At 47.3% G+C, this 69,369-nt stretch overlaps 5 protein-coding genes across 32 annotated transcripts; 2 read left to right on the top strand and 3 right to left on the bottom strand.

The window, feature by feature from the left end:
• Positions 1-276: 276 nt before the first annotated feature.
• Positions 277-5,109, bottom strand: LOC112884927 (polypyrimidine tract-binding protein homolog 3). Of its 4 annotated transcripts, none has more exons than XM_025950572.1 (15): positions 4,867-5,109; positions 4,576-4,641; positions 4,357-4,428; positions 4,194-4,270; positions 3,846-3,927; positions 2,987-3,119; positions 2,445-2,509; positions 2,314-2,363; positions 2,188-2,229; positions 1,937-1,988; positions 1,783-1,834; positions 1,688-1,701; positions 1,451-1,558; positions 1,065-1,208; positions 277-965 (listed from the first exon to the last, which is right to left on the bottom strand). In XM_025950572.1, exons 2-15 carry the CDS (start codon positions 4,630-4,632, stop codon positions 576-578), a joined length of 1,338 nt encoding a protein of 445 aa, XP_025806357.1. In that variant the 5' UTR covers positions 4,633-4,641; positions 4,867-5,109; the 3' UTR covers positions 277-575. The 4 variants fall into 4 exon arrangements, with proteins under 4 accessions (XP_025806357.1, XP_025806358.1, XP_025806355.1 ...); XM_025950573.1 differs by having other exon boundaries at positions 1,783-1,831; XM_025950570.1 differs by having other exon boundaries at positions 277-1,208.
• A 5,276-nt stretch (positions 5,110-10,385) lies between these two features.
• Positions 10,386-15,063, top strand: LOC112885294 (vegetative cell wall protein gp1-like). The gene is made up of 4 exons (XM_025950945.1): positions 10,386-10,758; positions 12,810-12,835; positions 14,286-14,375; positions 14,884-15,063. Exons 1-4 carry the CDS (start codon positions 10,386-10,388, stop codon positions 15,061-15,063), a joined length of 669 nt encoding a protein of 222 aa, XP_025806730.1.
• Positions 15,064-17,951: 2,888 nt separating this feature from the next.
• On the bottom strand, positions 17,952-23,084 carry LOC112887854 (protein YIPF6 homolog). Its single transcript, XM_025954139.1, has 3 exons — positions 22,572-23,084; positions 18,511-18,585; positions 17,952-18,392 (listed from the first exon to the last, which is right to left on the bottom strand). Exons 1-3 carry the CDS (start codon positions 23,082-23,084, stop codon positions 18,132-18,134), a joined length of 849 nt encoding a protein of 282 aa, XP_025809924.1. The 3' UTR covers positions 17,952-18,131.
• Positions 23,085-29,838: 6,754 nt separating this feature from the next.
• LOC112888004 (bZIP transcription factor 12-like) lies at positions 29,839-32,855 on the top strand. 6 transcript variants are annotated; one of them, XM_025954339.1, is made up of 4 exons: positions 29,843-30,829; positions 30,946-31,017; positions 31,738-31,767; positions 32,511-32,855. In XM_025954339.1, exons 1-2 carry the CDS (start codon positions 30,213-30,215, stop codon positions 31,007-31,009), a joined length of 681 nt encoding a protein of 226 aa, XP_025810124.1. In that variant the 5' UTR covers positions 29,843-30,212; the 3' UTR covers positions 31,010-31,017; positions 31,738-31,767; positions 32,511-32,855. The 6 variants fall into 6 exon arrangements, with proteins under 6 accessions (XP_025810125.1, XP_025810126.1, XP_025810124.1 ...); XM_025954336.1 differs by having other exon boundaries at positions 29,877-30,818; positions 32,511-32,842; XM_025954340.1 differs by lacking the exons at positions 31,738-31,767; positions 32,511-32,855 and adding an exon at positions 31,168-31,384 and having other exon boundaries at positions 29,839-30,829.
• A 44-nt stretch (positions 32,856-32,899) lies between these two features.
• On the bottom strand, positions 32,900-43,166 carry LOC112888002 (glutathione S-transferase T3-like). 20 transcript variants are annotated; one of them, XM_025954335.1, is made up of 7 exons: positions 42,913-43,166; positions 42,659-42,837; positions 42,009-42,279; positions 41,130-41,892; positions 39,333-40,693; positions 33,560-39,113; positions 32,900-33,162 (listed from the first exon to the last, which is right to left on the bottom strand). In XM_025954335.1, exons 3-4 carry the CDS (start codon positions 42,228-42,230, stop codon positions 41,131-41,133), a joined length of 984 nt encoding a protein of 327 aa, XP_025810120.1. In that variant the 5' UTR covers positions 42,231-42,279; positions 42,659-42,837; positions 42,913-43,166; the 3' UTR covers positions 32,900-33,162; positions 33,560-39,113; positions 39,333-40,693; position 41,130. The 20 variants fall into 20 exon arrangements, with proteins under 20 accessions (XP_025810120.1, XP_025810118.1, XP_025810101.1 ...); XM_025954333.1 differs by having other exon boundaries at positions 42,659-43,166; XM_025954316.1 differs by lacking the exons at positions 42,659-42,837; positions 42,913-43,166 and adding an exon at positions 33,251-33,469 and having other exon boundaries at positions 32,900-33,159; positions 42,009-42,406.
• Between the last annotated feature and the right edge of the window lie 26,203 nt (positions 43,167-69,369).

Here is a 69,369-nt window from a genome sequence, read left to right as displayed (position 1 = left end):
AGCAGTAGGGAAGAGGGGCCATTTGAGCTTAGAGAGGTAGGTGTGGTGACCGAATTGGCGTTGGCGGGAGGCTGGCACTGTGAGATGCTGGGGAGTGCTGCCAGCAACCAGCGGCAGCCGGCAGGTAACGGACGGAGAAGAGGTGGACTTGTGTGCTATTCCATAACATCTATTCCGATGTTCAGTCAGCAACTCAGAACACTTTCTATTTCAGGTTATGTATGTAAAAAAGCCATCACAGGTTGGGTTCCTTTCATGGAGTCTGGAGGCACAGGATAAGAGATGATCCACACAATAAGCAGGCCTTTCAACTCAGAATAGCATGACATGAAGGGGGTAAAATCCTTTGATAACCTAAACGACAGAACAGGGAAGAAACAGAAGAGAAACCCTTTGGTGCAAGGCCAGTGTCACGAGAAACGAAGAAGAAACCAAATGTCAGGGTAGTACAACTCAGACAGAGCATCAGTCTGGGAGAACAGCGCATAGGATTCACATCTTAGTTTCAAATGCTTCCTAAACAAAGCTCACAAAGGCCAAGAGAGCGGCTAAAGACCTTTCCCTGGAAGAGTGGCTTATATACTCTGCATCTGGGAGAAAGAGATCCGGATCGTGTTCCCCTCCAGTGTGCTAGCGTGTTTCGACACGAGGGCCTCGGTCGCCGCCTCTTCAGTCTCAAACATGACGAGAGCCTGCCTCTTGCCGTTCACCTCAAACAGCTTTGTGTTGATGACAGAACCATGCTCAGACACGTGATTGAGGATTGCTTCCTCGGAGATCTCTTGGGGGAGGGCAGAAATGTGGATCATCTTTGTTGGAGCGCAGCAATGTCTGTAGTTCTTGACCACGTTGCTGTTGAACCGGTTAAGGCTTGAGTTTAAGTAGTCATGTGCGTCAGGGGCGGGCGTAATGTTGGGGTACTTTGAGTAGTTAACTTCCAGTTTCTTCCCAAATAGAATTGCGCCCTGCAAAAATATAGGCATTCCAAATAGAAGACAATAGTCACAGATGTGAACAGAAGATAAGAATGCGATTGAGAAGAGAACCGGTGAGTCTGAATGTACCTTTAGATAATGCACAGCTAGCTCAGCCTGCAAACCATCAGCCATCTCAACTAGGGCGTGGTCTGGTTTATTACGCAATATCTTGATTCGTACTATGTTTCCGTACAAAGAAAACAGATTGAAAAGCTTATCCTCGTCAATTTTCTGCACAAAATAGGGAATGATTAAAGATAGTAAGTAGGTCTAATTGTTGCAAATAGTACTTAAGAGGATCTTCTACCTATTAAGTAAAATAAAAGCTCCAAAGTACATGAACTCACCAACCACTAGTATAATTATTCAAAAGAGTATAGAAATTTTAACACAAAGTAACCAAAGGAGTTGCACTAGCTTAGATTTGATGATAGAAAATAGGAGAATAGAACTTGACAAGACTCAAAACTTACGTCAGTGTTCAAATTACTAACTATGAGCGTGCACCGTTCATTGGTACCAGTCACTCCATGAGGTAACGTTCCACCAAACGCAGCCGCAATCATTGCAGCTCTTCCCATCTGGTATCACCAAACATATTGTATGAATATTCACAGGAATTAGACAGCGATAACACAAATCAGAACAAATGCATAGTCAGTTAAAGCATCTCTGCTATACAGCATTGAAGAATCCATTCAGACGCCAACCTGTGCATACGAAGCTGCAAATAAAAAAAAGGATAAGATATTTTCAGGCATGTGCAATTAATAATCCAAAAATAAACAAAGTTCAAGTGCGCTACCTCCAGGTTGTTGGAAGGCATAGAGACTAGCTGGATCAGGATAACCTTGCTGCTACCAAAAAAAATGAAATAATAGAAAACCACACAGTTTAGCTTTATACAGCATCAAAAGATCCAGGTACAAAGAGTACACAAGAAAAGTATCGCCATCAACCTGAGAGGTCCTAGGACGCTGTTCTGTAGGCAATGATGGATTTGTAAAATCCCTGAAGATGAAAAAAGGAATTAGAGGCAAGTTGCTTTCATGATCCAAAGAAAATTAATATCATCACAGAAGAAAGACCCAGCTGCTAACTTAAGTTACATGCTAGCTTGTAAGATCTAAGATGACACTACTATTTCTAGGTAACTGGCATTAACACAAATTGCAATGTCGGTTGCAGGGATGGAAAGTCAATATATTACCTAGACCGGTCATTGTTGTAGTGGACTTGCAGTTCACTGAGGCTGGATATTCGAACAGAAAACAAGAAGAAATTAAGCTACAGAAAGTGAGGGAGACGAATTTCAAATTTGATAGGATGCTCATACTTTGAATATTGAATGTCTAGCTGGCAGCAACCATCATATATGTTTCTTCCCTGGGATATTGTGTTTGTTAAGAATAAAGTAATAAAGATATATATGCACAATTCAAGGACATTAGTATCATATAACATTACATGCAAAGAACCAAATGCTTCCACAGCTTCTTGGCGCGAGTTATACTGAATAAGAGCTTGAAAACCTGCATCAAGTAAGAAAAGGATGAAGAACCTTGAAGATGACAAATTATCTATATCTGGCAGGAAACGAATGTGTGACACAATGAGGAAAATATTAGAACACAAGTCCTTAATCAACCCCATGGGAAGAAGGGTTAAGTTTGTGAAAATTGTTTTGGTATAAAAATCATTTGAATTAAACAATTGGGACAGCAGGTTTAGATGTACAGAACTGTACCAGTCATTTGCAGACACATCTAGAACTTGTAACCAATTGCTATGTACAGCACATGATATTGCTAGTTGTTAAAAGCTATTGTTTACACCTTACTTTTCGAAAGAGGACGCAGCTCAGCGGACCCACATTTAATGCATATAAGGCTCATATGAATTGGTAAAGCCACCTTACCATTCACATGCAATCTATAAGTGAATCAGAAAATGTATAGCAGGTGTACGTGTGCGTGGTGAAAGAGATAGAGAGAGCAGGAAAATCTGACCAGCTGACTTTTGAAATGTGACTATCTTCTCCACAAATCCATAAGCTTTGAATACTTGATGTAGAACCTCCACCGTTATAGGATAGATCATGTGGTGGATAGTAACTAAGAGGATTCGGTTGGGTTCAGACTCCTGAGGCCAAGCAGCAACAAGCACCGAGATGGAAAAGAGGAGATAGAAAGAAAAGAATAAATTGAGAGGAATGTGTATAGAGTTGGAAAATAAGAGACTAGACATGATATGCCTATCTAAAAGAGGAGGTAGAACGATATAAAATACAGCTAACCATGCTGCCAATCAATGCAATTTTGAAACAATTAGTTGTGTATGTCAATGATTTTTATGAAGAACTAGTTTTACCACTGTTGCATCAGATGTCCAACTTTTAATAACCTTTTCCCCATCCTACTCCCTCCTTACAACAACTTATAAAATGGATTGCTCAAACTAGGGGAAATTACAAAGCCTATTCCTATTGATATGCAGGCAACTAAACCTACATGGAATCTATGGAAGTATAAATTGATGTTTTACAGAAACATACTAGCAAAAGGGGCAACCGTTACATAACTTAAAAGTATGCTCTCACACAAATAGCTATCCTATGACATGGGCTTAATAAATCTGATTCTTTTCCTGTTAAGTCATTGACTATTGCTGCCAAGCCTACATGTCGGATGTGATAACTGATTATCATACACTACATGCCAAAAAATGATCAACAAGAAAATTAAAGAACATGTGAAGCACTAACAGGCATTAGTTACATCCAGAGTCTATAGCATGACATTGATTTAGGTTTGTATCATTTTGGGAAATACAATATATAACTCTACAGTACAGAATTGCGTGGCGTACTTGATCAGAATTCCTTCCATGGGAGCTCTGGTCTGTGGTAAGTTCTTGGTGGGATGAGAATTGCATGTATACATTCCTTCCCCTAAAATGGCAAACATGATGCACAAAAATGATATACCACATACCAAATGGAACATGAAGCTCAATTGAAAAAAAGGTTACATTTAAGCAAAACAAGAATGTAGTACGGATGGAAAGCCGAAAAATCTATTCACAGAATTCATAAATTTGCACACATTACCTATCCAGTACAGTCATATATTTTAGCAGATTACGTTGCAAAACGTGTGAGTATCGAGCTTCTGGCATCCATAAATCATTACAGCCAATAGGAAGAAGCTGTATTACCTTACACTAGGTTGAACAGAACTGTAATATTGCAGCGCGCTCACAGAGGCATGTATGTCTTCCATCTGCAGAAGAGCCTACTCCACAAAATAACCAGAAGTCAGCAATAACAAGAAGTCAATCTACTCTATATCTCAAGAGCGCAGAAGAAGGAAGAGCTCACTTGGTTCTTGGCACGCAGCATGACAATCTTGGAGACCAGCCCGAACGGCTGCAACAGCTGGAGTAGATCAGACTGCAAACAGAACAGCACGGTGGGTAGATAGAAAGTAAAAAAATCAAATCTTTCGGCACAGAAACCAAACCCGACCTAAACCCTAAACCCAGAAAAACACAAAAGCGGAAAAGATTCAAGATTCCCCTTTTCTGCTCCCCATCTCACCTCAGCAATCTCGTGCCCAACGTTGCGGATGTGGATTACCTTGGACGGCTCCGCCATCCTCCCGCACTGTAACACAAGCAGCAGCCATTAATCAACACCAGGGGCCGACCCAGTATAGGACATGGGTGTACACATGCACACCCGATAATTTTTGCAAAAAAATCGAAGCCAGAAGGTATGATACATGTATATATTTGTAACTGGGTCAGATCCGAATACAAATTAGTTTACATTAGGGTTTGGGGTGCTCCGTTCCTCACAGCAAGAAGGGAAGAGAGGGGGCAGGCATACCTGGTGGGTGCTAGTCGCCGGCGAAGGGCCCGGTGAAGACGTGCGAAGGGCGCCGCGGCTTGCCCAGTCGCCGCCGCCAGGAAAGGAAGGTCGCGAGGGGGAGGGGGGCAGGGAGAGGAAGAGGGGAGCGGGGAGAGGTGAACGGGAGAAAGAAATAGATGGGGAGCAGGGAAGGGGTGCACGTCCAGCAGGCTGCAGGCACCAACGCCGTCTCGATGGCAGATTGGCAGCGTATTGCTTAGGTTTTCTTCATCTGTTATTGGGAGTTCCTTTGGAGCGTAACTTAAACTATTTGAGCAGAAATAACGTAGAATTAGAGTTATATAAAACTTGCGATCCTACACAAATTTAAAATATAAAAAATATTCATGAGATCCTTAAACATCATGTTAATTTTTCAAAAGAGCCAACCTCGTACTAATTTTCCTTCAAAAATCCTACAGATTCGAGCATCTAATAAAAATTCTAATTAATTTTACAGGTACAATATTTTATTCCAAAATATCATATAAAAGTTTTTATAAAGGTTTAAAATATTTAAAAATTCATATGGTTTCTTTTGTTCCTAAGGACGTCTAAATTATTATCTTATAGTCTATCCATATTAATCTTCTTTTGCCTAATGCCTAATATTAATCACGTAATGAAGTTTTTTGTTTCACTTTTTTTATACAAGTTTCTCAAAAGATTCAAAATTGATGTCACCAGTGTTTTCAAATCAAGCTTATCGACTAATATCAACTAATAAAGTATACTCTCCATATAAAAGTGACTGAAATAAAGAAAAAGAACCAGCAACCACATTGCTCCTTAGCGTGTGCGCATGGGGCCGATGTAGACAAACTCACGCTTGTCTCTAATGTCCCCATACTGTAATCCGTGCAGCACTCGGCGCTGTTGTTGTCGTGGCAAGATTTAGCATGCAAATTCTCTAGGTGTGAACATCATTAGATAGAAATAATACGATGAAGAGATGTATATACAACTAAGTCCAACATAAATCCACACAACCATCACGTAGCCATTACAGGCTTCGATATATTTGTGACACCGTCGATACGCTTCAATGCTTGAGACGAGAGGCCACTAGCTCCGCTCATCACAGTTAATGCGGGCCATCACTCTCACAAGCGCGCGCGTATTTTGCTAAGGGAGGAAAAATAAATGTTGGGTTTGAAAGGAGTATACGTCGATACTAATTTTAATCTAACCATAAGACACAAGCTGCCCATCGTGATACAACCAGCGTCATAGCTCCATATGCTTAAGTGGGTTTGCAGGTCTACGGCCTGAAACGATGTCTAGAGACTAGGACTAAATTTTTTAAAACCTTTTCAATTGCTGTTAAAAATTAAGATGCAATAGATGGGTGATATGGAACACACGAGCATAATGCGTGCATCCGGTTATGAAAAATCAGCCACATGCTTCCACGTCTTCTCAGATCATCCGTTCTTTCCTTCTCTAACTCTATTATTTGTGTTCCAACTTCATAGTCGATTTGTCGTGAAAATGGCATTATGATGCATGTAAGTCTTCTTCTCTTTTTCCCTATATCTTTAGAAAGTAAATTGCATCCAGCATACAACAACTTGTACGATTGTATCACTTTGATCAACAAATAGCAAAATATGTAAACTGATACACGAACTTGTCAAATATGTTTAGATACGGTCATAGATACTCTATACGGATGTATTTTGTCATATTGGCATGTGACGTGGACGGTTTTATGCATGTAAACCCCTACCTTTGTCCTCTTCTCATCTAAATTTTAACCTTGCTTGTATCTTCGACATCAGTGAAAAAAATTAAGAAACTTCAACGATTGGTGAAAAGTGTATCAGTTTTTTTAATCCAAGTTATATGTTAATCTAATTTTGACGCATAAAATATATGTGCATAATGACAGTAAAGTCTAAAATTTTTGCAACTTCTCCGACTTTACATGGTTGATTATTGCAATTAGATAAACCTAGTACTAGCATATTAACATTATTTACTTATGTACTTTTTTCAGTTTTATGTTGATGATATTATTTTCGATATCGTGAAGAGCATAGTAAATCATTGGAAAAGGACCGCACAAAACCACAAATGTTTCTTTTAATCCTCTTACTTCTAAAACAAAAACTAATGAAGTGTATAGTAGAAACAATGGCTCCAGCGTGATCTCGTCGTCAAACTTTGATTGAAAATATATACTTGGTTCATTAAGTTTTTCTAGTCTTTTCACTTAAAGAGATAAGAGTTGCACGCGGATGAAGACTTAGATTTTGTGGGGGGGGGGGGGGCGGCAACCATAGGTTACGTGGCAAAATAGATCTACGTAAAGTTACATGTGACAGTATATGCATATATTTAACAAGTTTGTATGTCAGTTTGCGCATTTTTCTACTCGTTGGACCAAAGCGATCCATCCAAACGGTGGCTGAAATTGCTGTGTCGGTGGGGCTCCGGCGAGGAACCACTGCCACCCGCGAGCACGTGAGGAAATTCCCAATGGCAATGTCTCCATCTATTTTATTTTCCCTTAGGTTGCTAAGCAAAGCCCAAACCAACCCTATCAGTCCAAACCACAATAATCAAAATTATAGCAGAACATTTGCTCACCTGTGCCCATGTATTATGCTACGCAACACAACTATTTGAGTTGTTTATTTTAAATTAACATATTTGTTTGAGCAATTTATCCAAATTTAATGCTTTTCTTCTACCGTAATGCATGCGCATAGACCCAATGTATTTAAGCTCTTATATTGGGGATTGTAAAACAAGTAAACAACGGCCTCCTCATCTCTGTGGGGGACCGGCAATGTGCGAAGCACTCTCACCTGTGGCAACTGATTCAGAGTCAACCAGGTGCCTAAACCCAATATCAGATGCGCGTCGATGTATTCTTTGATCCTTTCCCTATTATATGCGGCATGCCAATTTCTGAATGCAATTCGATACAGACGTTTGCAAGAAGGAAAGAAAAAAACGAACGCCCAATCCTCGAAAGGAAAAGAAAACACTGCTACCCTGCAGTTAATCAAAGATCGATCGATCTTTACCACTTCCATGGATCCAAGCGCATTAGATGATGCCTAGTATCTACTCTACGCTCTACTGTGCATCGTTGAGCAAATCTCAATCTGCAAATCGAGCCTAGCTTACACACGCATGCATGTACCTATCCTCTCTCTTTGCCTTGCCGGCCTCCGCACCGACGGGGATCACCGCGTCGGCCGCTCTCTTCCTCGTCTTCTTCCTCTCGCCCTCCGGGGGATCACGATCCGCGTGACCCTCTGCGCCGCCCCCGGCCAGCGGCAGCCGCCTCGGCTCGGTCTCCCTGTATATAGCCGCCAGCGACCGGAACTTGGGCCTCCTCCTCGCTTCCCCGTGGACGATGCCGCCGTCGCGATCCTTCCCCGCGGGATGCGGCCCGGCGCTCCTCCGAGGAGACTCCACCACCACAGCCCTGTTATCCTTCTCCTCCACGCCGGCCGCCGTGGAGCACGCGAAGCTCTCCGCCGCGCCCTTGCTGTCCGGCTCGCCGCCGCCGCCATCCTTGCCAGCCGCAGCGACGGGCCTCACGGCGCCCCGCCTGCGGCTCTCCACCGCCGCCTCCTTGTCCTTGTTCCCGCGGCACTTGACGCTATCCGCGCTCCTGCTCTCGGACCCGCCGTCGTCGTCTGCGCCGCCGCTGAGCTGGATGAGCTGCTCCGCCGCCTCCAGGTCGAGCCGGTCCGTCCCCGCCGGCTCCACCGACGACGACCCGGCCATCACGGGCTCCTCCTGCAGCAACACAGCTGCCATCCGCCGGGACGCACCACCGGAGCCGACGAGCGAGGAGAGGTCGTCGATCTCGCTATCTACAACGCAGCTGGCTGGCTAGGTCGCGTAAAATAGCGTGAGGCCGCGCGCGGTGCGGCTGCGGGCGGCGTGCGCGCTTAAATATAGCGGGGGGCGGGGCGACGGCGTGTTGGCAGGGAGATCGAGGGAGGAGGATCGGAGGCCCGGCGGTGGTGCGTGCCGAGGAAGGTGGCACGAAGCTGACGCGGCCCCCTTCCCTGGTTTGTAGAGGCTTTGCTTGGAGCCTTGGACTCGTGCATCTGCCCTGGCCCTGGCCGGCTAAATTTAGAAGCCTTCGCGGCTGCAAATAAACGAACACCTCCTCCGAGATCGACTTGGACCCCGTCCGCGAATCGCCACCACTGCTGCCTGTTCGGATTTATTATTCATACATGTGATGTGATGTGTTTGGGAAAATATAAAAATTTTGTATTCTATGCCAATGCCGAGAGGCAGCCACAAGAGCCCGGAAGCTTTTCTGTTTTATTTTTTACAGGCCGCGTCGCCAGGTCTAAACTTTTTTTTTATCTCGACACAAATCGTTTTCCACGGCGACTAACCTCTGATCTGACGGTGACGCATGCGCTGCTCTCCTCAGGTCAGCACGCGCATTGGCTCGCCTTGACGGGGGCCGTGTCGTCGCGGCATGCATTGACCTGGACCGAGGAGGGAGTGCTCCCACCGGCGGCGAAGGAACGAGCCCCGGCCCCCTCTCCAACTGGTCGTAGCACGTCATGATGATCCCCCAAAAAAAAAAAGCTTTGGAGGCTAAAACGCGTCTATGGGGATCAGTCGCGTCATCAAAAACCGAAATGCAGGAGTGATCTCACTGGTCTGTGCCGGCCTCCGTCCTGAGTGCAGCCAGAGAGTCAGGAGGATCCAGGACTCACTACACCAAAGCTGCTCATTTTCATCGGCCACATATAATTTCGTTGGCAAAAAAACCGACGAAAATAACTCACTTATTTCATCGGCCAACCAAAGCCGACGAAATTATAACTTGATTTCGTCGGCGTGGCTCAAGCCGACGAAAATAAAGGGATCCTAATTAGGATGATTTGGATCTTTCTAGGCCCGCACAGCACACTGCGTCCCCGCGCCCCGCCGCCACCGCCCCGGCCCAACACCCCACCACCGCCGCGCCCCCCGCCACCCCCCTGCCGCCACCCCGTGCGCCCCCCCCCCGCCGCGGCCCCGCGCGGCTCGGCCCCGCCGCCGCCGCCTCGGCCCGCGGCAGCCCCCCTGCCGCCGCCCCGCCCCCCCGCCCCCCCCCCCCGCGCCGGCCCCGCTGCCGCCGCCTCGGCCCCGCGGCCCCCGCCACCGCCCCCGCCCCATGAGGCCCCCGCGGCCGCCGCCCCTCTGCCCCCGCACCGATCTGCCTCGCGCGGCTCCACGCCGCCACCCTCCGCGCGGCCTCCTGCGGCGCGGCCGCCTCCCCTCTGCCCCGCGTCCCTTCGTCGTACCAGGTGAGCCGCCGGTCGGGCCTTCTTTTTTTTCTATAAACCATACTGATATGACCTTTTTTTTGGCTGTAGATCGAAGGTGCATACCTTCTCTGCCCCTGCGCGGCCCTCCTCTGCACCTCGGCTCGCCGCCGGCCCGCGGGCCCCCGCGGCCGCCCCGAGGCCTGCCGCAGCCCCCTAGCGTGGTCCCACACCGCGGCCCCGAGACCCATCGCCGCCATGAGGTCCCACGCCACGGCCCCGAAGCCTGTCGCCGCCGCCGCCCCCGAGGTCCCACGCCACGGCACCGAGGCCCGCCGCCGCCCCTCAGGCCCCACGCAGTGCCCTCGCAGGCCCCGCCACCGCCCTCGAGGCCCCACGCCGTGCCCCCGCGGCCCGCTGCTGCCCCGCAAGCCCCCGCCGCCACCCCCGAGGCTCCACGCTGTGCCCCTGCGGCCCGCCACCACCCCCGAGGCCCCACGTCGTGCCCCTGCGGTCCGCTGCCGCCTCGCAGGGCCCCGCTGCCGCCCACGAGGCTCCACGCCGTGCCCCTATGGCCCGTCCCCACCCCCGAGGCCCCACGCCGTGCCCCGTGGCCCACCGCCGCCCACAGGTATGCTTGCCCGTTCTCTTTCCTGCTAGTTTCGAACTGACCGAATAACTATTAAACTTAGTGATGCATTGTTGTCCATTACTCTAAGGCCAGAAACTGTATTACTCTAAAAATATTTGTGTTACATTTTCTTGATAATTATTGTTTGGTTAGTATCATTAATGAAGTAACATTTCTCACTTTCGTTATGAAGTAGCTAGTTTGAGAAAATGATAGACGATCGAAGTTGGATGTATGATGGTTGGACAAGTAACGGAATGCCTACGCGAGAGTGGATGGTCAACACACAAGCTTTTGTTGATCATGTATTTTTCTTATCTCCTGGCGGTGGTTTGGCAAAGTGTCCATGTAACAAATGTCAGAATTATTCTCGTCAAGTCAAGATTGATATGGAGCGTCACCTGTGCAAGTTTGGTTTCATACCGAATTATGAGATGTGGTATGAGCATGGGGACTCACAGGAGCAGGAGCCATACAACCTAGTTGATTTTTTTGAGGAAAAGAAGATAGGATGGATGCAATGATGGATGATTTTGTCCAACAGGTTGAGAATGCTGCTGAGGTACCGGAATATTTTGGTCTGCTTGCGTCATCAAAAGAACCATTACATGGAGCCACTACTTTATCACAGCTTGCTGCTGTGATACGGTTAATGGCTATAAAGTCCAAGTATAACTTTTCAGTAAGTTGTTACAATGATCTTGTTGACTTAATTTTGAACATGCTTCCGAAACCTCACAAGTTCCCGAAAGACTTTTACTAAAAGAAGCTGTTAGCTGGTTTAAGGATGCCGTATCAAAAAATCTACGTGTGTGAGAACAATAGCATGTTATTATGGAAGAACAATGAAAATCTCAAGTACTGTTCGTTTTGTAAGAAGTGCAGATACAAAAGGGTGGTAAAAAAAGATGGAAGTGTGCAGATAACAAGTATGCCCGTTAAGGTATTACGGTACCTACCATTGAAATCAAGGCTTCAACGGTTGTATCTATCTCAGAAGACTGCAAAACATATGAGATGGCACAAAGAGAGAATTCGTAATAATACAGAATGCATGAGCCATCCATCTGATGATACGGCTTGGAAGGCCCTCGACCATTATGATCCAAGTTTTGCAAGTGACCCCCGAAATGTGCGTGTTGGGTTGGCCACTGATGGCTTCACTCCCTTTAACTCAAATGCTGCCCCCTACTCATGTTGGCCAGTGATAACAATTCCATACAATCTTCCACCATCATTATGTATGAAAGATGAGTATGTGTCCTTGATGCTTATTATACCTGGCCCTGACAATCCCGGTAAGCGTTTGAACATGTTCATGCAACCATTGATTGATGAGCTGCATGACTTATGGAATGGATTTAGGACGTATGACAACAGCCAGAAGGAATACTTCAATATGAAAGTAGCATTTCTTTGGTCTATTCATGATTTCCCTGCATATGGAATGTTCTCGGGATAGAGCACGCACGATCGTCTATGTTGTCCGATATGCATGGGTGATACAGATTCTTTTCGTTTGAAATATGGTGGCAAATTCTGCTTTTTTGACTGTCACCGTCGGTTCTTGTCTCATGATCACCCATTCAGGAGTCAACGAGATGTCTTTCGCAAGGACACAATCGTTACTAAGGGTCCACCCAAGCGTTTGATCGGTCAGGAGATTGTAGCAAGCTACTGTCAGTTAATTCCCACAGATGATGAGTTTGAAGGGGTCAAAGAGGAGCATAATTGGACTCATATAGCTGCCATTTGGAGCCTTCCTTATGCTACTGCTCTGATCCTTTCACATAATTTAGATGTAATGCATCAAGAGCGCAATGTTGCAGAAAGTATAATTAGTATGGTTTTTTATTTGAAAGATAAGACTAAAGATAATTTCAAAGCTCGGCAAGACTTAGCTGAAATATGTGTTCGGCTAACCCTTAATCTGAGACCCAATCAAGCTGGCCATATGGGGAAGCCACGTGCTAAGTACTATCTTAAGCCTGCGGAGAGGAAAGAAGTTCTTTTGTGGCTGAAGAACCTTAAATTTCCTGATGGATATGCAGCTAATCTGAAACGAGCGGTGAACATTGTAAGTGGAAAAATGAATGGTTTGAAGAGTCACAATTAACATATCATCATGGAAAGTTTATTGCCTGTGATGCTGCGTGGGTATCTCGCTGAAAAAATTTGGATAATGTTGGTCGAGTTAAGTTTTTTCTACAGGTAATTATGTGCAAAAGAAATTAATAAGAATACAATGAGAAAACTGAGTAAGTAAATACCTGTCTTAGTATGTAAGATAGAGAAGGTGTTCCCCCCGGGTTTCATGAATGTAATGCAGCACTTTATAGTGCATTTGCCTTATAAAGCTGAGGTGGGTGGCCCCGTACAATACAGGTGGATGTACTTTGTTGAACGAGACGTAAAGAAGCTCAAAGCAACCATCGGAAATAAAACACGAGTGGAGGGATGCATTACCGAGGCATTCTATCTTAAGGAGATCTCACACTACACGAGCACATATTTTGCAGAAAAAAATAACATTAATGCTCATATACCGCGCTACCACACCTCGAATGAGACACCGACGAGCAATCTCAAGTTGTTTCAGTGGACTGACAAGGTTGTCGGTGCTAGTTTGGTCTATGTAACGTGCATACAAGAATGGAATATTGTATTGTTATATATGTACACAAATATGGAGGAGATGGAAAAATATTTCGTGTAAGTACCATGACATATATCTCATATGTGAATCATGTTTAGCGATGTACTTGTGCTAAATAAAGAATATGTAGGTTGTTTGATCAAGAACAATAGAGATATGCACGACAACCAACTGCTAAACAGCTCGAAACCTTACGGCATGAGGGTTTACGTGGTGGTCCCAATTTTTTCACATGGTTTAGAAGACATGTAAGCATCCTTACTCTAACTATCTTATTTATATAACTCGTTATGAGTTAACAAAATTTTAAAACTTGTAGTGCATGAAGGATAGCAGTGTCCATGATGATTTAAGACAGCTTTCATATGGAAGCACGACTGCAAGGAGTTATGGTTGTTATGACATAAACGGATTTCGGTTCCGTTCAACGAAGATTAAAGCAAAAAAATCCACATGCCGCCGCAACAAATAGTGGAGTTGTGACCACCGCGAGTGCCTCAGATGGTTCTATCACGGAGTATTTTGGTGTCATTCAGAATATAGTGGAGCTGAAGTTTGAAGGTTCAAAAGATTTAAGAGTTGTGTTATTTTATTGTGATTGGTTCAATAGTAAATTAGGTTCTGGGGTAAAGCATACAAAAAACTTGGTTTAGTGGAGGTGAACCACAAATTGCGACTTTCTGGTTACAATCCATTTGTCCTCACACATCAAGTTGAGATGGTCTATTATATGTTGTGTCCATACCGTTCGGAAAGTTTAGAACCATGGTGAATTGTTCAGAGAGTATGTCCTCCAGGTCGATTGCCTATTTTTGGAGATGAAGGTTACGATGAATGTGAGCTTGATCGTACTGTTCCTGAAGCATTTTAGAAAGATGAGCGTAATGGAGCCTTTGAAGTTGATATTGGGATGGCACTTGACAGATTAGATGGTGACACTGGTGATGTAATAGTTTCTGAGGTCCATAAGAAAAAAACGGCCACGTCGTGCAAGTAAAGTAATGTTCACAACATATGAAACGCAGCATCGTACTACTCATGGTGACTCCGTAGCTGAAGAAGATGACCCCGAGGACTTTTAACATGTAATGTGATGTAAAAACTAGTTTTTCTTAATAGTGTTTTATTTGCTAATTGTTGTTATGAAACTTGTTATCTTTTATTTACCATTGCTTTATATGATATTAACTAACCATATTTTATTTTTTTCAAGATGAGGTCATTTGTGCACTCTCTAAAGGGGAAGGGAAAGAAGGGTGTATCCTCGTCTTCAAGGAGTCACGGAAAGAAGAATGATGGCTCCGCATCTTTGGATAGGCCTTCTCTCTTTAGAGGCAGCAGTTCTCACCTAAGCCGAAGAAGTGCACTTCAGCGATGTCTAGACGAGGCTGTGCAAGTAAGTCATATGTAGTTTGCATATGTAATTTAATTTCTTTAATAACAATAAATATATACTTGTCTTTGAACAGCAAGAAGAGGAAGGTAGAGGTGCGGATGATGAAGAATATGTCGCGAATGTGGATGGCAATGGAGATGGAGGTAGTGGAGAGGGAGATGGGGGCAAGGACAGAGAAAAGTGTGAGGATAGAGTTGGAGATGCAGAGGAGGAGGAAGAGGAGGATACTGCTACTCAAGCTGTGTTCAGGTAGTTATGATCATTTCATGAAAAATTTTATATGAGCTAGCTAACTAATACAATACATTTAGATTTATAGGCAACAATGTGATGACTCCTGCAGCAACCAATCCGGCAAATCGTCGACAGATTAGGCCACATGGGGATTGGTAAGTAATATATTTTATTATTGTAGGCAGTGGGACGATATTTGTTGGGAGGGAAGAAATAGGTTAAGACCTGTGAATGCAACATTGGGAATACTTTATCGGTTTCACTACCCAGGAATGGTCATAATTGGAGGTGTGCTTCAACCTGCATTGAAGTGGGAGCACTATAACCTGCAATCGGATGATCAGGGCGTCACGACTGCAGCGAGGGTTTGGAATGAGTTCTGGGTACTTTTTTATCATAACTTGTCTAACTTGTATAACTACTATCTATTTGATTCATTTATAAGTTGTCTAAAAAATTTATTTTCCTTTTTAGGAGAGGTATCGTTTGCCGGAGGTGGAGGAGCAGTGCCTACAAGATAGGGCTCGTTTCGTGTTCGACAAGGCAGCGATGAAGGTGGTAAGGGACATGATGTCCAATGGTCGTATACAGTGCGTTTGTCTATACTATAAAAAAATTAAGCTGCAACACATGAACCAGAAGTTGGGCGCCTCTGAGATATATCTCCGAGAGGATGAGTACCTTCAAGTTGATATTAGCGGTTTGCCTTGGTTGAGAAAGTGTCCGAATGCTTGGCGAGCACTTTGTGATTATTGGGCTTCACCTAGCTTTGTGTAAAAATCCAGGATGAACAGAGCTGATCGTCAAGTAGGACCACGGGTTACACAAAGATATGGGGCTGATGGACACCTTCGTTTGGCTCATCAAATGGTAGGTGTTTATTATTTCAATTTGATTATTATATACTTACTTGCAATATCACAATTTCTTCTTTGCCAGGAGGCACAAAGTGGGGTGGCCCCAAGCTATATTGAGACATACATTAAAGGCCACCACGGCGCAGATCCTACGCAGCCAGAGTTGCTTTGTAGTGAGAATGCCACACAGACTCTGGTTAGTAAAATAATTTGATTTCAATTAAGCGATGGTTCGAATATTATCTTATTATTGGTTGCCTGAATGGTAGGCGAGATATGGTGATGAAATGGTGGCACGTCATGGGAGGAGTACAATTGGAGGAGGAGTGATGTGGATGTTGGTGCCTTATGCTCAAGCGGGGGAGGGAAGAAACATGGCAGGTTCAGCATGTTGAATGGCGTTATTGATACAAGTGGTGCTTTGAGTCAAGCATGGTGTTCTCAGTCCTCTCAGAATTCTCGGAGCTACCAACGGGAAAGGGAAAGGGAAAGTCAACTACAGGAGGAGATAAGGCAGTATGGAGAAGCGATGCAGAGGCAAGAGGAGTGGGCAAGGCAATAACACGAGTACATTCAAGGTTTTTTTGCTCAGCAACGATAGATTCAGGTAATATGCAAGTTTGATATTTTTTCAAGTCCTTGTGCACGGTTCATTGCTATAAGATACTTGATTTACTATCGGTTTTTAGGAAATGCTAGCGGCTACCCTTAGCTCACAATTTAATTTGCCGCCTCTTCCTTCGCCTCCTCCTTCACCGTCGACTTTTGGACCATATGTGCATCTACCGTCTCCACAAGTGGTAATTCGTGTAACTAGCAATGCTTAAATTTTCTTATATATACGTACTAAATAGATTTAATTTTGTCTATAATCAGGGTTCGACGAGTACTCATCCTCGAGGAGTTTCTGCCAGCCCGTCCACGCCACCATCAACAGCGTGAAATATTTCTAAAGGTGACTGCGGCAGCGGACATAATATTACTCCTCCTTGATTTGTGTTTTCGTGTTTCGTTGATATATATGTCATTTAGACTATGGATTTCATGATTGTACTTATTGGATGTATTTGATGATTGTGTGATGATGTATTTTATAATTCTCCTTATGGATATGTTAAGTAACTGCTTATGGATGACTGCGTTATGGATGAGTGCGTTTCATGACCGCTATTATATGCAACTGTTTTGAGCAGGATTCAAGTATTTTTGTCGGCCAGGTGGCCGACGAAAATACTGCAGCAACTCCAGTATTTTCGTCGGCTTCTGAGCCGACGAAACAAACCTCAATTATTTTCGTCGGCCCCTCGGGCCGACGAAAACCAAGCCATTTTCATCGGCCGCGCTGGCCGACGAAAATAGTGACATTATTTTCGTCGGCCACGCTGGCCGACGAAAATGTGAACTAGCCGACGAAAATAGCGTTATTTTCGTCGGTTGCCGACGAAAAAGATCTTATTTTCGTCTAGTTTATTCCGTGAGCCTAATTTTGTCGGCCGGCCGATGAAAATAACTATTTTCGATGGCTTTCGGACTATTTTCATCATTTTTGGCTGATGAAAATACACTATTTTCCTCCTGTAGTGACTAGCTGGGAGGTTCGGTCCGTTCTGTTCATGTGCGACGGCAATCCCCGTACGTATGGATGAGCAGCTACGGCATTTCCAACTGGGGGTCGTGTCGATTTGCTTTGCAGTTTCTTGTTAGATCACCTTCTGCTGCTGCTGATGGTCAATGGTAAGACTACGTAGACCACATAGATAGGTCGTCGGCAAAAACCCGGCGGAGAGTTGCGAGGTAGCAAGGATGGAGTTTACCATGCTGACCCAACACGAAATGTTCAGCATGCACCAAAAGGAACTTCCATGAAAACGAGAACTGGGCGCTGCTCGAGAGTTCCACACGCCCCAGCAGAACTGAAAACAAAGTACATTATTCAGGATTCAGCAGTCTACTACTCCGAATGATCTACATAGATGGACACCAGATTACCTATATGGCTATACAGCATTTATAAACTCTTGACCGTAACATTCTAAGCCTTGCAACTTTTTCTTACAAAAAAAAATTGATAGTAAGATCTTGAAGCAGCCAGCGAAAACTACGAAAAGGAGAATGTCAGCTAAGATCTGTATGCAAGGAAAAAAAAGGCGCGCGCATTCTAATCGCGCACCTAGAAAACAAAACTCGGTATCTCTGACGATACCATAGCAATCGTCCTCAGTTCGCCACCTTAATCTATTGCGATTATGAGACACCCAACCGAGACATACATGAGGAACACAGGATACAGCGCCAGGGCCTTTCTCCGCGGGTTGACAGCAGCGCTCATGAACGGGTATGCTGCCCAGGAGCTCCATGCCAATGTTACAATCACCACGACTATCTTTAGCATGACACTGTCATTCAGCATGCATATCAGAGCCCCGACATCCAGAGGGAACAGGCAGTATCCAAGAAGGCTGAGGCTTTGGAAGAAGATGATGTGCCCACCCTGTAGCAGAACATTACAGTAATCACCAAATATTACATGTCAGCTACCTGCCGATTTAATATGTGCTGGCATTATAGTAGGCCACAAGCAGAGAGAAGTGAGGAGAGGAGGGGCGTACCAGCAGTAGAACATTAAGCGTGAGAACTATAGCGCCAGCAGCTAATACAGCAAAGGCAACTGCAAACACTTGAGACTACAAAAGCAAAAGCCAAGTAATTGAAATCAGCACAAGATACATCATACATCATACTGTATGGAAGAAGCAATGCTGCAACCTAACAAAAAAAGAGTTAATATAGTTTGAATTAGAGTTTAAGTCTGCAAAAAATATTGTTGTACTATAGGTTAAATTTCTAATGAAAGGAGGATCAAAAAATGCAATATGAAACAAGTAACTAGTCAGTAAAGTACAGTAAACAAGAAAAAGACGCCCCCGCATCGCCCCTTCTCAGGGGCGGCTCGCGCGGAACCAGCGCTCGGCGCCGCCGCCCCTTCCGGCACCACCTCCCTTCCTTGTCGTCGCCCGAGTGGCCACAGGAAGCCCGCGCGGCCGCAAGGAAGGCGGCGGCGAGGCTCCACCACCCTCCTACTCTCCTTTCCTCCCCCTCGCGCTCTCTCTGGTGGCGACCATGGCGGCACCACCCAAGGCTGCGGCGGTTGCCGCCGGCCGTAAGCGTCCGGATCCGTCCAGGGTCTGGCCGGATCCGCACCCTCGGTCTCCGGATCTGCTTCTTCGGGGTCTCGGCGTGCTGGGGATTTGCCACGGCGACTGTTTCTAGTGGCGGCGACGGCAGGGCCTGGCTTCGGCAGCACATATGTCGGGCGCGCGCTTGACTCGGCTACGGCGGTGGCGGCAGCTTGCGTGCGGTGTTGCTTGGCATGGTCAGCGACCGCACGCCCGGCTTCATGGTGGCGCCCGGATTGGCGCGGTCCTGCGCTGGCGCCGGTGTCCGCAGCTGGATCGGCCCGGCTTTGCGGCGGCGGCCGGCGCGGCATGGTGGCTGCGGCGACCGCGGCTGGAGCGGCCCGCCATCACGGTGGTGGCGCGCGCAGTCCGGCCTGGCTGCGTCGGTGTTCATCGCTGCCACGGCCTGCTGCGGTGGCAATAACGTGGTTGACATGGCAACAGCAGCTTTGGCTTCTAGCGGCGTCTGGTCAACCTGTGTTGCGGTGTGTTGGCGGCGCCGTGGTGGCGTGTGCTGACAACGGTATGCTTGGGTGTATGCCAGTGTCGCCATGGTGGCGTTGTTGGTTGCGGCCGTGCGGAGGCTCACCAAGTGGTGGGTCTGCTGACGCCGACCATCTCTTTTCACCGTGGTGACCATGAGGGTGAAAATCCATCCTTCTTGGGATGGTGTTGATTGCGCCTTTGGCGTCATTTCCTTCCTGAAGACGACGCCGAGCGTCTCTGGCGCGAACCATGGCTCCTGTCTGAGGCCAACAATATGGGCATCGGCCTTCCCTGTCGGATGTGGCGGGTGAAAACCCAACCCATTTTGGGCTGGCATCGACGAAGTCTTCGGCTTCATGACCTTTTTGAAGGCGATGTCAGGAAATTCTGGCAAGGAGGCTTCCTCCGGCGATGGCTGCTTTTGAAAGGGCGCTTTTCTCTCTTTTCCATCCTTTTTTTCCTTTTTTCTAAAAAAAGATCCAGTCTATAGCGTTGGTTGTGGTGGCTCGTGTCGACGTCCCAATCCGACCGGGCATAGTTCGAGTTCGCGGAGGCTGGGGCATAGTTTTCATTGAGGCTCGTGTGGACGTCCCAATCCGACCGGCCAAAGTTGAGAGTCCCGGTTGATGTCCCAATCCAACCGGCTCTTGTTGTGTGATTGAGTTGAGTTGGCGTGATATGGTGCGAGTTGATGTCCTATTCCAACCGACCGTATTGTCGTTTTTTTGTTGTTTGCCCAGTCTGGACTTATATTTTTTAATATAATCGGCAGCTTTCCCGCCTAGTTCGTTAAAAAAAAACAGGTAACTAGATGTCTGCAGACAATAAAGAAGGAAATATAGTCTTCATCGTCTACAGGTAAAATTCACATATAGAAGGAAAGAACCAGCTGTGGCATATTCTCAACCTATGATATGACAGCAAAATGTCCATCACTCTTAAACACTTGGAGGGCGTTCTGCCCACGGAAACATTTTTTTATATAATTGCCCATGGAAACACTGGAAGAAAATCAGTAAGTCACAGAAAAGGGTTATTGTTGCCGGATAATTATTTCCACCTTCCAATTTTGCAGCATGAGAAACATTACAATTTGCCACTGAATAGGAGATGGTTAGAAGTTTAGCATAAATAGACATATGTTGAAAGGGTGGTAGTACTGCTTTTTTAATGTTTCAATATTTGAAGACCACAAGCATATGTTTCAACTATGAGCGTTCAGAGCCAACTTAATTAAAACTTCTTGTCAATATTATCTTTCCGCAAGGCAAAAGCATACCGTCTCTTTCAACAGACATGCTGCTTTCCAAAAGCAATTATCCCAACTTCGCAGCTCCAGTACAAAGGCATGCCATGAGAATGACTTTTTGCCATCTTGAACCAACAAAGAAGACTAAGTGGCTGAAATAATCGCAATCCAGTTTTCGATGGTATAGGTGAGGTGACTAAAAAAACTGCAGATAGCAGTAAGCTAAGGAAAGCCTCCGCTACTATGGTCATTGTGTGATAAGATTGGAGAGGCACATTTTCGAATAACAAAGAGGGCCTAGAGATTGGGTGAAATCTAGCATAGGAACTCAGAAGTCATGGCATTTCCCCCTCCACTCTGATTTGGTTGCCACGCATATACGCTTTATACAATGAGTTAAGGAGCAAGTTTCTATTTCTGCATTTGATGGACATGGATTTTTAGCTCAGAATTTCATGATATTAGTTTTTCTTCAGACTATATGCACTATGCAGGGAACGGGCTACGATTGTGTGAAAACTTACAATTTGTCCGTTTAAGATCATGTTTAGACTGCAAATTCACAACATAGCCTAATCAATCTTCCCCTCTCAACACGAATGAGACAAGCTTATCCATTTTCTCAAACTAAACTTGATCTGCATGTCAAAACTCCTAAGGTCTCAGAATGCAAGTGACAATTGAGAGCCTCCATTGCTATTTTTCATGATATATTTCCTCTTTGATATCCTAGCTCCTCTTTGACATTACCATTAAGCCACACAAAAGTACCGTTCAAATGGTAACAAAACTGAGTTTGTGTTTACCTACGTAAACTAGCTTTGGTCAATATATTCGGAATGCAAGCATCTTGTTTACGGATATGAATAGCTTCAGTATGCATGAACCAACCTAGCTAATTTTCTATGAGGATATTAGCAAGTTAAAAAAGATTGGCTTTGGATCCATCAGAAAATGCGAATTAAGATATCAAATTACAATCACTCATCAGACAATAAATATAGAACAGGTAGTGAAGTCAGTCGATTTAGGACACTAAACTTACAGCATCTCCAACAGATTACTCATCCCTCACCCTATTACCAAAAAATTAATATTCTAGTGAGTGGAGGTGCTCCAACAGATTACCAATTACCAATCCGATCTCAATTACCTAAAAGTTTTTAGTAATCACTAAAATACACCTCCCTCCCATCTAAATGAAGCGGATTTTTCCCTCTATCCTATTCTTTTAGATTTTGGTAGTCTGCTGCAGCAAACATTATCAAAAATACAAAAGTAGTTATTGGTAATGGAGAAAGGGTGTGTTTTGGGTATGTGGTATGAGTAATCTGTTGGATATGCTCTCGCAATTACAATCACTCATCACACAATAAAAGTTAAAAGGAAGACGAAGTCACGCCAGACAAGCAGAGCTTAGGGAGAGATACCCAGAGTATATGATGTAGTGATCGCACCCTAACATACTGTTGTGATGGTCATAATGGGCAGTTCACCACTAGGTAGCGTAAAATTGGCGATTGTGGCAGTGCTCATGAATCATGATGGACAGTTCGCCACTAACAAGTCTACTAAACGTGTAGTTTATAGTTGCGCTTGTAGCCTGCTAGGCTTCCCGTTTGGTTATTTTTCTTTGGTTTTTAGAAACAAGTATTGCGTTAGATTAATCTGCTCGTTAAATACATTTTCTCTGATTTCATTCGATTTCACGTGACGGAAGGAATGCAGGTAAGGAGCGTCCAGATGCGGCGGGTTGTACCTTGCCGGCGGTGGCCGACCAGGAGAGGATGAGCCCGAGCGAGACGATGAAGAAGAAGGGGCCCCAGAGGTCCCAGTCGCGCAGCGCCTTGCCGGGGTCCTCGCGGAACGGGTTGGGGAAGACGACGAGCATGAGGTTGCTGACGACGCGGTGGAGGTCGCGCTTGACGGTGTCCCAGACGGGCTCGGTGAGCGTGTGGCTGGCGGGCTCGGGGCCGCCGAACCCGTCGGAGGAGATGGGGACGGCGACGGAGCCGGGGGCGGCGATGGAGCCCGAGACGACGGGGGCGGAGACGATGGAGCCCGGCACCGCGGCGGAGAACGGGAGCCTGACGGGCGGGAGCACGGGAAGCGCGGAGGAGGAGACGGGGATGGAGGCGCGGGGCGGGGAGGCGGGCCGCAAAGCGGCTGGGGGTACGGCGGCGGCGGCGGCCTGGGGCGGCGCGGCGCGGGCGAGGGTCTCGATCTCGTCCATGTCGGACCGCGCCGACGAGGGGTGGAGAGGGTGCGACATGGCGGGCGTGGATCAGCGAGTGGAGCCGCGATCCCTCGCTCCCGGTCCCGAGGAATTACCGCCGGCGGGCAGGCTGCGCAGGGTGGGCCAAGGAGGGGAGAGGCGAGCGGAGGAGGGGACACGTGGATCTCCGTGGGACCGGGCGGAGGGAACCGGTACGTCCGCGAAGCGAAACACACCGTGCGTTCGATTTCGATCGCATGACCGCGTCGCCGTCTAGGCTCGGGCGGGCGCGCCACGTGGCCACAAACTGGGCATGTTTGTTCGTTGCCTCCGCCGGTGAGCGAGCTGCCGGTCTGCCGCACGCCGTGTTTGATAGCTGATCCGCTGACTCGCTGCCGGGGCTGCCCGGCGATCTGCCCCGTCGGCCGGCCGTTCTTGGTCCCTTGTCTCGTTTTTCCCGGGGTCGGTAGGTGTTCACGAGATGATGAGTCGTCGCTAAGAGCCGCAGACGATTCAACAGCAGCATGAACACAGCAATGTTAACGAAGACTAAACTGCATGCATGCTCCTTGTCTCAAAAGATCAATTCATATCAGCATGCATGACACCGCCATAATAAAGCAGAGCTGTGCATGATCTTCATCTGCAATCCAAATTGTGCATCGGTGAAGTAGAACGAGCTACTACTCGCAGTGCTAGCTGCTACCTGATGGTGTGAACTCCATGCATGCATCAGTCAAACTCTGAACCAGACCGTCTATTCTTATTGGCATTATTATTGGCATGCATTGCTCATGGCTGACCGCGAAATGCATAACGCGTCGTTGGCACCTAGTCACATGCCACGGGGCCCATGCAGGAGCACCGCGGCGACGAGCGCACCGGCGAGCCAGCGAAGGGAGGAGGCGCCGCTCGAGGCCGGCGCCGACGCCGAGGAGCAGTCGGCCCGGCTCCTCGCCTCTCCGCTGGCCGTCTTCGTCCGGCCACCGCAGCGGTAGCTCACCTCGAACCGCAGGTAGCAGCCGTAGCTGAGCACCCGCCCGCCGCGGAGCCACCCTGCCCCGGCGCCCCCGCAGGAGAGCGCCGCCTGCCACGCCGACCCCATGAGCCACCGGAGGCAGTCCGCGGGCGACGCGCGGTCCCCCGTGCACTGCGCCAGGGCGCGCACCGTCCTGCCGGGGTCGTACAGGCTCCTCCTCTCCCCCACGGCGAGCGTCCGCGCCGGCTCGTCCGCGGCGAGCCGCGCCAGGTCCAGGCCAGCCAGGCGAACGACAGGTCGGGTAGCGTGTAGTAGTAGTAGTAGTAGTTTGCGAGCTGGCCCCTGTCCCCGTCGTCGAGGTACGAGCTGGGGACGTCGCCGTCGCACAGCACCTTGCGGCGGTCGTCGTCCCGCGCCGCGGAGGCGTCGGCGTAGTAGGCCAGGAAGCACCAGCCGGACCAGGCCCCGCCGCGCCGGCCCGTGGGGCCGCTGCAGACGCCGGTGATGTTCCGCGCGGCGGCGGCGAGGCACGCGTGGCAGTCCTCTGGGGACGAGTCGTTGCCGATGCAGACCCCGCGGAGGGAGGCGCCACCGCGGGACAGGACGGCGGAGCCCTCCGGCGCCGCGACGGAGGGGAGCGCGGCGAGGAGGTGGGCGAGGTTGGCGCCGCTGTCGTTCTTGGAGTTGGACGCCGTGCCTGATGAGCCGCTGCCGCCGCAGTCGAGCAGGAGGAAGCGGCCGTCGCCGTCGACGACGTGCTCAACGAACGCGCCAGCGCCTGGCGGTGGTGCTACGAGAAAAAGGAAGGCGAGAAAGAGGGCCGCCGAAAGGACCTGGCCGGGCTTGTTGATTCTCAACGCGGGGCGGGAGGATGGTGGCCGGCACTGATCTCTGATGCGCCGGCTCAATGCTTGCCCGCTCGGCGTGGAGTGTTGGTTCTTGACGGCAGCGTACCCTGCTCGAAGAGGAAAGCTAAGGCGAGCAAGCAACGACGACGAGCAATTTCATGGAACGCATATGCATTGCCGCGTCGATCACATGCGCTGAGGCTGAGGATGAACAGAACCGCAGGTGCATGCGCAGCGTGCTTTCTGTGTGCGCTACGAGAAGTTTTGGCATCCAGCGAGAGGCTGCTGCGATCGATGACGACGACGACGCGTCTGGCCTGGTCTAAAGCCCTAAAACCGTAAGGTAGGGCACGGGCTACACACGACTTCATTGCAGTAATAGAATGCAGTAGCAGATCAAGATGGGGCAGTGCATGTGACTTGGCAGCATGTTTACACGCACATTAGTGCTTTTGTGCCGTCTGCCGTGCTCAATGCAAGCTGCTACTTTATCCAGTGACAGAAGCAATATAAGAGGTCATGCATGATCACTTTCCTGCTTCCTCGATCATCTTCTTATTCCATTCCTGAAAATGCTTTATGGAAATACTAAGGATAGCACTACAAAAGCTATAGAAAACGATAAGAAAAGCAACTCCATATGTACTCGTAATCACATGGCTTATCTCGAGCATTCATCCATCTTAGGTGGCGTCCATCATCCAACCACTTCATCTCTCTTCTACTCGTGATTCCTTTAACTACCCATGATGATTACCCTTGATTCCAAAATGAATGGCCCTGATATATCACGTGGTCACATACATATGAGAAAAATCCGTTTTGACATCTTTTTGAAGGTTAGCCTCACTTGATTTTTGTTGCTCTTGCTCGCGCACTCGATCTCTGATGTGACTAATATTCTCACTCTTCTCCGGCGGGCTTTGAAGAATGCTGGGGTGGTGGTAGCCGCATGGGCAAGGCAACGAGATGGCCAGAACAATGCAAGACATGGGAGGTGAACATGGATAGGTAATGACAAAACCCTAAAAATGAAGTAGGAGGCGTGATGGCGTGGTGGGGGTGGGGTAGGGAAGGTGCTCATCGCCGTTGGAGGCGATGCCAGCGACTCACGCGAAGAGCGCCGAGCGGTGGTGGCATGACCGAACTGAATCAGAGAGGAAGAAGAGAGGTATGAGGATGAGAGATCGGAAATGCAAATGGAAGACGAATGCGGACCATCAAAATTCCGTATACTATTTGCAATAAAAATCAGGGTTTAAATAAAGGAAAACGAAAATAAATGTAACAAAAAGAGATTCACTGTGTGTATATTTTACTACTTTTTGAAAAATCAAATATTAACAAAGTACCATTTCAACATTCTAAATATACGTGTTGATCATTTTTAACGTACTGCTTCAACTTATTTTTGAAAAAAGACCTATTTTATTCGAGATGTTGAGTTAGAATCCTCAGGTTACTGAATCAAGTTTAAAAGTATGAAACCAACAAACATGATTAGCTATAGAGATTGAAATAAGAAAAAAATAAAGCAGGAAATATAGTAAAAATATAGCAAAATAAAAGCAGCAAATATACTAAAAGTATAGCTTGCCCATATGTGTTGTGGACCATTGTTAGTTGGCGCGATACAATAATTTTGCTTAGCGAGCTATTGGGTTAGGTGTTTTGTAAGAGCAACTCCAAAAATCTAGGTATAATTCTAGATAAATTTAAAATTTTAGAAGGACTCTAAAAAATAGAAGAACTTTCTAAACGTGAACCAACGCTCCCCAAACCACGCTCTCTATATTCAAAACGGGTCCCCACCTGATGTTTTTCCCAGCGATCGTTTTTTTTTCCCGCTCGTTCCCTCCGACGCCGTCGCGCCGTAGCCTAGCGGCGCCTGTACGCCGCCGCGACCTGGGCGTCTCCGGCTGCTGGGCCTGTGCTCTCGCCGTCGCCCTCTCGCCTTTGGCCCTGGCGGAAGCACCGGCTACCCCCTTGCCGGACGCGGAGGCCGAGGAGCTTGCTGGTGTCTCCGGCTTGCTGGTGGCTTTGAGGGCATTGGACGCCTTCTGATCCCAGTAGCTCGAGTCAATTCTTCCCAGGTGCTGCAGCTGCCAAGCCTCTCGCCATCGGCCGGGAGCAGGGACGCGAGCTGCGCCGGCGGCTGGGAGGAGGAGGGCGGCGGCGCGGGCGCATCGTTGGAGAGGGAGAGCGAGAGCTGGAGCGAGTCGAGGCGGGGCTTCTTACCCCCGACCACGGACGAGTCGTCGCCGGGCGGATCCCCGCGCTTGGGCACGGAGAGGTGGAGGAAGTCCCTCTCGACGCAGAGCTTGGCACTGGCTGCGGCATGCTCGGCCGCCGGGGCCGGGGTGGTCGCGGGGTTCGGCGGCGAGGACGGCCCGTCGCCGCGGCGGCGGCCGCCGAGGCGAGCGGCGGCTTGTCGCAGAGGTAGCTGCTGAGCGTGAGCTCGCGGTTGGGGAAGGGCGGCTCGGGCGCGCTGGAGCCGGGCGCCGCGGTGCTGCCGTCCTTGGATCCGTCGGAGTCGCCGGACATCGCCGCTGGATCCGGGCCGGATTCTGGGCGGGATTCCGCGGTGGTTGTTCCGGCCCGCGGGGGAGGAAGGAAGGAGAGGGGCGGGGCAGCAGGTTTTGGCGCGGGAATTGGCGCGCCCGCGCGGGAGGAGGAAGATGGCGAGGCGCCGGCGCTCGGCAAAAAAAAGCGAGCGAAGGAGAGAAGTTGCCGAGCGGAATAGCGAGGAGAGGGAAATGGAGACTTTGTTGGATGGTGTTTTCACCGTCGTTTATCCATATTTATCCAGCTAAATCAATTTACCTTGGAGTTCCTCTAAAAGCAAACCACTTTCCGCAAAGATGCATAGAAGGCCCGCTATTGGTTGGTGCCATGGCGATGACAAACTGAAACATTGCAAAAGTTGTGACGTCTGGATACTGATCGTGCAAAAGTACAACGCACTGTAGTCTCTGTGTTATTGTGTATGGCATGCGGGTCCCAAGTGACTTCCATTTTTCATCAGTAAATATAGCTAGTATGGATCTTATTTTGTTATAGCTTATTTGTAAGGAGTGCAATACTAGAATCGTAATATAAAAAATTAGGGCTTATTTGATGCAGTTCCAGGGACTCTGGCTCCTTCCGATATACATTAAGTGGCGGAATGTGGAGCCAAATCAAGCAGGGCCAGTTGAGCTAAATCTTGTGTATTTCTGCTTGTGCACGTCAGCCAAACTAGCATAGACGTATACTTGCAGTGGAGCAGCGTGTGGAGGAAGCAGAGGCCAACGTCTAGTTTCACCTCCAACATGGTCCACCCTAGCTACAATGTAGCAAGAAGCCTCTTTTCTCTCTCTCTCCCTCTTCTTCTCACATCCGGTGGAGGAACCGGAGGAATTGTGGCTCCTTCGATGTGCTGTAAGAGGAGGCAGAGCCCTTCGAAGCCTCACCAAACGATCTCTTATAGTAGCTGAGTCATAGTCATTGCCTGGCCAAACAACCTCTTATAATAGCCAAGTCATAATCATTTGGATATTTTTTTAGCAAAATAGGTGTTTTAGTCTCTCAACTTTGATCCGAGGGTCAAGTTCATTCTTCAACTTTCAGATAGACTAATATAATCACTCAACTTTCATTTTTTTCAAACTCATCCTTATGCTGATATTATGCTCCATAATAACATAAGATTTATGCAAAAAGTCCCTTTTTGCCCTTAACTACTTCCATTTCTAAATCATTTAAGTTCTGATCATCAAAGTGTTTAATTTAGAACATACAATTTTATTTACCCATGCATCATCGAATTTTATTTACCCATACATCATATTGCATTGCATTGCATAACTACGTATTGCATTGCATAACTACGTACCACCATATAAAATATTGCGGAAAGTTGAGTGAATATTATTATGGAGTATAATATCTGCACAAGGATAAGTTCAATCTTAAAATAAAAGTTGATGGAACTATATTGGTCAATTTAAAAGTTGAAGAATAAATTTGATCATTAGGGTAAAATTAAGGGATCAAAATATCTATTTTGCATTGTTTTATCTACTCCAACAGTTAATGCGTCTTCGTTTGGAGTTGCTTGCCCTGTCTGCATCTTGCTGCCACGTCACAGGTGTATGGATTTGGTTGCCAAGCTCAAGCAGCTGCAGCTCCCGCGCGCGTGAGACGCCGTTGAATTTTCCCGCCGGGGGCGTTGGCGTTCCGTATAATCCAGCGCCAGCTGCTCGCGAGGCACTGTGGCGTGGCGGTGACTTGTGAGCACAAAACGTGCGCGCACCCGTGCGCCGGTCAAGTAAAGGACGAACCTGCCACCGTCACCCTCCGGGATCTGCTCCGCCGTTTGTTCGTCAGGCCATGCCGACGGCCGGCAATCCCTCATCTCATTCGCCGTGGGGGGAGCAAGCGGAGCCGTAGCCTTAGGCCCTGTTTAGTTCAGGGCGTGTAAAGGCAAAATTTTTTTTAAAGGAATCTTACCAATTCGAAGTACTAAATGAAATCTATTTACAAAACTTTTTGTATGGATGGGTTGTAAATCACGAGACGAATCTAGTGATGCTAATTAATCCATAATTAAGTAATAATTAGCGGATGGTTACTGTAGCATCACTGTTGCAAATCATGGATTAAGTAGGCTCATTAGATTCGTCTCGCGATTTACAGCCCATCCATGCAAAAAGTTTTGTAAATAGGCTTCATTTAGTACTTTAAATTAGTAAAATTTCTTTAAAAATTTTGCGTTTATAGTTTATTTTGTGTTTACGAGGTGGGAACTGAACAGCACCTTACACGAGAACCCGCGCAATCCAACCGGAGGAATCATCAATCCCTCGCCGCCGAGCGTGAGCGTCGTGTCACACAGCACGAACGAACGGGGGAGTAGAGTTCTCCACTGGACGAGCGGGCAGCGGCCAAGTAAGGAAAGCCGCAAAGGCCGGGCCAAAGGGCAAGGGCGCACCACAACGGCCGGCCGCGGTGCTCGTGCGCAGGCCCGCCCGCCCGGTGCCGCAGATCTTCCATTCCGGGGCACCCCCAGTCACAGTCACAGACTCACAGTCACTCCCCTCTCCTCGCCCCCGAGCCGCCGGGGCGGACACACGCGGCTCCCCCGTCCGTCCAACCAACCAACCACAGTTTTTCCCCCTCGCTCTCTCCTCCTCCCCCCTCCCCAGACGGCCAGACCTGCGCCAAGCCGCCAAGAGGAAACAGAGCACAGGGCAGGGCAACAGGACAGCGCGGCTCGCGACAAGCCGAGGGAGCGGAAAGCGAGAGCCGCGCCGGCCGCCTGGTGCGCGGGCGTCTGCCTTTCCCCTTTTCCTCCGCTGGGCCGTGGGCCGGCGGCGCATGGCGTCGTCGCGGGTGATGGCGTCGTCGTCCCCGCCGCAGCCCGCCGGCGCCGGGGCCGGATCCTCCTCGGACCTCGGGCGCTTCAGCAGCGGCAGCGGCATCGGATCCATGAACATGGACGACATCATCCGCAACATCTACGGCCCGGAGGCCGTCGCCGGCGGCGTCGGCGTCGGCGGGGCGGCGGAGCCCTCGCCCACCCCGGCGGCCCCGGCGGCCGCGGCCCGGCGGACGTCGGAGGAGGTGTGGAAGGAGATCTCCGCCGCGGGGGGGCTCTCCGTGCCCTCCCTCCCTCCTCCCCCTCCCGCCACCGCCGGCGGCTCCGGGGCCAGGGGCGGCGGCGGCGGCGGCGCGGCGGAGATGACGCTGGAGGATTTCCTGGCGCGGGATTCCGGCGCCAGGGCCGCCGCCGCGGCGGAGGGGAACATGGCGCTGGGGTTCCCCGTCCCCGACGGGGGGGATGCGGCAGGGGCAGGGGCAGGCGGCGGGAGGGGGAGCAGGAAGCGGGCGCTGGTGGATCCCGCGGACCGCGCAGTGATGCAGCGCCAGAAGCGCATGATCAAGAACCGCGAGTCCGCGGCGAGGTCCAGGGACAGGAAGCAGGTGAGAGCGAGGTGAAACGTCTCTCTCGGCGCGGAGGATTCGATGCGTTTCGCGTAATTTCGTTCTCGGAGCAGTTTTGGTTGATTCCTCGGCTGATTTTGATGCTTTTGCTTGGTCCCGTGTGCAGGCGTACGTCGCAGAGCTGGAATCGCAGGTTACGCAGCTCGAGGAGGAGCAAGCAGAACTGTTAACGGAGCAGGTATTATTCTTGGTTCTGCACTCAGCAAATGGCGCTGTGGCATGAAGTGGGGTGGGCCTTTCAGGGATGCCCCGGGCCACATCTTGTTTCCATAGCTTTATATGCGATAACATTCCGTTACATACGGGCACTGTATAAACTGGTCAGCAGGTGATGGTGATTACATTAATCATCTTGTTAGAGTACAGTGTGCACCTGACCACCACTGTGGTAGTTGTGGGAACAAGGAAAAGATGAAAGTGCAAATTTGTGTGACCATAGGTACTACTGTGTTCCAAATGTGAAATTATGATACATGCTATGCACTGATAATTGTCATAGTATTCCAGTTGTACATGATCACCCGGGGGGGGGGGGGGCAGATTTTCATCAAACTAAATAACCATCCATCTTATTTTTGTTTCTTAGCAGCGGTGGATCATTTACCTTTGCATTCTGATGCTCTATCAAGTTTTTTTCTTAAAAAAAAATGTTGCCACCAGAGAAGGAGAAATGAGTCCTACTGTCATACATTTGATGGGTGAAATATCAAATATCTGAAAATTGATCTTCATTTGCATTGTCATGTGATAAGATATCCTTGTCCATCAATGCATGTATCCTAGTTTATGGATTACTCAGAGAAGTTTTCTGCAGAATTCTGGTTATTCTCTGTGTTCTTGTCTCTGGCTATATGGTCTTCCCTTCAGTTGATTTTGTTTTACCATTGTTATTTTGCAGGAGGAGCGACGCCAGAAGAGGCTTAAGGAGGTAAGCTTCATTATCAATATAATTGCTTAAACACATGTTTAGCCTACGTAAATTACTTCGTATGTATTTAGCAGTCAAATTATATGCACAAAGATACCATTCTGACTCAGAGATTTACATTCTTTTCTGAATCTGAATGCCGAATGTGCTTCCGCACAATCTTAGTGAGACATTTTTTTTTGCAGCAAGTAGTTCTTTGCTCCATCTTTAAAAGCATGTCACAACTGTTTTTTAAAAGTTCTTTTTGTAGTGTCAAATTCCATCTTTATGGACCAACTTAATTAGCCCAAATTTGCTTGCAATGCCTGGAAGGAAACTCTTCTGAAATCTTTGGTTGTAATCTGAATTCTGAAGAGTATATGACAACCTTTTTTTCCCGATTTGTTGCTGCATTCTCCATAAAATTCAGAAAACAAACATGTAGTTTTGCCACTGGCCTAATCTGCGACTCTGATAATGTAACATGTAGTTGAAGCATCATAATAGTATATTTTATATCTTATGATCTTACCTTGTTACTATCAATGGTGGAGGGTGCTTTTTCTACACAGTTCGTATACATAAGGAAAAGTAGCTTCCACTGATTGGACATTGTGTAGTCTTCATTTTATTCTCCGTGTTCATACCTTTGTGATTTTTGCAAATCTGTTGCCATGGTTACTTGAGTAGTAATAACTCTGCAAATTCAAACATGCAAAAAGTGGCTGCTCCATTTATCTAAAGAAGTTAATCTGTTTGTGCAGATGATGGAAAGGGCATTTCCAGTCATAAGGAAAAAACTGTCGCGAGATCATAGAAGAACCAATTCCATGGAATGGTAGAAAAACGACTCCGATCCCTGTTTCTCTTCCCTTAGAAGTTACCGAGTTTCTTTTTTTTTTCTTTTAGATTTTTGTTTCCCCTAGTTTTCATTGGCAGCTATGTAGGAATAGCAGAAACAATTTTAGGTGACATGAAATCTGTTTAGGGTTGGGGTTGTGCGTGATCAAGAAGTCACGCCATTCAGAATTATCTGTTGTCAGCTTGACTGTTGTACAAACATGAACAATAAGATTTGCTTGAAGGGTGGAAAGTATCTTCATTGCAAAGTCAGCTACTTTTACATATATGAAAATTTGATCCAAGCTGTTAGTGTTGGTAAATACTATTGCATTGACAACGTCATGTTCAATTTACATATCCATAATTGTTCAGAGGCAAATCAATGTTTAGAGCTAATTGAATGGAAACAGATCATGTTCGTTGATTTTTCTTTTGGCCCCTATACTCGGCACTTGGGTATTTTTACCCTAGCCTCACCCCTGAATTTTGCCGCAGAGCACAGCTGTGAGTTGTGACATTCCCGCTCTGCCACCGTCCGACCATTGGTTCTCCTGCGTCTAGCGTTGCCTCCTGCTGGTGAAAAGCCAAATCAGAGACCAATTAGGACTAGGAGATCAACACAAATATGAGAGCAATCAGAGATAATCCGCAAGGGAGTCACCAGAGCACACTATTGTTACAATGGGGAAAAAATATCGCAGGATTGGCATACAAGGAAAACGCAACAAGACACAAACTTATTGTAGCCGTGGCTTTATAGAACCGCTAAGTAAATAACCGTGTTTTTCAGATTGATAATGTTGACATGAGCTGCATGCTCGTACAAGCTGCAATCACAAAAGATTTCGAACCAAACACTCCATGTTCCACAAATTGTGCACTGCACAAGTATACATGGTAGATGGTTAAACTTAAACATATACTACATTGCAAAAAGTGAAAACACGTCTAAGACTACACGGTCACTCACTAAATCGAGGTTCAGAGTGGGGATGGCTCATTGTGTCGTGCCTCAAAGACTGCCAAGCACCAAAAAGTTGTGTGGGTGCTCCCATGAGCCTGCGATGCACCACAGCTGCACAATCTGCAGCCTATGATTACCAAAGAATCAAAACAACAAATAGGCAACTGAGCACGAAGATAGCTGAAGTCAGAAGATACAAAGGCCTGTCATATTCCTTACCTGACCTGAACCAATTAATTACTCCTCAATCCCAAATTATTAGTCATTTTGACTTTTCTAGATTTATAGGCTTTGCTATGCACCTATATATAAACATATATGGATCTAGAAAAGCCGAAACAACTAATAATTTGGAACAAGGGAGTAGCAAGGAAGAATTTTAATTGAGGAATACAATCTAATCTTCTATCCATAATTTAATTGTTGAATACAATCCAATCTTCCATCCAAGGTACAAAGTACACAGTTAATTGTTCCAGTTAATTGTTCCTTTTCTTCCATCGAGGGAAAAAAAATCCCTAAAGGTGACAAACCAATCAAAGAATCCAAATTACCAGGAGCACCATACACACACACATATCATTTTCATGGTACAAACCCTGTTATGCCAAAGATCAGCACATTTGTTATTGCTATTCCACGAACACAGTAAAGGAACATAACTACATAAGATGTACCCATCTTCCTGGAAATGGCAGCCATAGAGAAACAGGTCATATACAAATGTAAAAAAAAACTGATTATATGCCCATAAAGACAATGCTAAGTACCAGGATCCATAATCTAATGTTAGTTGATCATGTGCAAACTACAATGCACCAGAAGAGGACGAAAACAGATTAATAGAATGCTATAGTAGTGGAGAAAAGTAGTTGCATAAGATAGAACTGATAGGAAAACAGGTGGACTGTGTTGACAAGCATGCATTTTCTGGTGGACAGTATAAACAAACATGCATTCTGTAACACCCACTTTGTAATAAGATGGCTTGTATATGGTAGAGCCACAAATGAGATATTTCAAAATACGAGCAATTTATGACATGCTAACATTAATTATGTTGTAAGTATGTTTATTGGCACTTGATTAGTAAGCAAACATTACCATCAACAAGAAAATAGCCATATAAGGAAGCTGAGCGTAGCTCAGTTGGTTGAGAGTGTGGATACCTAGACCACCCAAGCTAATTTGGGTGCTTATTTCCTTTTTAATACAAAGCCACCTAGTTCCTCCTAGGCTGGCATAGTTTTTTTTTCTTAAATAGCCATAGAAGCAACTGAATAACAAAGAGAAGGATACAGAACTCAAGACCCCATAAAAAGTGGGAAAAAAAAGGCAAGGCACACAACAATGCTAAGTATGTAAATTCTGAAAAAATTAGGAAACCTCGTGAAACCTTGCCCAACAGACTGAGTATTTCATGCCCACACACACTACCCAAGCCTCATGGTTTTGTGCAGCACCACGTAATCTTGAAGATGGTTATTCACCAAGTTGCCACAAGTACAAAACTAATTTTTTGAACTGCAAAGAAGAAACACAATTAAGAAAATGTGTCAACCAATTCAGAATCAGCTATAAGGCAAAGAAACCTAGAGTATGGGTTTCTTTTTCTGTAATTGACAAATTAAGAAGACAGTCACAATAGCTTGTAGCAAAAACACTATGAAACCACCCACTTCTCTTGTGCCACCAGTATCTCGAGGTTGAAATATTCCATGGGCGATGGCTAGATTCTTGGCTGGATGGGAGAAATAGGAATAAAACAAAAGGTGGTTGGAAGTGTGCTTGCGAGCCATATATATCCAGGTAGATGAATGCGCACACACAATAATTAAGAAGACTATTGCCAGCTTTATGATGTGTATTGCGAAACAAGACATAATCATTGGCTAAAATGAGCAGCATGCCTAATAAGGGTCAACAGCATTCCTTCAACACAATGTAAGAACAATTTACACTCACGAAGACACTTATACAATGAAAAGACGCAAAGAAAATAGAAACATATGAATGGATAAGAAACAGAATTGGAGTAATCTAGGTGGGAATGAAATACTGCGCCCTCAGATCTTGTAGATGCAGCATTCAATGATGGCACAAGGTATGAACTGGCAGTAAAACTGAGGAGTTCTGAAAGGATTCTTATTGCTGCTGCTGCTGCTGTGCCGCCGCCGCCGCCGCACTCCTTATTAGGCATTCAAACGAGGTAGGTAGGTAGATAGATAGCTAGATAGGTAGATAGCCGGCACGGGCAGCCAGCTAGGTAGCTAGAGAGGGAGGGAGGGAGGTGCCATCTCTGCATATTTGATTTATCATCATTGGGCAATTGTTTAAAGAGAATTGGGTCCAAGATCGCTGACATTCCACAATTCCAGTATCCTACACCAAGGAACGAAACATCAACACCCTGATTGTTTGCTTTAAAAAAAAAAGACCCTGACTATTAAACACCAAAATGTTTATTATATTAAATAGCCCTCAGATTCGACAACCCGGCTTGGTTTGCATCAGAAGCTAATGCAGTGGGCTTCAACGCTGGCACCAGAACACATAGGAATCCATCCAAGTAAGCTAGGGTTTGTTACCAGGAGAAGAAGAAATCAATCCAATTCTGGATGGATCTGCACTTGCAATGCCAGTAGAGGGGAGGAAGCAGAGGAGGAGGAGGAGGCGAGGAGCCTGCCAAAGGGGCAGTTCCATTTGTCAGTGGAGTGATCATTCGATCCCCAAGCATGCTGTGGCGCCCAGACACAGAAGCCCACACTGCTGTAGCAATTTCTGGAGCTCCAACTTTGCAAACGTAATGGGTGACTCCATGGAGCTCAAATCCTAGCCGATCTATTTTCCATGCATCCATTCATCAGGTGATGGGGTCATCATGATCATCATTGGGCAACCACAAAATCCTGGTGGCAAGGGTGAGAGTTGGCTGCACTGCAGGGGTGCGACCATCTGTTGGTAACCAGATATTGGTTTGAACATAACAGAGAAATGAACTATGGACTGCCCACTTTAGGAACTACAATTTGCAATAATTACCCAATTGGACCTCATACAGAACCCGGTTTACAACCGAGTCACCCTTATAAACACCAACAGGCAGATGAGTTTCCAAGCTGACTAAACTAAATAAGAGACACGAACTCTGCCAATGAAACAAAACAAGAAAGTGGATAAACAAAAGACACTAGAAATGCAGGAAAGTAATTCGGGCAAAGCTGTACCATCATAGATAAAATCAAAGGATTTAAAGACTAATAGTACTAATAAATCTAACATAAGAGGCATCAACACAAGAGAACTCTCCAATCAAACTAACAGAGGCAAACCTGGTAGATGAAAATGTGAATATATTTATTAAAAGAAGAAACTAAAGATGAATACATGCGATTAAAAAAAACAGCATGCCCTCAGATCTCATAGGTACATAATCATTGGGAAACACATTTTTAAAATAAATTATTAAAGATCATGCTGACATTCATTGTCCAAAAGATGGCCACTCTTTCATAAAACTAGAAAGTTGGTGCGGACATAACTTCCCAAATTGGAGAGCAAAAAGGGGAAACAGCTCAAAAAGAAATTGTGTTAGAAGAGGTGCAAAGCCACAAACATATGGAAATATGATCTCAAAATTCCTAGCAAGTCGCGTCTTACAACAGAAGATCAACTTCCACTTGAGTATGACACCAAGCTCTCCATAATAAACCAAACTGAAGGAGGATCTTCAACTCAAAAAGATGAATCCACATAAAAAGATAAAGAGAATACAAAATACCAAATTACCAATGGTCTCACCAAATGGCCCTCAGACTATGTGGTATGCATGTAACACCATTTTTCACCAAAGGATAATGCAGTGGGCTCCAAAATTGGCACTAGAGCATGTCCCAAGGGATCATTAGAATAGAAGAACGCGGATGATGATGATGGCGAGCATGCCAGCAGTGGCAACAAGTGGAAAGGAGGAGGATGAAGTAGAAGAAAGAAAGAAAGAAGCCGGGACAGTTCACCAACCTCATGGTTGACCCATGTGTTGTCACATCTGATACCTGAGCATGCTTCAGCGCACAGATCTTGGGGAAGCCAACACAGCACAATCCATTTCAGGAGCTACAACCTTTCAACTGCATAGGTTGATCCCAACAAGCTCAAATCTGTGTCAGTCCATTATCCATCCACAAGTCTCATCATCATCGGGCCAAAAGACAAACCACACAGCACAACAGTAAAACTAAAAGATGGCCTAAAATAAACGGCTAAAATTAACAATATCACTATATGCAGTACAGCAATACAGTTATGGGATTTATGGGTGGTGCAAGAGATGGTCAGAATTCATAAGTTCATTAAAACTCAACAAAAACTCTCATACAATAAATATCAACAGCAAAATGCAAGCCAAGCAACTATAGTAGTAGTAGCAGCACTATACATGAAGGATGGATGAGTACGTCTTGTTTTGATTAGAAGATGCATATCTTGATCCATCAAATGAAGACTGCTTTTTAAAACAATGCTGTAAACCTTGGAGGCGCCAATCAGGAGATGAAAGACAAGCAGAGGATGGGTACTACAAATAAACCTTGCAATATCACTGCTACATGCCACAACCCACATGCTCAAGTCCCCTCACTGAGAAGTGAGAATTACATCAAAGCATCCTATCAACGCAATAAAACATGACCATCCTGATTGTTTTAAAGCTTGTTCACACAGACTCCCAAATAATAGGTGATAAAATTGATTCCAATCGGAACACCAGAATATTTATATTACCACATAGCTCATAGCCCTCAGATTCGACAACCTTATTTGATCTCCATCAGAAGCTAATGCAGTGGGCTTCAACGCTGGCACTGAAGCATGTCTTAGGGGCTCAGTAGTAGTAGTAGTACGAGAAGAATCCACCCAAGCTAGATAGCTTGGGTTCCTTAGCAACAGAAGAAATCAATCCAAGTCCGGATTGGACCAGCAGTTGCAGTACCAATAGAGGAAGGAGGAGGTGATGGGTCTGCCACAAGAGCGGTCCGACTTGTCAGTGAGAGTGGTCATCCAATCCTAGGCATCCCAAGCATGCTTCAGCGCCCAGAAGACGGAGAAGCCAACACTGCATTAGCCATTTCAGAACCTCGGACCTTGCAAAAGCAAAGGGTGGCTCCGCGGAGCTCAAATCCGGAGTCCATCCATCGATCGATCCATCCGTCCGTCCATCCATCCAGTCACCAGGTGATGGGGTCATCGGGCATCCGCAAAATCCAAACATCGACCGCAAAAAATCGGTAGTACGAAAAGCAGAAAAATGACCTATGGATCAAATCTACGCCGCGATCCCGGCTGAAGTTTCAAAACCATGGCAAAATTGAAGCAGGCGAAACGCGGATGCGGAGAGACGAATCAAACATACCAGGCGGGAGCGGGGAGCTTCCCGACCAAAAGGGGGAGGGAATCGCGGCAGGCGCGTCGGAGACCTCCTCGAGGTCGGCGGAGAGGACGAGGGTTTCCGCCCCCATTCCCCGATCCCGCGCCGCGGCACAAAACCCTTCCACTTCTCGTACTGCTGATCCGACGACAAATTTCCATATTTAAGTCGAATTCGCACGCATCACTTCTTTAACGCTCAATTCGCTGGCTTTTAAAATTCGGAGTTTTTCTCTCTTTTTCTCTCTTCCTCTTCTTTTTATTTTTCTTTACATTTTCAAGATCCATTTTGCCCTTAGTAAAAATTAGAGCGGATGAAGCATACTCGCCGGTAGAGAGAAGAGCATTTCTCCACCTCAAGTTGAGTGATGTCGTTTCGCTCCCTTACTGCAGCCGACCTCGCGCTCTCTTCTGATGGCGGCGGAGCTTAACTTGAAGGCAGCAGAGGTCGATTGAGAAAGAAGAAGACTGATTTGGCTGCTACGATTGTCGATTTTGTGCCGGCGGAGGTCGATCCGACGGCGGCGGAGCTCAATCCAGCAACAGCAGAGGACAATTTGGAGGCAGAGGAGCTCGATTTGAGGCAGACTACGTGGAAGTCTCATCGCCACGTGACGCTTGTGGAGATGGTCGTAACCCACGCGACGCTTGTGGAGATGGTTGCAAGGCTGATTATAATGGGAGGTTTCGTATCACTGTTTCCAAGAATGCCACATTAGTTTGGGGATGAATGAAACAGTTTCATTTCACTGTTTCCAAATCTAACCAGTGTAATTAAATGCCAGTTAGCCTCATGATCTAGTGTGGCATGTATATTTGTAGCCATACAATAGAACAATAGTTTTCGATGTGCTGCCATACATAAATTGAAACGAACATTTGACAAATAAAGATAGCAAAATCATTTAGATAAGGTTTATATATATTACATATAATATTTATAAGTAGATAGATACTTTTTAACGACGCCCATATTTTTGCCAAATATGCTCAACCAAGTCCTTCTTTAATTTTAGATGAGCCGAATGATCTTGAAGATCCGTTTGATTCTCTAGCACTCTTTCAAATGGAATAGATTCACCAAAGGAGAATTTGGGTTCTTCGACAATGGTAGAACTTGCAGCCTCATTCAAATCAAGATTTTCTTCAATATCTTCTTGCTTTTCATCTTCCACTATCATGTTGTGAAGTATGATGCAAGCTACAATAACGTTCTCAAGTTGTTTTTGATCATGTAGACGAGCTGGTCGCTTCAAAATACACCATCGGCGTCGTAGGACACCAAATGCTCGTTCAATATCCTTTCTTTTACCTTCTTGATGATTAGCAAATTCTTGATCCTTCTCATTGATAGGCATGGATATTGACTTAACAAAAATAGCCCATTCCGGGTATATTCCATCAGCAAGATAGTACAATCTGTCTGCGTAGTGAAATATCCAGACCACTTGCCTAGCTTCTCAACAATGCGCAGAAAAAGTGTCCTTGACATGCGAAATCTTTTACGAAAAATAGATGGAGGGTAGAGAGGATTTTTAGAGAAATAATCATCATACAAATTTTGTTGAGCCTCCTCCCGTTCCCTTTTGATGTACTTCCTTGGACGAAGACGAGTATCGGATGCCACATCTTGAAGAGCTTCAACGCTGGCCTTCATAACACTAGTCACCTCACTAACAACATCATCCAAGATATCATCCTCCGCCAGCAATTCATCTAACAAAGAATAGTTGGGTGGAACATCTGACATTTTGTGGTGGCAGTGGCACACAGGTACACATATGACAGTCCTATATATATACATAGCAGTCAAGAATATGCACAGGTTTCACACACGTGGCTAAAAAAGTTCATGCATCCGTTCACACAAATAATTTCCGTTCACATAGGAGACATAAATAATTCGTGCACTTTCATTTCAGTTCACACAAGAGAGATAAATAATTTCAGTTCACACAGGAGACAATTCATGCACTTTCGTTTCAGTTCACACAGGAAACATAAATAATTTCAGTTCACTTGCCTACACGCACACAAATAACTCAATTTACAGAAATGGCTTCAGTTCACACCTGAAAAGAAAGTAACAAGGTGTGAAAAGCCACAATATAGCAAGTATAAAAGGCAGTGCATGTACAAGGTATGGACATACCTCACTCGCCACCACTGTCACCAAACAATTTCAACTCCATCTTCTGCAGTGTCTTCTCTCGATTTATTCTTGCTTGCTCAGACAATTGACTAGTGTCTTGCTGCAGTAGTGAGCTGTATACTTCAAGCAATTTGGCCTCCTTTTGCTCCTGTGCAGCCTTGAGTTGTATCCTTGAGATTTCCAGTTGAGCTGCAGCCACTTTTTCACGCTCTTGTTTACGTTCTTGTTGCACTTCAACAATTTTGTTTATGTTCTCCCCGAGAAGAACAATACCATCTAGTACCTCTTCTACCTTGCGCTTGCCATTCTTTTGAGCCTTGGCTGCATCTCTTCCTATAGGTCGTTGTGGGGGTTGCTGATCTTTGTCTTCAATAATGTCAATGGTACGGCTCTGACCTTTTTCTTTATCCATTTGTGAGATATGTGCACAAAATTTAGGCTCATTTCTGAGGGCTTTCCACCAATGAACCAGGGTGAAAGGCTTGCCGTTATTCGCATTTGCATACATCTTTTGAGCCTCATCCATTAGCTGATCATTGGAGTACCCACTTGTATGCATTTTTGATACGGCACTCCAACACCCATTAAAATTGCTGATCAATGTCTTCAACCGTGACCAATGAATCTTTAGTTGATTAACGTCCCTTTGACGATCTGCTGGAGCATGCTTGTTGAAGTATTCAGCAATTTCTTTCCAAAAAGTATCTCCTTTCTTGTCATTGCCATGTATCGGATCATTAGAACAATTCAACCAAGCACTAGTCTACAAACAGCATTCATCAAGTTTAGAAAGCAGTTGAAACAGGGAGTGCAATATAGTACAACCAAGCACTAGTCTAGAAATAGAATACTTCAAACAGGTTTAGAAAGCTTTATTACCAGCCTCACTTCCTCTTCATGTGTCCAATATCTTTTCTTGACTGTCCTAGTTTCCTCACTGCCTGTATGACCATCATCATCAATGTCAATTGTTTCTTTATCAAGTCTAGATGGTTTTGGAGTCCTTGTAACACTTGGCGGCGGCGGTGGAGAGGTGTTGAAGTTTTGTGCAAGACCAACAATGTGGAAATTCTGTCCAAGTGGATGCGACGGCATTGCCATGTATGGTTGGTTAATGAGATTCACAAAACCTCCTTGTGGATAAAAGTTCCTGTATGCAAAAAAAGATGGCATGGTTAAATAAACTGCTCATTAAAATGGCCCATACATCAACTGCAATATATATGTTTATGTTAATGTTCCTTCCACTGGTTGTATGTTAATGATCTGTTCAAGTTAACTGAATCAATCAAGAGTAACCAAGTAACAAGCCTTCCGACCTTTGCTACACAGCTATACTGTACGGTTTAATTAGCAAAATTTCAAAGCTAAATGCATGACACCATTTAACTGAAACAGCCATGTGCAAAGAGCGAGGCGAGAGCGAGACGCTCATTGAGGATTAAATATTCTTCAACAAGCTAGGAAACCTATGCAAACAACACAGCTCATTCCAATGCTAGGTGGTCGAAATAGCATTTCCCTCTTACCTAGCTTGTTAAGAAATCTCTTCCTGTCGATGTGCTTCCTGCTTGCAATTTTCGGTTATCTGCCGCCGGCGGATAGGAGAACAGCTCGCACAACCGCGCTGAAGTTGTAGGTGGCGGGGCATGTTGCAGCTGCTTGCACTTCACTTCTGACATGCTCAGACGTGCAGTGTAATCGAGACCTGACGGCAGGTGTTAGATAACAAAAAATTTGCTCTAAGCAGTTCGATTACCAAACTTTTGGGATCCACCCGTACTTCCAAAACTGAATCATCGGCGTTGCGTTCCACTTGGAAAAGCCAAGGGCCAAGGCCAGGCCCCCCTCCCAGGCCATGCTGCGGTTCAATCATGCAGGATGAGACCCAAGCACCGCCACCAACGGGGAGAATCCGGCGAGCAGCGAGAACCGTATCATGCCACCGGCCATGATTCCCTATCCCTCCGTCGCATCGCCATCGCACCTGCCGCCATGGCTAGTGGGATTCCACCGCGCTGCGGCGCCCACCACGAATCGGCTGGAAAAGGCAGGCAGGCAGGCAGGCACGCGCAGACAAGATCAGAAATTGCCCCACCTGAGCTACAGCGAACGTGATGCTCGCCGAGCTGCATCGCGCGAACGTGGCGCCCTCCCTTGGCCCTGGCCCGGTTAATGTAACATCCGGAAGTTTTCCGGAATGTTAATCGTGCAAAAATTGTGATTTTCAAAAACTTTTCGTGTTGTGCCTTAGTTAGAACAGAATATAAGTTTAAGTTCCCTCTTCCTCGAGATCTTAGTAATTCAATTTGAAACTAAGGACCATTAAATGCTAGTGTGACTATTTGGAGTCTTTTTGGAGTTTATTGCAATCCTCCTTGTTTTGAATTGGTTGTCGGATTTTCCTTATTTGATTTTCAATTTGTGTGTTCCAATGTGTGGAATTTGAATTTGAATGGACCCTTCAAATTCAAATTCCCCTAACCCCCCCCTTTTGGCCCATAGTCTGGAACCGGCCCACACAGCCCACAAGCCAGCCCAGCACCTTTTCCCCTTTTTCTCCTGCGAGCATGGCCCACACAGCCCACCAGCCACCGCACCGACCCAGCCCGCCCGCCCCCGCGCGCGACCCTTCACCTTCCTTCACCGGGGCAGCTGACGAGCGGGACCCACCCGTCAACTTTCCCTTTCTCCTCTTTCCGCACCCCGCAGCCGCCTGCGTGATCCCGCTCCGCCCCGCCTCGCGTCGCCGCTTGCCCCCGCCTCGCGACAGACGAGCGAAACCGCCGCACCCTTTTCCTTTTTCCCCTTTCGCCGCGACCCCGCTCGCTCGCGTCACCGGCCAGCCGCGCGCGCCTATCTCCGCTCCGCGACACGGGAGCGAAACCGCCGCGCCTCCCGTGTCGTGATCCACATGCACGCGTGTCGCCGCCATGGAGCTCTGCCGTGCCACCTCGCCACGGCCGGTGCCCCCTCCTCCGGCCTATAAAAGGCGACCCGGAGCCTTCCCGAGCCCCTCACTCCTCCACACCCCGCACCACTTCCACCTCAGGCGCCTCCCCCTACTCTCTCGACGCAGAGCCATTCTGTCGGCGAAGCCTTGCCACCGGGAGCATTCCCCGGCGCACCACCGCACGGGAGCTCTGCTCCGGTGCTACTCCGTTGTCTCTGATGGCCGGTAAGCCCCGCCGCCACCTTCTCCTCTCTCTAACCGCAGCCTCCAGTACTCCGCGCCGTCGCAGCCATGCCCGGCGGCCTTCTCTCGCCGCCGGTGCACCCCCGCGGCCCCGTTGTGCTGCTCAAACACGCCGTTGCACTCCCCACACCTCCGCACGATCGTGCGCACACTCAATTAGGCACCAAAGCCGCTCTAGGTGCACTTCCCCTCACGACCGCGCCGCCGCTCCGCCCCGGCGAGCTCCTGCGCCGCCGTCGCTCACCCCCGTCGAGTTCAAGCCCATGCATAGCTCCGCCGAGCTCCGCTCTGCACCCACGGTGTGGTCCTGTTACCACCGAGGGACTATAGCCGCCGGAAAGAGCAACTCCGGTGAGCTCCCCTGCCGCACGCGGCGGCCTGGCGACACACACGGGCGGCGCCGTCCTTCCCCAACGCACCGTCGACCGACCGTTCGCCCTTTTCCCTATGACGCGTGGGCCCAAGGTCGACGCCGTCCGCGCCCACCGTCCACTCCCCTCACCCCTGCTCGGTGCACCCAGTCTACCATGCACCGTAGGCTCGCGCGCGCCACGCGAACACCACGCAGGCGCGTGGTCCACCACGTGGCTGCCACGCGCGCCGCGCCAGCTCCACGCCAGCCACTGCTAGCCCGCGCTGCGCCACCCCCCTGGCCCGCCTGTCAGCCGCATAATCCCTGGATTTTGCTAAGGCCACCCGAGCTAGTGCACACCAATCCTTAGTTAACCATCTTAGAAAATTCCAAAAATTCTCCAAAATTCACCATAAATACTAGAATCCCCAAGAAGCCTAGAAATGTTGTCCAATTTACTTTGGCACATTTCTAAGCACTAGATTTTATTTTGCTCTTTTCAACCTATAGAAAACCCTCATAAGTGTACCCCAAAATCCACTTTTTCTTATCCAAAGCCCCAAAAATTCCCATAAAATCCCTAAAAATACTAGGAGACTATAGAAACCCAACCATGTCTTAGCCACATAAAATAACATCTTCCTTAGCCCTAGATTAGTTAAACACGTCTTCTTTTATTAGGAAGGTCCATATTTTATGTGACCCTCCTAATCTTATCATGTCACGTTCATCACGTTAGACCTTAAGACCTTGCTCTAGCACCCTAGGCTATGTTTCCATTTCCTCTAACACGTGTTTGATGATTGCTATGATTGTTTGGTTGATTTACATATACACGTGTAACTACGTTACAGTAGATCGAGTGTGATAACGCTGGAAGATCAAGTGAAGATCGAGAAGACGACCGGGATCAAAATGGAAGAATTCAAGACAATTCTATAATTCCCCTCTCATAGGAAAGAGGTAAGTCCCAGCAACACCCCCTTGATCATACTTTTCTCCACTGTTTCATAATTAGGATAAAATGTGTTAAGATAATAATTTGAATTGCATTCTGCTGTAAGGACTCGATGACCCCGATCTCGACTAAGTTGAAGATCGATCATCATCCTTAGTTGTTCTTATTCACAAATACTTATGAAAGGACTCAGGTGGTAGGTAGAGATAGGGATAGAGAGAGTAATAAAATGAAACCACTAAAGAGAGTTAGACTGTATAAGGACAGACCTGGGAGTATGGGGGCAGCCTCGAGGAGGATCCTGTCCATGCTTACTCCGGTCGTATAAGGATCGGTTCTCGGGAAAGTCTTTCCAGTGTGTTTCTAGTACGACCATACGTAGCTGAAAAGGTACAGCCTGTCGGGAGTACCTACTTATGTGAGGCCTTGAATCAAACCCCGCTACTGAACCTAGTAAACCATCCCAGGAGAAGCCATGGTGGGCAACGGATACGCTGGAGCAGGACCTTCGCAGAGTCTCAGGTCCGGCCGGTACGGGTCATCGGGTTTGTTATGGCGTCCGGAGTGGCGCGGTGGTATTGTATACCACATTTTTATATGCATATATGCACTTTTCCCGGGATTTGGACCCGCGAGCGGGTGGTGGTGTTATGACCCCTACTTAGGCCCCAGCGTAGATGTGGATGGAACTAGGGAATGTTGTCTAGGAGTGGATGAGAATGTAGTCCACAAATAGACGCCGGTGGGTATGGTTCTCGCGGCCAGTACCACCTTCTGCAGAGGTATGGGCTGGTCGGACGTATGGGTACAGTGTACATCTCTGCGCAGAGTAAAATCTATTCGAATAGTCGTGGCTCTCGGTTATGAGCACTCTTGGTCAAGGCTCCCGTTGATTAGTTTATACATCACTTTGGTGAAGATGGATAGGGTGAGACAGGGCAGTGGCCCTTAGAGAGAGATACGGCGGATGCCGGCTCAATGGGACCCCGGTGGTCACTGAGTTAATAAAACTTGGGGACTGGTAGGGGAGGCTACGTGTTCCCCCTCCAGGACCAACCCACTTATTACTTATACCTGCTTGCTTTTCTGTTTTCTCTGAAGTATATATATATATATATCACCCGCATTAGTTTACTTTTTATAATAAACAAGACCTGTTTCCTTTCCGTTGGAATCTTGCATATAGACATAGGTTAATTTCCTTATACGTTGGGATTTGCTGAGTACCTATTTTAGGTGCTCACTCTTGCTTCCCTTGTCTCTTCTATTCAGAAGAAAGAAAGGACGAGCTTCGTCGCAGGGGAGGGTCTGCCCGACCCGTTTCCGGACAAGCTGCCTAAGGTAATGGGTCTGCTACGTAGGACTCAGCTGCAAGTTTGAGGTTTGGCCTTTGGTAGAATTCTTCTCTTACCCTCAAACTTCTTGAAATAATGTTTTGATTGCTTTACGATATATGGATCTGATACTTCTTGTGAGAAGTGCCAGTACCATCAGCCGATCCAGGGAATGGTACTATTGGCAACCGGGCACCCATATATATACATATTTAAGTATATAAAAAGGGTGGTCCCCACAGGGTGGTATCAGAGCTATATATATACACGTAAATACGCTTAGATAGCCCTCAACCCTAAACATCACTAAAATAGATCCATATTCTTACCCCCTTCTGAAAGACAAGAGATAACGAGCACTCACGGAGGAAACTCTGTCCAGAAACTCAAGAGATGGAAGGAACCAGCTGGATTGATGAAGTCGGATGGATGTACTCGGATTGTGCTGGAAATACCGGATTTCCTCAGATACTATGGAATGCCCTCACAGAGTTAGGATACACCCAACGACCAGTATACAAGGGCAAAGAATACATAGCATATGGCACAGAGCGATGTGAGGTGACTTTATTCATGGGTCCCTCTCCATCGCATGCCACATGGTGGCCAGTCAGTACCCTAGGCACCCGATTTGAAGATGCAATCCGAGAAGTGTCAAGAAAAGCCTAGTCAGTCTATGCCAGGATGTCGTGAAAGCCACCGCCAAGACCTCCCTGCAGTACCTGCCAATAGGAGGACTCGGGAGAACAGCATGGAATTGTCGCATCAAGGACTTGATCACCAAGCCGGTGGAAGTTAGTCAACCCACCATGGCTACAACTGTGAGCTACCTTCTAGCCCTGGACAAGCTATACGAGATGCAGCGAACCAACCACAAGGGAACCATATGTCGTGCAGAAAAAGACGAAGAGTGCCTAGCAAGGATGAGAACCCGTCTAGCAGAAGCTCTGGGACAAGTATCCCCGTCACGGGAGAAGCGTGGACGAGAAGCCCAGGAACTCACGAAGGATGCAACCGAAGAGTTGGAACAAGACCTCAGATACCTTACCCAGAAATGTGCAAGGACTAGTTTGGAAGGAACACCCTCCAATAAACCAAAGCTACCAGCCCCACAAAGAGCCTACCCTCAGACCCCAAGAATTCTTGCCTTACCCATCATAGCCAGAAATCCACCAAGAAACAACTCGTGGAAGGGATCAATCCACAAAAAGGGATTCTCCCGAACCCCATCCACCTAAATTCTATTCCGCAGGAAACCATCAGTATAAGCGAAACTGAGCCATCAGTTGAACCCCAGCCATATCCAAAACCCTCGTCACCAGCCAGCATTGATTTTGAAGAAGATTTGGAAGAATTCATCACAACTTGGGGAAGATCAGCTACACCTTTGGACATCGATGAAGCCCGAACAAGAGACACTCTCAAAGGAGCAGACTTCTGGCAAGATTTTGCTGAAGAAAGAAACTGGGATTAGTGAAGAAGAGATGCAGCTGAGCAGAAGTAAGGACAAAAAAATATATATATAAGGCCTAGTTTATAGATTAGCATAAATAAAGTATAGGTCACGTATAGCAACGTATCTACCTACTTCACCCCCTCTCCCTCTTAGTTCTACGAGCATCCGATCTCAGTTGCTGGTAGCGTAGCCAAATTGCTCTCATTTCTGAGATCCCTTACAGCTAGCAGCAGGCCATCAGGAAGCAGCCATCTGTCACTGGACATGTTGTCAAACATCGCACCTCTGGCCGAGATGCATGGCTTTGGTTATGGGCAGCTCATCTAAAGCAATCTCTCACTATTGTCGGCTTTTTTTTATAAATCTCTCTGCTTTACCGTGTGTGAAGCCAGATTAGGACAAGCATATCTGAGATTCCTTACAGCAGCGGCAAGCAGCCATCAAACACCTAACTTGTACTGACTGACCAACAAGCATGGCTTTGGCTTATCTAATCCTGAGGCCACGTGCATGGTCATCCCAAGAGGATCTCTCTCTATATAAGCAGGGGCCATCAGTTGCCAATCGCATCGTGCAACCGACTCAATCCAAAGCCGACCGATAGATCAGGAGCCCGGAGAAGCATCTAACAAGAAATTAGCTTGCTAGGCTCGTACGGGTATTAGCAAGAAGCTAGGAGATGCCTCGTACGAACAAGGACCCTGCTCCGGTTTCCGGCGCTGGTGCTGATGCGGCCGGGGAGGTGGCGATTGAATTCATCAACATACCTGACATCAACAAGTTGGCGGAGGAATTCATCGCGAGAAAGAAGTGGGAGTTGCAAGAAGGAGCGAGACGACATCAATAAGAACGCGGAGTTCACCGTCCATAAGCTGTGGTTCCATCGTCCATGAAGCATCATATATATGCTCGGTCGTGTATATATGGATGTAGCTTGTAAATATGTTAATTAGGAGTTAACCCCTGTTGTGATCCTATCGTGCTATACTCTGAAAAAAATAGCTGTACGAGTTAGCTATGAAAAATATGCTTGTGTACAAGAGCGTACAGCTTCCGCCTGTAAACTTATTTTATGCTATATGAAAATCATAACGCTTTTGTTTGCAGCAATGTCTGAAGGATCGGTTTGGCGACCAGAGGGGCGGGGGGGAGTGAATGGGAGCCAATTCAAATTTTCCTCTCCGATGAGAAGGAAACCATGTGCTCCAAAACTTCACTCCAAGTCCCTAGAACTCTTCTTGCCACGTCCACAAGGCCACTGAAGTGCCACTGGACCTAGGAGCAAGGATCACAAAGCGTTCAACACACGAAATGACGCAGCGGAAAAATCGACTTGCACAGGGCGGTCAGACCGCGTGCCTGGGGCGGTCAGACCGCCTGGGTCTGCCTGAACATTTCACACAGAACTGAATCCTGGCTGTAATCCACAGACAAAATTGAGATATGTGTGGGGAAACAACAAGCCAAAGACTTTCTTGTTCAGACCATCATCCCCAAAAACCGACTTCGCAAGAACCTTAAGCAAACCAACACAAAACTCTCCAAGAACTTTCCCAAAGGTTCCTTCTGGTCAAGGCAAAGATGCTCCCAGAAGAAAACCACGAAAACCAGCCTTTTTCCTGGAAATCAACCAGGGTGGTCAGACCGCCTCGGTCTGTCTAGTTCAAAACCGAAATCCATTAGGGCGGTCAGACCGCGTCCCTGGGGCGGTTACGTGGCAGAACCTTCTGAATTATTCCGGCTCAAGTGCGCTAATGATCACTATGCAGCTCTTATTATCTCAACGCACTTCAAACGGAACAATCTATTGGTCTGTCGGGTCTCCGCCCGATACAACCACGGTTCAACAGGATCGAAGCAGGCTTACCTCGCACAAACGCGAGTTTACAATCATAGAACAGCTCATCAACTTTTAATTTACAGATATCCAAACATTATTACAAACCAGATTTAAACTCAAATAAACTTATACAAACTAAGTTTAAACTGACAAGCAGAACCGCTTGTCCAAACTCACAACGGAAAGAAAAGATAACACGACTACACACGTCGCGAAAGTGGACACCATGCTCAACCCAAGGCCTGGTGTCATTCCAGAGGGTCACTGCCAGCCGGGGACGGGTCCCACTCCACGGACCAGCCAAAAGGAACGGACGTTGGCCACACAGGGTTGTCCGTGGGATTCTCGAAGGTTATACCTGAAACAGACACTAGCAAGACTGAGTATTCTAATAGTCAGCAAGGCTTACCCGAGTTTGGGTATACTTTAGCCCGTAACTAGACTTATGAAGGCATTGCAAAGGTTATGGGTTTATTTTCAGCTGAAAAGCAACTAAGAATATAACCTACTTTCAAGTTTTAGCTTTTCAGATTCTATCTTGATTTACCATTCTAAGTAAGCACCTATACTAAGCAAGTAAGATAGATATTCTCATCCATCAAAATTATTCCATCAATAATTACACTTTTTACTCGATGTGGCAGAAGGGATAAGCAGTCTCAATCATCGTGAGAAGCGGACGATTCCTGAATCGAATTCAACCTTGCAAGGTAAACCTAACACACACGCTTGGAACATCCAAAGATTGTTCCGAAGCAACCGTTTCCCTCATATTCCGGGTTATGGACCTGGGCCACCACAAGCGACTGCAGGACCGTACGCACACCAATTGTGCAGGACATACGTCTGTAGCGCGACTACAAAACCCGTATTCCTGTCTGCCATGCAGAACGTACTCCCACACATCGGTGCGTGTAAACATAAAATAAAAGTCGAGTGGTGGAGACATGTTCAATTTGCCGGGCCATTCGGGTACTAGGTTTACCGCTTACCATATTTCGCGGCATGTGGCTAGTACTTTCAAACGCTTAGCCACGACTACCACACATTTCGACCTTAAAACTTTGCTCAAAACAGACAGGATAATCTTCAGGTCATGATGCAGCACATGACCCTGTCCATCATCGCACGAGTGACAGGAAATCACCCGACTTTTACCGGTCCTATTTAGCAGAGCATCTAAGCGATAAGGACTCGAGTACAATACATTGGATTTCTAAGATTTTATGCAACTAGGGTTTCACTTCAATTCCTAGACGTAATGCAGGATACATAATGTATAAGTGAAATGGTAATAAGTTGAAATACTGGGATATGCATCGGGGCTTGCCTTCTTGAGTGGGGTTGGGGGCAGGAGTATCAGAGGCTTCCGAACTTTGGTTCGGGGCTTCAGTTAGTTCCTCGACGGCTTGTGTTGGGTCTTCAGAAAACCCTTGGTCTTGTCCCAAGACCAACTCGTAATCTCCGTCGTCGAGCGTCGTTGATTCTATATGATATGCAACAATTTAAGTAAGACAAGATCTGAATTTAAGATTTTATGTCACAACAAAGTTGCAATTCAATAGAGTCAACATACAGGAGTTCATGCAACACAGGGGTTTAGATTTGAACTACCACTCCTAATTGAGTCATGACTATAGCACTGAATTTATGGCAAACAGAAATTAGAACATTTGCATTTGAATTTAAATCCCAAGTTTAAATTCACAACTTAGGTAAATAGGATCATAAATTTTTGAAAGTTTAACTACAAACTAATTATCAACATCTTAGATCACGATAAAAAGATTTACTCGACTAAGTCCAGGGAACATGCTTAACTAATTTTAAACTATTTCAAATTTGAAATGTCCAAACTCAAAGAACTTATATTACAAAACAAAGTTAAGTGTAAAATTTCAACATAAGATCACATAGGACTCCTAGCAAATACATACCAAAAATCATGAGCAACAAAGTTAAGGTGTAGAAGTTACACACAAAAATACTTCTCAACTTTAGATTCAAAATAGATACAAAAGCATTTAGTTTCATACTAAACTTTATTAACAAAAGTTGTAGGGTTTAAAATCTAGTTTCCAATGAATCTGGTTTTGCAATTTTTGGATTTTTCTGCACTTTTCTATTGATTTTACAGGCCAGCAGCACTACTCACATGAAATAACAAACACGTTTACATAGAGGCCCCCTGATCAGCACTATTCCTCGGAGACCAGTGGTTTGCAAACAGCCCCCTGGGCTTTTGCACCTTCTAAACCGGGGTCCCTGACCAGAGGTGAAAGGGGGCAGAGGGTGGGCGGTCACCTCCGGCGAGCAAGGTCACCGGTGGCGGGGTCTGCGTGGAGGGGGAGTACCACAGGATCCTTGCGCACCCTTGGCTGCACGGGATCGGGAGGGGGCGGCTTGTAGCGGCGGTGCAGTAGAGACGGGCGGCCGGCGGCGGAGGGAATCGGCGGGGGCCGTGTTCCGGTGATCTTGGGCGGTGAGGAGGTGGTTGGAAAGCTTCCTGGAGAAGTGAGGAGGCTCGGTGCGGGATCAATTGAAGGGGAGGAAGACCGGAGAGAGACGTCCCACGGTGAGCCAGAAGCGGCGGCGGCGGCGCTCGTCGGTAGGGTTTTCCGGCCGGGATTGAAAGGCGATTGGGGGTTAGGGAGCACGAGCGAGGATCGGGACAACTTGCTAGGGGGTCCACGAGGACAGAAGGTGCCCGGAAGCGGCTGCCCACGGTGAGCTGTGGTCACCGGAATGGAGGAAGAAAGGGCGGTGGTGGTGCTCGGGTTCCAGGGCGTTGTGCAGCACAAATGTAGTGAAGAATAGAACGGCTACGCGCTGGGGAAGCTCACGAGCAGGGAATTAAGGATTCAGAGGGGGCGCTCGGCCCGTGCCACGGCGGCGGCGATGTGTCAATCGACAGGAAGTTCAAGGGGGCCGTGGCGCTTGCGGAGGAGAGTGTCAGGGGAAAGGAGCAGGCTCGGGGAGGGAAGAAAACGACGCGTGGAAGGGGAGAAGCAGGAGGTGGAGCGGTGACGGCGGCAGAGCGGCGGCCGCGGGAGCTGTACCAGCGGCGGAGCAGAGGGGGCAGGGAAAACAGAGCAGAGCATGTCTCGGGGAGGAAGAAGAGAGGGGAGGGGGTCCGGGGACCTGTTTGCAAAACATAAGAATTACAGGGACTCTTCGGTAAACTATCTTTTCCCACTGATTTAAAGCTCAAATGAAAAAGTGTCCAAAATCAAAGTTGTAGAGTTTTTCAAACTCTACAAAAATGCTTTAGGGCTCCAGTTCAAAAGCTCAAAATTTGCAGCTTTACAAGATAGATTTTGAATAAAATTAACATTTGATTTACCTTAGTCCTTACCAAAGTGATTTTGATCAAATTTTGAACACATTTGCAAAAGTTCATGGAAGGTCATGTTGACTTGTACTTTTACATATTAGCCCTCAAGTAATCATAAAAGTTACTTTTGTACATTACTTACTTTACATAAAAATCCTATAGTTTTTGTTTAATTTACACATAAGTCCCTATCTTTACACCACAAACCCATTGTTCTTAAGATTTAACCTCCCTTACACACTTTCCTTCCTATAAAGATGCAAATTAGCACTTGGTATTATTTTTCTCCTAGGTTCCAGTGCTACCTTCTATTAACCCAAATAACACTTAAGAGCCTATATTTTATAGAAATTACAGATATACCCCTAGCCTTTTGTACTATCCCATATATCATGGCAAGCATACTTACATCATACTAAAACCTAGTATCCAAGTTCTCTAATTACCTGAATGTTACAGGTTAGACCGCCTGGGTCTGGGCAGATCCAACCCACGAGTCAACTCTCAAGAACTCATCACCCGATCTCCCGATTCACCCAACGGATGAAGGCCAGACTTTGGGGAGTTATGGATTACCTCATGGGCAACCTCTAGCTCGAAAATCTCGCCCCGAAACGACCTCAATCATGAGTAATCAAGAATCAAAGAGATGAACACCAAGAACTCGGTTTCCACCAAAATCCACCAAATCGAAGGTCTTCCCGTGGGTTTCTTGGGGCAAGATCACCAAGAAAAGAGGCACTCATACGTGATCCCCAAAAGAAATCCCACCAAGAAATGCCCTCAAATCGTCTCCACGAAAATCCCAAGAAATTGCTCTGAAAATCACCAAAATGCAAAACGGGAATCACAAAGGAGACAAAATTAGCACGGGAAATCTTCTTCACATTCCGAGGAAAGAGTCTATACAAAGACTAGCATCCTCCCACATCCATCCCTTTGATGATTTGGAGATTAAGCTCTAGCTAGCCAAAGAAAGAAGAAAACCTAGAAAAACTAGTGCTAAGCCAAATGTTCAGCCAAGTCCTAGAGGGGTGCTGGAATAAGATAGAGAGAAGAGGCAGTCATCCACTACATATAGAGGAGGCACAAAGACTAAACTACCCCTAGTGCTAGAAATTAAGATACACGCCCTTGGAGGGCAAGATTGGAAATCGCCATCGTCTCTCCATCGGACGGACACGCATCCACCGCAGACCGCGTACCCTCGACGCAAGCCCTGCGATCACGCCGCGTGCCCTCCGCTTCGAAGCTTCCCGACGCACTTCGGCCCCGCGCGGTCATACCGCCTCTCCGAGGCGGTCAGACCGCCCTGGTCGGTCAGACCGCCTGGATGGGCCGGTCAGACCGCCCTGGGCAGCCGACTTGTCTCGTCGAGTCTTCGGACTTGGTTTTGAGGCCCAAACCAAGAAACCCTCCACCTGATGGTTTTGTGGCCAAACCACCAAACCCCGCGTGCACGGCACAGCCTCCACGCCAAGCATCGAGCTCGCCAAACCTTTCACCTCCGGCGCCCGGACGGTCTACTTGGTCTTGCCTCGTTCCTTGAATTGGCCGCCACCATGCCACCGGCTTCACCACTGTCCATGTTGCCCTGCTTGTTCTTGCACCATACGGCCCGCACTTGATCCCATCGGCCACCGGGTCCCTCGAACCAAGCCTACTTGTCTCTCCACTCCTCGGAGGCCACTCTGGCATAGACCTTTCGCGCTTGTTCTTCACCTGCACCAACACGAATCAAGCTGCAACCTGCACCTGCAATACTTGAGCCAAGGCAAACATCAATCCACACAACGTTGTCAATCACTCATCACTAGGAAGTGACCATCCCTCGGTCCCTTGGACACACATGGTCCTCAATCTCCCCCTTGATGAGTGCATTGACAACACACACTGAAATCACACATAGAGAAAAGGAAATGGAAAAAGAAACTCAAACAAGTGACCACAGCAAAGAACAAGCCGAATCCAAAGTCACTCGAAAGAGAAAGCTCACAAAAGAGCAAACCACCAAAGCACTGCACAATAGACCAAGAGAGCTCCCCCTGCACAAATGCAAACTCCCCCTGAACATGTGCGTGCAACAAACCATGAAAAATAGGCAGCAACCCATTGTTCTGTCTGGCGCGGTCAGATCGCCTCCCCTACGCGGTTAGACCGCCTCCCCCTGATGTGCAGAAAAACACACACGGTTAGACCGCCTGGCACCGCGGTTAGACCGCCTGGAAAGCAAAAAGCCTCAAAAACAGCCCGGGAAAGCATGGAAATGCTCGAAATACGTCCAGAAATGTTTCCCAAGCACCAAACTCTCCCCCTTGTTGACAATGCATGAATCAAGCCAAAATTAGGAAAAATGCGACTACGAGCTTCTCAAATAGACAAAGAGCACTCAAAATTGCTACAAATGAGATATTGATGATCCGAGTTTGCTCATAGCTTCGTGAAAGTATTGCCATCAAGATTGTACAGGTGTATAGACAAATGACAAAGCATAGATCAATTTGGGCAATTTTCTCAAAAAATTTCACCTCATGAGCAAAGTCATAAACATTATCCATTCAAGCCAAAATGACCTAAATCATGCAAAGATCGCACAAGGTCACATATTCTCAGCAAAAGATCATTGTAAACACCCATTTTTCAGCTCATGTCATGTCAAAGCCTACCGAGCCATGTGCCTACTTCTAAAGAGACTTCTCTTGGTAGGCATCATGCAACGGTTTTGGCACCCAAGTTAAATGGATTTAAAGCATAAAGACATGAACATGATCCAATTGAGCATATTTTTCAAGCATAGACATTTCTTTTTCAGATTTTTGTTACATGGTACATGAAATGTCTTTGCGACAAAAGGAAGCTTATGCTCCTCCACAAGGTAAACCATGGGCTAAACATTCACAATGACAATTTGGTATTTGACCCAAATGCCAAGAACATGATATCCAAACAAAATCTAAGCTAGACAAAGCCATTTAGACAAGAACAAGGCATGGATACGCATTTACTCATGGGTGAAGGCATTTTAGGCATTTTCAAAAAAATTAGCTATCTCATATGAATATACACAAGAACCATCAAGAGCATAGCTAAACTTCACCATTTGACCACAGGTATCATCAAGATCTCATAAGTAGCACAAAAGAGTAATCCATGTATATAAGAGAAGCTCATCCTACAAATGCACATATGCAACATGGTATATCACAAAATGCATATAACACATATGAGATGCAAGATGATACCAATTTGAACATGAAAAATGCAAGATATGTACATTAAAGAGCAAAAGATGGCTATCCTACAATGTCTCAAGGAAAAAATATATATACACAAAGGAGCTCCAACAACCAACTCAAAATGGCAAACACACACCAAACTCTCCTCGCAAGCGGGCAAAGGTTGCATGGTCAAATGGTTTGGTAAAGATATCGGCTAGTTGGTCTTGGGTTGAAACATAGGATAACTCGATGTCACCCTTCTCCACATGGTCTCTCAGGAAATGATATCTCACTTCTATGTGCTTTGTTTTGGAGTGGAGCACTGGATTTTTAGCAACGATTATGGCACTGGTGCTGTCACATAGAAGTGGAACATGGGTGTAGGTTAGGCCAAAATCTCGCATGGTTTACATGATCCAAAGCAACTAGGAGCAGCAGCTAGCGGCGGCAACATACTCAGCCTCTGTGGTGGACTGAGCAACACTAGACTGCTTGCGAGAAGACCAAGACACAAGAGATGAACCAAGAAACTGACACTGTCCCGAGGTGGACTTGCGGTCCAAATGACATCCAGCAAAATCCGCATCCGAAAAACCATGAAGCTCAAGAGACGAGGATGCGGAGTACCAAAGACCAAACTCAGGATAATACTTGAGATACCTGAAAATCCTCTTGACGGACTGCCGATGTGAAGTCCTCGGTGAAGCATGAAAACGAGCGCACAGACACACGCTGAACTGTATGTCCGGCCTCGTCGCCGTCAAGTAGTGGAGGGAGCCGATCATGCTCCTGTACTCCTTCTGATCCACTGGTTCTCCATCCACGTCCGCGTCCAAAGCCGTAGTCGTACTCATCGGGGTGGTCATCGACTTGGAGTCGTTCATGTCGAACTTCTTCAAGATGTCCTTCGTGTACTTTCCTTAATGCATGAATGTCCCGCCTTGTGCTGCTTGATCGGAAGCCCGAGGAAAAACTGCAACTCACCCATCATCGACATCTCGAACTCCCTGCTCATATCATCTGCAAATCTGGACACCATATCATGAGAAGAGCCACCAAAGATGATATCATCCACGTAAATCTGTACAACCAGGAAATCATTGCCATGCTTAAGCAGAAACAGAGTTTTATCAACTGTGCCCATCACAAACCCCTTGCTAAGCAAGAACCCTCTCAACCTGCCATACCACGCTCTGGGTGCTTGCTTTAGGCCATATAAAGCTCTGTGGAGTTTGTACACTCGGTGTGGGTATCTCTCACTCTCAAACCCAGGAGGTTGCCTCACATACACTTCTTCCTCGATCACCCCATTCAAGAAGGCTGACTTGACATCCATTTGGTGCAACTTGAACCCTTTAGCCACGGCAAAGGCTAGAAGGATCCTAATTGCCTCCAAACGTGCCACAGGAGCGAATGTCTCCTCAAAGTCAATCCCCTTGACCTGGGTGAAGCCCTGAGCAACCAACCTAGCCTTGTTCCTTACCACTTCTCCATCTTCACCCTGCTTGTTTTTCCAAACCCATTTTGTTCCTATAGGATGGCAATTTGGAGGTGGCTCAACTAGTTCCCACACCTGGTTTCGCTCAAAATTCTCCAACTCTTCATGCATGGCATTGACCCAGTTAGCATCAGATAAAGCATGTCCAACATCCTTGGGCTCAAAGGTAGCAACAAATGCAGAATGAACAAAAGTAGAGATATTCCTGGACCTTGATCGTGTAGTGCATTCATTGATGTCACCTATCATCCTGGAGGGTGGATGGCGATTCTGAATGTATCGAGGTGGCTCACGCCTCGAGATAGCCTCCCCCTCATCAGCAGCTGGGATATCTCCCAACCATGCTCAATCACAAAGGTACGCCTAATAAAGCCATCTGTGCATATTTGAAAGCTCCTGACTGCAGATAAGCTCGCCGCGAGAAACTGGCCGTGCAATCGAACCTGTCAACTCTGTGATCAGGAACTTGAGACGGCGGAACATATGGTGCTGCGTTGTGTGTTTGCTCAGGAAGTTTGGGTGCTTGTCTCCAATTGGACATCATCCCTAGATGGCTACACATGATATGACAAGATGGATATCTCCCAACCATGCTCAACCACAAAGGTACGAGCTCTCCACATAAGGCGTTTCACACAAGAAACACCCATCCGCCTCATCTAGGCGATTCTTTATTTTCCACAAAACCCATTTCGTCCCTTTTAAAAACACTCACACCTTTGTTCGTTAATAAACAAATTGTTGTCATATTTGAAATGTGAAGAGTAGTAGGCTCCAAACTCCTCCTGGGGCTCCTCCTCGTTCACTCCGTCAGCTACAACACACAAGCAAGCACACACAATAAATAAAAGAAAGTAAAGTTTTATCAATTGAGCTCGAGGAGGGAATAAATGGAAAAAGGAGGTGGAAATATTATTTTGGGAAGATTGACGTATGGATCGATGAAAATATTGTCGGGAAGGATGTGGTGAAGTTTGGGATTAATTTGAGATAAAAAGGCACATGAAATGACGGGTTAAAGGAGTGATTAGGGGGTATTTAGGAGTTAGTTTAAGGGGGTTTGGACTATTTTGTGAAGAACTTAAGAGTTATGGGGGCCTGCTGGAAATAGACTAGAGAGGGGGAGGGGTCTCAGGTGGAAAAGGAAAAGGGCAGGGGGGTTTTGGCAAAATAGCTTGAAAGAGAGAGAGGAGGGCTGCGGGTGGCAAAAGAAAATAGAGGAGGGGGTTATGGGCAAAACAACCCTTCTTCCTCCCCACCATCGAATCGTTCCAGACCGAAATAGGGGAGGGGGCACGGTGTCCTTGGCCGGCAGCGGCGCCAGCGCCTCCAGGCACGGCGGCGGCGGGGGAGTGGGAAAACGGAGAGAGGAGGTCGAGGGGAATCCATTCCTCTCCTCACCTCGGGTGGAGACGGCGCACGGGAGGAGATCGACGGCGGCGGGCGTTCCGGGCGGCGGTGGCTTGCTGGGCGCCGGCGAGCTCGGGAGCAAAGGGAGAGGAGGCTAGGGGCTTCGTGGTGCGGTGGAGAGCGGTGCAGGGCCCTTTTATAGGCCTGGGGAGGTGAGGTAGGCGGATGGCCGGTGAAGCACAGGAAGCTCCATTAATGGAGACGGCAGCTGAGGAAGGGGCGGCACGGTGGCTTGCCGGCGTCTGCCCGAGGGGTCGCGTCGCGGTAGGCGGGGATGCTGGACAGGTGGGGGCCAAGGCGAGGGCGGCACGGCAACGTGCAGCGCGTGCGCGGCCAGGCGCGGCCGGCTCGGGTGCGGCTGTGGCCGAGCGCGGCCTGGCTGAGGCGCGGCCGGGCTGGCTGCCGGCCGGCGCGGCTGGCTGGCGGCAGCGCGGACGGGCGTGGCTGTGGCCTGGCTGGGCGCGACTGGGCTGGCTGGCGGCCGGCGCGGCTGTGGCCTGGCTGGGCGTGGCCGGGTGCAGAGGAACAGAGGAGGCTCAGGGGAGGAAGGAAGGAGGGAGAAAGGGGAAAAAGAAAAGGGAAAAAAGGCAACGAAAAGGGGGGAGGGAGAAAAGAAAAGGGAGGAAAAAGGGAAGGGGAAAAGGAGAGAGAGAATTACGGCGGCAACTGCGGGTCGGCCACGCGGCGCGGGATGTGATGGCGGTGAGAGGGGACTGGTCGGCGGTCGGTTTCGTCGGGATGGCGGGGATGCCGGAAAAACGGGGATTAAGCCGGGATGAATTAGGGGTTGATAAAAGTTGAGCTCAAAAGATGGAAAAGATTTTGAAAACTTTTTTAGTGAGTGATTTAGTAGGTGATTTAAATCGGAGAAATTTTTTGGGCGTTACAAACCTACCCCACTTAAAATGAATCTCGTCCTCGAGATTCGGCTGGTTCCTAAAGAGATGGGGAAACTCCTTCCTCAATGCATCTTCGCGTTCCCAAGTAGCTTCTTTCTCACTATGTCTGCTCCACTGGACTCTGCAAATCCGTACTTCTGAATTTCTTGTTCTTTTTGTGACTATATCCAAGATTTTGACGTGTACTTCTTGGTACCGCAGATCCTTCTGCAAATCCACTGCTTCTATTGGAATGTGCTCTTTGTCTAGTTCTCTCAAACATCTTCTTAGTTGAGACACATGGAACACTGGGTGTATGTCAAACATTTCTTGAGGTAGCTTTATACGGTATGCTACTGCTCCAACTTTATTTAGCACCTGGTACGGTCCAATGTACCGAGGGGCCAGTTTTCCTTGCACTTGGAACCTCCGAGTACCTCGGATGGGTGAGACCTTGAGGTAGACGTAGTCTCCTATAATGAAGCTTAGGTCTCTTATTTTCTTGTCCGAGTAGCTCTTCTGCCTTGATTGGGTGGCCTTCAACTTTTCTCTAATTTCAGCCACTTTCTCTTCTACTTCTTTTATGAAGTTGGGCACAACTAAAGTATGCTCTCCTACTTCTGACCACATCAGAGGGGTCCTGCACTTTCTTCCGTATAGGGCCTCAAATGGTGACATACCTAGGCTTGCTTGATAGCTGTTGTTGTAAGAAAATTCCGCATAGGGTAAACTTTGCTCCCAATCCTTGCCATAGGTGAGAACACAAGCTCTTAAAATATCTTCCATAATCTGATTGACCCTTTCGGTTTGGCCATCCGTCTGTGGGTGATAAGCTGAGCTAAAATCCAACTTGGTGCCCATGGCTTTATGCAAGCTTCTCCAAAATCTAGAGGTAAATTGGGTCCCTCTGTCTGAAACAATTCTGCTAGGCACACCATGCAACTTCACAATATTGTCCACATAGAGCTGAGCCAACTTTTCTCCACCATAATTGGTGTGTACGGGTAAGTAGTGAGCGACCTTGGTGAGTCGATCCACTATCACCCAAATGGAGTCATTCCCTTTTCGGGTCTTGGGTAAACCTACCACAAAATCCATACCGACCTCGTCCCATTTCCAAACTGGGATGGGTAATGGTTGCAGTAAACCTGATGGCTTCTGGTGCTCGGCCTTGATCCTTTGACAAGTATCGCAATGAGCGACAAACTGGGCGATGTCTCCCTTCATTCCAGTCCACCAGTATTTCCGCTTCAAATCCATATACATCTTGGTGGATCCCGGATGAATGGAGTATGCTGAGTTATGGGCTTCATCCATAATTATCTGCCGAAGTTCTCCTTCCTTGGGCACACAAATCCTATCTTGGTACCATAAGGTTCCTTTATTATCCACTCTAAAATCCGGGGCTTTATTTTCTCCAGTTTGCCTATGGATTTTCATCAAATCCGGGTCTGAACCCTGGGCTTCTCTAATCTTGTTTTCCAAAGTGGGTTGAATACTTAGCTTGCGATGGGAATTCTGAGGAATGATATGAACATTCAACTGTGCCATTTATTCTTGTAGATGAGCATTCTTGGGTTTATAAGATTTTCTGCTCAAGGCATCAGCTACAACGTTGGCTTTGCCTGGGTGGTAATGGATTTTGATATTATAATCCTTAACCAATTCTAACCACCTTATTTGTCTTAAGTTCAAATCTGGTTGAGTGAAAATATACTTCAAACTTTTATGGTCTGTGTAAATCTCACACTTATTCCTAATAAGATAGTGTCTCCAAATCTTGAGGGCATGCACTATGGCTGCGAATTCCAAATCATGGGTTGGGTAGTTCTGCTCATGAGGCTTGAGCTGACAGGATGCATATGCCACTACTTTCCCATCTTGCATGATGAAACATCCTAATCCATGGCGGGACGCGTCACAATATATGACGAAGTCTCGCTGAATGTCCGTTAAGGTTAAAACTGGGGTGGTTGTCAACCTTTTCTTTAGTTCTTGGAAACTTCTTTCACACAACACTGTCCATGCGAATTTCTTTTCTTTCTTAAGTAGCTATGTCATGGGTCGGGCTATCTTGGAAAAGCCTTCAATAAATCTTCGATAATATCCAACTAAACCAAGAAAGCTTCTAATCTCATTAACATTTGTTGGTTGTCGCCAATTTGAAACGGCTTCTACCCTCTCGGGGTCAACTGCTACTCCTTCAGCGGTGAAAATATGACCAAGGAAAGCCACTCTCTCAAGCCAAAATTCACATTTGCTGAATTTGGCATAGGGCTTGTGTGCTCTCAACTTCTCTAGTACCACTCGTACATGTTGCTCATGTTCTTGGGCACTCTTGGAGTAAATAAGTATGTCGTCAATAAAGACTATGACAAACTTATCTAGCTCGTTCATAAACACCTTATTCATGAGATTCATGAAATAGGTCGGGGCATTAGTGAGTCCAAAAGACATCATCGTGAACTCAAATTGTCCATAGCGGGTGACAAAGGCTGTCTTTGGTATGTCACTCTCTTTAATCTTGAGCTAATGGTACCCTAACCTTAAATCTATCTTAGAGAAGTACTTGGCTCCTTTCAGCTGATCAAAGAGGTCATCTATCCTGGAGAGAGGGTATTTATTCTTGATGGTGACTTCATTTAGTGCGTGGTAATCGACGCACATCCTCATGCTTCCATCCTTCTTCTTAACAAAGAGAACTGGAGCTCCACATGGGGATGAACTAGGTCTGATAAAAACATGTTGCAATTCTTCTAGCTGTTTCTTTAACTCTGCCAATTCTGATGCTGCCATTCTATAGGGTCTTTTGGCTATAAGGGCGGTTCCGGGGATAACGTCAATTGCAAACTCTATGTCTCTGTCTGGTGGCATTCCGAGAAGTTCTTCAGGAAAGACATCAAGGTACTCATTTACTACTGGGACTTCTTCTATGGTCCTAGTTTCCATACTAAACACCATTGGGTCTGGTCCACTTCCCTTAGTGTGGCTGGTCACTTGCACATCTTACGAATTGGTTAGGTGCACCACCTTATTGGCACAACCTATGTGACCATCATGTAGGCTTAACCAATTCATTCCAAGGATCACGTCTATTCCCCTTGACTCAAGTACTACCAGGTTGGCTAAGAATTCTACCCACTTAAATTGATCCTTACCCATGAACAACCTAGATGACATTGGATATCACCCCCAGGTGTTCGGGTTATTAGGGGTAACTTTAGTAGTACTGTAGGTATATTATGTTTCTCCACAAAACTTGATGACATGAAAGAATGTGATGCTCCGAAATCAAATTATACTGTTGCCAAAACTGAGCTGACTAAAAACTCACCGAGTACCACACCTTGAGCGTTCTGAGCTTCCTGTGCGCCGATGTGGTTGACGCGGGCTTGCCCATAAGACTGCTGGGGTGCCCTCATCTGCTGGTTGTTGTTGTTGCTGGGATTGTTGTTGTTGCGAACGGGCACACGGTTGGCACTTGACAATGCTGGCCTTGGTCCATTCACCGAGTTGGAGTAGGCTGAGGCTGCTGGCTTGTTCTTGGCATACGGACAGTTGGCTATGAAGTGTCCGGTCTCACGGCAGTTGAAACATGTCTTGGGGTTGTTGGTGTTGGTGGTGACTTGGCTGGTGCTGTTCTGTGGGGCCTTGTTATTCTGGTTTCTGAACTGAGGATTGGGCTGGTGAGATCCTGAGGCTTGGGACTGAGTACGGTACTGCATGGGAGCTTGAGACCTTGGCATCTGGTGGCTCATGGTCTTGGGCCTCTGAAAATGATCCTGCTAGCGGGCCTTGCTCTCCATGAATTTTCGTTTATTTTCTCTCTTTTCCTCCATCTTGGCCTTTTTAGTGAGGATGGCCATGTTCATTAGTGTGTTGAAATCTGGGTAAATCTGAGGAGTAAGGAGAGTCTTCAGTTCTGCATTCAAGCCTTTCTTGAACTTGTCCTGTTTCTTCTCATCCTTGTCCACTTCCTCTGGTGCATAGCGGGCTAATTCTCCAAACTTGTGGGTGTATTCTTCCACCGACATGTTTCCTTGACAAAGTTCACGAAACTCATCTGCCTTTCGCTTCAGAGTAGCTGATGGGATGTGATAACTATGGAATTGTTCCTCAAACTCCTTCCATGTGATGGTGGAGACATCCGGGGTAGCTGTGGTGTAATTCTCCCACCAAGCTAAGGCAGTCCTAGTGAGTTGGTGAGCGGCCAAGTGCACCTTGTCTCGGTCTTCACAATCTGGTTCAAACTTTCTTTGGATTTCACGCAGCCAGTCATCTACATCCAAGGGGTTGCTGGATCCGCCAAAAGTGGGTGGCTTGGTTCTGAGAAAATTTGCCAACTTCTCATTCATACTGCGGGGCTTTGGGCGAGTGATAGCATTGGCCAAGGCTTCCAGTAAAAGTGTCTAGTTGTTTAGCACTTGGGCAAGATCCGGCAGGGGTGGGGGTGGTGGTGCCTCTAGTGGGTTTTCTCCTCCACCTTCATGTCGGCTCACTTCCTGCTCTTGTTGGGGTGCTGAGCGGGATCGTGGCTGCATTTTCCTCGGTGGGTTGCCGGCACTGTGGGCCTCGCTTGGGGAGGTCCTGGTGACACGCTTGGGAGCCATCTGCAGATTGAGTGAGATTTTTATGAGACTTGGATTTGGGTTTAATGTGATCTTTTAAGTTACTAGTACGTATTTTCATAAAGGTAGAGCACACCAACTAGCAAGCAACAAGCACAACACTTTGATTCCAACAAATGGGGAAGGATACAACACTACACTGGGGGGTACAACACTAGGCTTGGGGTACTACTAGGGGTACAACTTCTTAGGGGGAGTGAAGCGTCCCCCCATCAGGGAAGACTTAAAAGTGATGCTTTATCAGTCCTAGGAGGCTGATAACACTTTTATTACATCAGATGGTACATCACCGTACAACTCTACGCGGTAATGGGCAGTGAAGCGCCACTATCGCGAGGATTACAACTAAAACCCACACTACTACACTAGCTACGAAAAGAGGGTCATCAGAGTCTTGTGCCATGCGGAACTCCAGCGGTGGCCCTAACCACAGGCAAGACTGGGTGCAGGACGAAACTCTACTCGACGTCTTCGGTGAGGTAGTCTGGATCTTCTGCTGTAAAAAGTAAGGATGGGGTGAGTACAAACGTACTCGGCAAGCCCAATCACACCCACGGAGGGGTTATAACAGAAATCAATGCACAGGACAATCCAAGGACCAGGTTAGGGTTCATTTGCGGAAAACCCGGTTGTATGCAAAGATTCGTTTAGAAACATTTTTAAAACAAGTTTTCTCGTATCAAGGAACTCATGATGTTGATCCACGCAGGATCCAAGTTTTAAGCTGCTACCGGACTCCCCGTCCGCCGTAGCACACGGCACAACTGCCGGACACTTTCCAAACAACCCACACGAGTTCAACCATTCCGGAGAGAAAACACTAGTTATGTGACCACACCATAACTTGCCCAATACCGTGGGCATGGCTATTCGAATAGATTTTAACTCTACAGAGGTGTGCAACTTTACCCACAGGTGGGGTACCACAGCACGATCACTTAGTGTCAGTGCAGATCCCAACAAAGCCATTACCCACCTTAGCTAGACCTGACTAGCCACCACGGGATCCATCAAGGGGTCATTCAACCTATCTCCGAGGTTTAACCGGGGCATAAGTCACACAGAGCTTATCCCTTCTCCTTTGATCACCCGTTGCTCTCAGCTCTCCTGATGGCTATCAGACTAACTAGTGGGATTTATGCTAAGCCGTTGCTCATACAACGGTCAAGTGGTTTGCACGATGGAAGCTAGGTGAGATGACACATCAACTCGGTCCTTAGGGGTGACAAGATGGATATCTCCCTTCCTTGCTCAACCACACAGGTACGAGCACACCAACGGCAATTCACACAGAAATGCCATCCATCCCATCTAACTCATCTTTTAAAACCACATTTTATCTCTTCCCACACACACACACACATATTTTTATTTATAAAACAGGTAGTCAAGGAATAGTCATCGCAAAACAAGGGGTGATTATCACAAAACAAGGGTGGCTATCCTACCATGTATTCTCAAGCAAAACCATGCATTTTTGTAAAAGAGGCCAACGGGTTGTATTCATAAAAACTAGGGTAGAAACATGCATCAAAGGGTGGGATTGAACTTGCCATCTTCAAATCCTTCCGGAAGGTCCTGATCGAAGCACTGTCCTTCGAGTTTGGGGTTGCGAAACTAGTCCTCGTTCGCTTGCTCACAGACGGATTCTCCCTCGTTCACACCGTGTTCTACGACGCATACAAACAAGCACACAATCAATCGAAAGAACTAAAAGCTTTTATCGTTGAGCTTGAATCGGAAACAATTCAGTTATGGAGATAGGAGCAATATTTTTGGGTGGTTTCCTAATGGCATGGTCAAAACTATGCCAGAAAGGGCGTGGTAAAGTTTTGGATCGATCGGAGATTGTTTGGCACATAAAATGATGAGTTAAATAGGGGTTCAGGGGTTAAACAAGGGTCCCGGGGCTCATTTGTAAATGGTTATGAAACGGAAAAGGACTTGGTTATAAATTTTAGAAACATTTGGGGCATAGCAGAAAGGTGTAAGGGTTTATTTGATATTAAGTTTATGTGGTGGGAGGGCCTAGTTTGGAATATGGCAAAGAGGGGGGCTCTTCTTGCACAGATGCCAAAAGGGTGGAGGGGTTCTTAAACACATAGGAGGGAAGGGAAGGGCCTAAGGGCAAATTTTCCCCTTTCTTCCTCCTCTCGTCGACAGGAAACAGAGGAGGGGAGGGGGTCCCTGCGCCGGCCGATTCCGGCGGCCCAGGGCGCGGCGGCAGCCGAAGATAGGGGCAAAAGAGAGAGGGAGGCAAGGGGATTCCATCCCCCTCCTTACCTCGAGCCAGGATGGAGCGTGGAGGGCGGACCACTAGGGCCGGCGGGCGGTGGTGGAGGAAGCTCGCGACGGAGGCTATGGAGTGCAGGGAGGAGGGCAGGAGGTGGCGGTGGTGCTTGAGGGCGACGCGAGGGGTCGCTTTATAGGTGGAAAGAGGCGGTGGCGAGGCCGGGTGTAGGTGGAGGCCGACGAGCGGCACGGAGCGCCATTAATGGCGTTCGGCCGTTCGCTTGCGTCGTGACGCGGCGTGCGGCGAGGGCGTGGGCGTCAAGGCGTCATCAAGCACGTGGGGGAGAGGCTGTGCGAGCACAGGGCGATGGCACGAGCGGCGAGGGCGGGATGCGGCAGTGGCGTTCGGCACGGCGTGCAGCGCGGCCACGCGGTGCGCGTGCACGCGCGTCGCGGCACGGCCGTGTGTAGTGCGTGTGCGTGCTCGTGGGCGGGCCGGGGGGCGCGCGTCATGTGCGGGCCGAGCAGCGTTGCGGCTGCTCTGCAGCACACATGGGGGGGGGGAAGGTCGGCCGGGGCATGCGCGCGTGAAGGAGGGAGGCGGCCGGCGCCTGGCGCGGCGGGGTGCGGCCAGGGGGCGCGCGTGCGGGAGCCAAGCAGGAGGGAGGAGGGGAAAAGAAGAAAGAAAAGGAAGAAAGAAAAAGAGAGAGAAAAAGGAAAGAGGGAAAAGAAAAGAAATGGGAGAGAGAGAGAGAAAGAGAGAGCAAGAAAAAGAAAAGGGAAGGGGATCGCGTCGGCGCTGATCGCGGAAAGGCGGTCGCGCGTGGTCGACAGACCGCCGAGCGGTGCGGGATGGGACGGCGACGAGGGAAAAGAGGGCACAGTTATTGCAAAGGGGGGCTGGGCAGACAGCTGGTGTCGGGCGTCAGAACGGCGGCGAATCCGAGAGAGGATTAGGGTTTAGGGTTGAACGAGCTTCGACGACGAAAAGGTTTTTGAAACACTCTAGCGCGTGATTCATTTTGGTGAATTTTTTTGGGGTTTTACAAACCTACCCCACTTAAATTGAATCTCGTCCTTGAGATTCGACTGGTTCCTAAACAGATGGGGAAACTCCTTCTTTAGGGCATCTTCACGTTCCCATGTCGCTTCTTCTATTCCATGTCTGCTCCACTGAACTCTACAGATCCGTACTTCGGAATTCCTTGTCCTCGTAGAGACAGTGTCCAAAATCTTGACCGGTATCTCCTGGTATCGCAGATCCGGTTGCAGGTCTATTGCCTCTGTTGGCACGTGTTCTAGCTCTGGTACTCTCAAATACTTTCTGAGTTGCGAGACATGAAACACTGGGTGTATATCTGCCATTTCTCTTGGTAGCTCCAATCGATATGCTAGTGCTCCGACTTTCTTCAGAATTTGGTACGGTCCAATGTATCGAGGGGCTAGCTTTCCTTGTACTTGAAACCTTCGGGTCCCTTGAATAGGTGAGACTTTGAGATAAACAAAATCTCCTGGGTTGAAACTCATTTCTCGCCTTTTCTTGTCTGCGTAGATCTTTTGTCGGGATTGAGCCGCTTTCAATTTCTCGCGGATCTCCGCTACTTTTTCTTCTGCTTCTTTTATAAGTGCGGGTCCCACTAGGGCACGTTCTCCAACTTCTGACCACATTAGGGGAGTTTTGCACTTCCTTCCATAGAGAGCTTCGAATGGTGACATACCCAAGCTGGCTTGGTGACTATTGTTGTACGAGAACTCTGCATAAGGCAGACTCTGCTCCCAATCCTTTCCATAGGTCAGGGCGCATGCTCTCAGCATATCCTCCATAATCTGATTTACCCTTTCGGTTTGAACATCCGTCTGTGGGTGATATGCGGAGCTGAAATCTAACTTGGTGCCCATGGCTTGA

Source organism: Panicum hallii, chromosome 3 (genome assembly GCF_002211085.1).
Source record: "Panicum hallii strain FIL2 chromosome 3, PHallii_v3.1, whole genome shotgun sequence".
NCBI classification, from domain to species: Eukaryota; Viridiplantae; Streptophyta; class Magnoliopsida; order Poales; family Poaceae; genus Panicum; species Panicum hallii.
This window is presented reverse-complemented; position numbering and strand designations above follow the sequence as displayed.

Bases quoted from the DNA above. Each gene is read 5' to 3' on its own strand.
- LOC112884927 (XM_025950570.1), bottom strand. From the start codon at position 4,632: ATGGCGGAGCCGTCCAAGGTAATCCACATCCGCAACGTTGGGCACGAG. The intron at 3,928-4,193 runs GTAATACAGCTT...TTGCCATTTTAG, and splicing joins TCTGTTCAACCTAGTGTAAG to GGGAAGGAATGTATACATGC. The intron at 1,989-2,187 runs GTAATATATTGA...TTTCATCTTCAG, and splicing joins TACAACAATGACCGGTCTAG to GGATTTTACAAATCCATCAT.
- LOC112885294 (XM_025950945.1), top strand. From the start codon at position 10,386: ATGAGGTCCCACGCCACGGCCCCGAAGCCTGTCGCCGCCGCCGCCCCC. The intron at 10,759-12,809 runs GTATGCTTGCCC...ATGGATATGCAG, and splicing joins TGGCCCACCGCCGCCCACAG to CTAATCTGAAACGAGCGGTG. The intron at 12,836-14,285 runs GTAAGTGGAAAA...GAAGCATTTTAG, and splicing joins TGAAACGAGCGGTGAACATT to AAAGATGAGCGTAATGGAGC.
- LOC112887854 (XM_025954139.1), bottom strand. From the start codon at position 23,084: ATGTCGCACCCTCTCCACCCCTCGTCGGCGCGGTCCGACATGGACGAG. The intron at 18,586-22,571 runs GTACAACCCGCC...TTGCTTTTGTAG, and splicing joins GGTCGGCCACCGCCGGCAAG to TCTCAAGTGTTTGCAGTTGC. The intron at 18,393-18,510 runs GTACGCCCCTCC...GTTCTGCTACAG, and splicing joins CGCTTAATGTTCTACTGCTG to GGTGGGCACATCATCTTCTT.
- LOC112888004 (XM_025954336.1), top strand. From the start codon at position 30,213: ATGGCGTCGTCGCGGGTGATGGCGTCGTCGTCCCCGCCGCAGCCCGCC. The intron at 30,819-30,945 runs GTGAGAGCGAGG...TCCCGTGTGCAG, and splicing joins GGTCCAGGGACAGGAAGCAG to GCGTACGTCGCAGAGCTGGA. The intron at 31,018-31,737 runs GTATTATTCTTG...GTTATTTTGCAG, and splicing joins CAGAACTGTTAACGGAGCAG to GAGGAGCGACGCCAGAAGAG.
- LOC112888002 (XM_025954324.1), bottom strand. From the start codon at position 42,302: ATGCCATCTTTTTTTGCATACAGGAACTTTTATCCACAAGGAGGTTTT. The intron at 41,893-42,008 runs GTAATAAAGCTT...TGCTGTTTGTAG, and splicing joins ATGAAGAGGAAGTGAGGCTG to ACTAGTGCTTGGTTGAATTG.